The 72,089-nt window shown below is 38.1% G+C and overlaps 1 long non-coding RNA gene across 7 annotated transcripts; it reads left to right on the forward strand.

The window, feature by feature from the left end:
* Positions 1-41,370: 41,370 nt before the first annotated feature.
* On the forward strand, positions 41,371-45,055 carry LOC110685417. 7 transcript variants are annotated; one of them, XR_002504047.1, is made up of 5 exons: positions 41,374-41,856; positions 41,951-43,154; positions 43,437-43,492; positions 44,445-44,544; positions 44,624-45,055. It is a non-coding gene; the product is annotated as an uncharacterized LOC110685417 (long non-coding RNA). The 7 variants fall into 7 exon arrangements; XR_002504045.1 differs by having other exon boundaries at positions 41,371-41,856; positions 41,951-42,518; positions 43,024-44,544; XR_002504046.1 differs by having other exon boundaries at positions 41,371-41,856; positions 41,951-42,029; positions 42,445-44,544.
* The last annotated feature ends 27,034 nt before the right edge of the window (positions 45,056-72,089 follow it).

Raw genomic sequence — 72,089 nt, forward strand, 5'->3', positions numbered from 1 at the left:
TTATGTTGTGTTTCCTTTTAGATTAAGCTTGTGTTTCCTTTGGTTATTACCTGTACGGTGCCGGCACTAACCCTTTATTTTATTATCCAATAGGTATGGACCTGTATAGGCTTTGTTTATGTAGAATAATTAGGCTTCACGCAGCCCAAGACCAAGTTCCTGCTGTAGTTTCCTTCCAGTTCCAAACATGCCTGAAACTTCGCAGACCAAGTTCTTCCAAAGCTTGCTGTTTTCAACGCAGACCAAGTCAACTTCTTGACTTGTTGTCTTTAGGTTCCTGTTAAGGAACTTCTGTATGATGTGGAGTTTTCTTTCATACCATTAAATGTCTGTGATGACTCGAGGAAAATATCGAATTGTCGCCAAAGCAACAAGACTGTCGCCGCACTTTGCGGTGTAGCGCCGAGCGACAGAGTTGTCGCTAGATGCTACACAACACATTGTGGCACTGCAGTCCAAATCGTGGCGCCATTACTAGAACGTTGATCTAAGACTGCTTTCGATATTATTACTCTACGGGACATGCCTAAAGTTGTACTAAGTCAATTCCGATTAAATTATTACACTTTAATTACTCAAATTAATTAATTAATTAATTAGGAAAAGTCCTTTTAGTCATTAATCAGTTTATTTAGTCTTAAACACAAGTTAAACAAATGGTTAGGAAGAACACATAGAGTATGCACAACAAAGTAATTCATAATTAGTCAAGTAGGCACAATATGATGCAATGAGTTCGCAACCTAATCATGGCTCTAGTTCTCTAAAGTTCGGGATATGGGTTAGTCAAAGAGGATCCATGGTTACTTGTCCGGATGCACTATGCGGAAGCCTTACCTTTTGAAGGGTTAGCGCGAGTGGATGGGACACCCCGAGTTAAAAACTAGCTTCCATGGTTTGGTGAATTCAACATTTTTGAATGTACCCTTTGTTGCACAGAGCGTTCAATCAGGTAGATAGAGCATGAATTCCCAGAGGGTTATGTCCATATGTAGAACACATATGAGTTTCAGAAAAGTGAGGAAAACTCAATCAGGAAGTAGGATCGAGCAAAAAGTGCTAAAAAACTAGTCAAAATTAAAACGCATATTTCTAGCTAGGTATTGGAAGAACTTGGTGCCAGCGAACAAAGGTCGTCGCCGCAATTTGGTTCTGTCGCCTGGTGACAGAGTCAAATCGTTGGCAACAGACTCTATTTTCTGACGCTAGTTCCTACATGCATCAGCAGCTTTCTTTGCTCGATAAAATTTTCCGGTTTTGCGCAACATTATTTTGATCCTAGTTGTGAAAGATATTCCTCAAATTTCCTACGTGTAAAAATCCTATGTTGTTAACTCATTATGGATGGTCTTTCCAATGAGATCTTTTTATGCATATGACAATAATAAAAATTACGCACATGAAATACTTAGAACTTTTCGAGTCTCATCCACTCATTCTAAATCATTGCCAAAAAATATTTTAGGAATTAAAATAGAAATCCTCCCCAGTGGAGTCGTCAAAAAATTGTAGGGAATATTTCAAGCATTACCCCAAACTTGAACCCTATTGTGATTATACACTAAAGTACGGTGGCGTCCAAAAGGAAGGAAGCTAGAGCAAAAGAGTCGCCAACAAGTTTTAGGAACTTATAAACCGTTTACGAGGTGAAGGTTACACCCCTTAACGATCCAAGAGATCGTCAACTCCAATAGGTTTGGAACCACATGACTGGTAGTTCGGGGATGAAGGTACAAATCTAACTTAAAAGAGATTGAACCTGCCCTAATAATAGGCCTCTACTTTATTCTGATCGTATTCATGTGCGCTTTCTAACTAACATGCAATCAATAGGATTAACCCTAAACCTGTTTATCTATATTGGTTGAATATTAATGCACAAATAAAACTATTATTGGCGATCACTTGAAGTATAATCAAATTAAACCTAAACTAGATTATTATTTATCTCATTAAGCGTGATTACAAGTACCAATTCCCTTTAAACATGCATAAAAGGCGTGATCAAGAAATAACAAAATATCAAGCAACATAATAATCATAAAAATATTAATAATAATCTTAACCATATCAACACTAAAGCATAATAATAGCAAGATCCTAGGCATGACAGTAACAAGATTAATAACAAACCCTAGCATGTCACTAAGAAATAAAAATTAAAGCTTTAACCCTAACATGGTACTAACATGAATATTAAGAAAAGACAATAAAAGGCATCATAGAAATCACAATTGTCATATTGATATTAGAAATTATAGTTATTACCCTAAACATGATACTGCGAAGATTAAAACGCCCTAACATGACACTAGGAATCATAATAACAACCTAGACATGATTTCGATATCATAATATCAATAAATCAATTAAAACACTTACTTGGATGCCTCGTATCTCTTTCTAATAACAAAATACACGCATTAGAAACTTCAAGGAAAATTAATAAAATAAACAATTAGATTAAATAATTGAAATAGAGATTTGGGACCAAACCCTCAGAAATTAAAACCTTTCACGTCTAGGGCGAAGGCAACTTCAAACTTGGCTAGGTGTTTCTAGATCTTGTGAATGCGGAATTTTGTGCGCAAAAGGCTAGTTTAGAAAAGAGAGAGAGAGAGTAATCAAGAGATTCTTGATGAGAATTGGTGATAAGAATTAGATGAGAAGAATTGAGAATTGATGATGGAAAACGAAGGTTTTTAGAGGCTATTTATGGAGAAAATCAGCCGGATATGATAAAAACGAATCAGAGTTTTCAAAAGAATAAAACACGACCACTGTCGCCAACAACGCGCCTGTTGCCAGACGTCGGGTCTGTCGCCAAACACAAGGCTTGGCGCCAGACTCTGCACTCTGCCACCAGGCGACAGAGATTTCGTATGGCGCTACAAATCAGTTTTTCACACGTTTTCTTATTTGATAAAATTTAAGCGTATGAGAGGGTAAAACTGTATTTTCCTTAAAAACCTTTCTTTTAATATGATTAAAACTCTTAAAAGTCAACTAAAGTCAATTTATCAATGCTAATTAAATTAGGATTCAAAAGAACCTTCTAGAAGAATCTAGAAGACTATAATCAATCCTAATCGCATTAGGAATGATAAATCATAATTAGGCTCTCCTCTAGATCATTGGGCCGCACATAATTATCAAACCGGGCCCAGTTTAGTAATTTGGCCATAACTTCCTCATTATTCATCGAAATTGGGCTTATAATATATCATTGGAAAGAGCTTTTTAAGCCCGACTCAACTACACCATTATTGGACCCTTGACATGGACCAAACTAAACAAGATTGGCTGTTTTCTTAAAATAGGTTTTCAAAAACAGAGGGAAAGAGAAGAAATAAAAACTAACCGCAACACTAGACTTTCCACACTTTCACTACATTTGATTATGATTCGACGTGAAAGGTACTCATCACTAGGTTTGGTTTTGGGGAGACACAAATGGGTGTCTACAATACATTTCTATATGAATAAGTAAAATATACAATAGGATCCGATAACTACAAAATTCTGTAAAACATAATTACCTATTTTATCCAATAATAACGATATTTGGTAAGTATCATCTAAATTTTCCCATAGAGCAAACATAAGGTTGACTTAATTAATTAGATTCATCCAATAATAAATAGAATTGGTAAGTACCATCTAAATTTTCGGACATAGCCAACATTTGGATGGCTTAAATAAGTACCATCTAAATTTTCTAACATAGCCAACTATTTCAAGGTTTTTTGTTTCCCTTGGGAAAATTACAACTCAAAGACTAAATTCGTTACGGTCGCCTATACCTGAAAAAAAGGGAGATCTAATTGGTCGGAGGTCCGCCTCCGAAGATTAAGTTAGTACGGAATCAGAGTAAAACGTGCGGAAAGTAAGTTATTAGCTCGGATTCCAAGCTCAAGTGTTCTCTGTTTTAGAGAGAAATAAATGCCTTAATGATTAAGTCGTAAAGTTCGAGGTGTCCAAGGATCGTCCCAATAATTGGGGGAATCTCCCTATTACAGGGTCCTAAGAAAACGTGCCCTCCCCAACAGTTTGATGACCTAGGGATTAGGGCAGCGCCATTTTGCGATGCCCTTGGAATTTGGGCCTTGAAGGCCGCCATTTCCAAGGGGAGGCATATATGAGTGACACATGTCACACATCTGGAGAGTCCATTTGGACGCCTCTCAGAGGGACACGTATCGCTCTCTTATTGGTCCACTTGGGGGTATTAAATACCCCTAATAATTTTCCCCTCACAAGAGTGATGTGGCCTTCCACGTGATGCCTGTGACAGGTGTCGGCCACTGATTGGCCAAAAAGTTAATTTTTAATGTTCAAGAGAATCTAGGGTTTTACCCAAGGTCTTTTACGCCTTTTATAAATAGGAGGTTTGACCTCCCTTGGATTCACACTTGTGTGAATCTTTGGGAGAATCTAAAATCTCTTACTTTCAAAGACTTTGACTTCTACAGCATCCGACACTCAGCCAACTCGTTAGCATGTTCCAGTAGACTTTAAAACCAAGCGCCTCTATCTTCTGAGGTAACCGCTTGATCCTATCTTTACTTAATTTTTTGCATTTTTCTTTTTCAAAAATGGTTTCCGAAATGCACCCGCACGCCCTAGGTTAGCGATCAGCCGGTCACCGGGGACGGCTAAATCTAGAACTAGGAGTGTTGAATGCTCGTTCGAGAACTACCCTTTGAGTGCATCTCAAAATCCAACAGTGTATGTGCCCCTGCAGGACACGATGGCAAGAACAAAACAAACGACCCAAAGATATAGGACAAATGGTTCTTGGTATCATTCAAAGAGCTCGACGGTCTACGCATATGGCTCCATTAGGGCGCCTGTCTTCGAGGTTAGCAGAGACCCTCCGGGAAACATTAGTACTCCAAGCGACTCAATTTTATGGAAGTCGGATGATGAACAACAAATTCCCGGGCCAAGTGAAACGGCGTCGGATGCTGAGATGGGGGAGGACACTGCTGGCACCAGCTGGCAGGCCCCCAGCTCTAATAAATCTTCTGATGATGAAACTGCGTCATCAGCTTCTAACAGCGCCTCCTTTGCCTTGGAGGAGGCGCAGTCCAATCTAAAAGCTGCCCAAGAATCCCTATCCGTTGAGAAGGGAGAGGGCTTGGAAGAGTCGTCTGCTTCTCGACGGTAGGAACGTGTGCCCCATTTTTTGCACGTCACCTAAAGCAGGCGGAAATTATTGTGTGCTGAGCTTCCCAAGTTCATTTCTAACAATGTCACGAGACATAGCTTCCTGTTGTCCATGCCGGATGTTGAGGACACACTCACCTTGCCAACAATGGCCAGCTATGGTGACCAATGCTTCTATGAGGCATCCATCCAGGCAAGACTATGCTTCCCTCTCCATCCGGCTGTGGAGAGGATTTTAGACAAATACCAACTAGGTGTCTGGAAACTAGACCCCAATTCTTGGGTTAACATATTGGGCTACGTTGCCGCCTGTGAGATGCTGGAGGTGGAGCCCAACTTCAAGGCGTTTGCTCACATGCATTACCTGAGAAATACTCCATATGCAAGTGGGGCCGGTTAGTTTACTTGACAGGGTAAAGTCGTATCCCCTAATAAAAAGTAAATACCTAAATCCTCTAACTAAAGTAGATAGGGAAGTAGGGTCGATCTCCACAAGGAAACAAGTCTTTTTACTCCTAATTAATTATTATAATCTAAATTATCTAAGTAACCAATATTTATATTTGAGTATGAAACTAAACTACAAAGAATAGGAATAGGGAGAAAACAATATATAAAAGGATCTAGGGCATAGGTTCACCAATAAATAATACTCCAGGGTAAAACATAGTAATCAATCATTGACATTGCATAAATAACATGATTAACAGGCTCTCGCAATTTATTAATCAACATAGATCTAACAGGCTCTCGCAATTTACTAGATCTAAGTTCTTATTGAAAATAGCCTTTAATATCAAATTAACATCTGCTAGATTCATCAATTTAATATTGCTATACTTTTACAAGCCGCAATTGTAAAACGTTAAAACAATTCAATAAGAAATTATCATGCAATACCAATAATCAATAATAGTCAATCATCAATGCATCAATTAACCAGATTGTAAAGGGCTTTCGCTACGTATTACAATCACATAATTAATCTACCGGTATTAAATCTCATCTCTCGAATCTCGACTTAAACATTTATAAATTAATCTGCCTATTGAAACTAGACCTAAACATTAATTCTCATCTCTCGAATCTTGAATCAATATTGTCAAACTCATGCATAAAAGATAGGCCTAATCTAGTCACAGAGCATTAAATCAATCAATAGGAAATTAATCTAGCATTGATAATCAACAACAATAATTTACCCCTTCATATTATTTATTAGATCCCCATAAACCCTAGAAATTAAACTACTCACAAATCATCATGACTAAACTAATCAAATAAATAAATAAAAGCATAATCAAGGGAGTAAATAAAATAACTGAAATTAAAGGGGAAGAAATTGTTACCAAAAAGTAATCTGGAATTAATGGAAGAATTAAGGACAAAAGTTTAGAGAAAGAATTCTAAGAGAATAATTAAGACATTAAAGAAAGAGTAAAGAGTAGAAGAAGAGATGATAAAAACGTATTACGGACGAGTATTTATACTCCGTACAAAAATCCTAAACTAAAACAAATTAAAACTACGTTAATCGTCTACTAAGAAAACACGCGCCCAATCGGGCGAGGCACCGCCCGATCGGGCGTGCCTTTTTTGTCTCTAATACTAATCTCACGTCACCGGGCACCAGACTAAGCTTCTCCCGCCCGGCCAGGCGCGCCTCCGGGCGCCAGCCTTTTTGGCCGGGCGGCTCATTTGGGCCACTATTTGGACTTTGATTGGGCTCCAATTCTTCGGGCCAATCTGGGTTTCCTCTTTGGGTCTTGATTACTCGGTTCAAATGCCCCAGTTTCACCTATACCGAGCCCTTAATCACCGGTTCGATGGCTCTAACCGGCCTTGGGCTATAAACTCTGGTCATGCTTCTCCAATGTTCGTGATTGCTCCAAAATATCTCGGGAAAATACTCCAAAAGCATAAATCCCTGCAAAAGTCAACCAAATCTACGAAAACACTAGAAAACACCAATTAGTAATAAAAGTGGCTCTAAAGAGCCAAAAACACTACTAATTATGACCAAGTGAGGGGGGGTAAAATACTATATAAAATAGACACATCATTACTCTAACAAGCCAAAAGGGTTACGTGATGACTTTGGGGAAGGAGAATAAGTGGAAGGATTGGAGAATTAAGTTTTACATAATTTCTTCCCCAAACTTCCAAAAGAACAAGCAGTACAACCGCTGGTCCAAGGAGCCGCCCCTCCTTGCTGGGAAGAAAGCCCTACCGCCTGTACCCAAGCAGGCGCAGGAAGAGATTTTGGATCGGAGCCTGTTTTCGATGGCCTTTCAGTTAATGAAGAGATGAGGGTTAAGGAGGTAACCCCCAGAGCTACATTCCGCGATTCGAGTGGCTCTCGGATGGGACATATTTGGCCGCATGTTGCCTTAGCTCTGAGAAGCTGAGAGGTAGTAGGCCGCATGCATTTACATTTCTCAATTACTCCTAATGATTATCATTTTTGTTTGAGTTTCTAACCCCTTTACTTTATATGTGCAGTCTTTGCAAGCTGTTACTTCCGCCGCCTTCTATCGTTCGAACCTCAAGCGAACGAATGAAGAGCAGCCACAAAGCGGCACTCCTTAGGTAAATGTTTATTTAACTTGTTGAAATATTTCATGAGATCTCAACTAACGTGCGAACTCTTTTTGCAGGGTGGCTCAACAAAGCTTGTCCCCACTCCATAGCCAGAACAAACTGCGAAAATAAACGGTTGGCGATGTCACCCAAAGCATAAAAAGCACATTGCCTATAAACCAAAGAACAGAACTGGCGCCACCAGCCCCATCCAAACACCCACAAAGCCGGATGCTCATCAACGATTATCGAAGAGTGGCGAGCCACTCACTGCTACTGACAACTCAGCAGGCGGCAGCAATGGCGCAAGAGGGGAGGAAGGTAATACATCCGACCATATTCCTCAATGATAAAAAAATGCAATTGTCTTTTCAAAGTGCTTACTTAGTTTATTTTTCTTATCTTAACTGATGCTCAGCAAGGTCGACTGTCCTTCAGATTGCCAAGCAGATGCTTAAGGCCTCATGAGATATAGTTAAGCCGCTAAGTTTTTTTACTTAGATTATTTTTTGAGAATATAATCGTTCCCCTACCTTGCTCCAAAGCAAGAACTGACGACTTTATAGCCTCTAAAATGAAACAGTAGCCATTTTTTGCCTGTACTAGAACAGTTCTAAAATCTTAATGCTTTTTATATTTCAAATTAGATTATCAAACTACTGCGAGCGTTGCCTTAGCGCATTCGGCAGGGCCGCTTGTTTTTGTTAATAGAACATTGTGCTACCCAAATGGGAGATGCTTCTCTTCAACAAATTTGCCTGAATGGACGTTGTCGGTTGTCTAAATCATGTTGGAGCATACAGTCGTACTCATGTTGGAGCAGACAGAAGTTTAAATAATGTATATCTGGGCTTTAGCCACTTTTGAAGTGTAAATAGCCACTAAGTCATTGACTTAGCTTAGAAATTGAATAAAGTTTGGGACGACTGCTTTGGTGCAGTCGGGTCCCTTAGTAAAGATTTAGGTGGCTGCTGTTAGGGCAGACGATCCCTTTATAAAATAAATTAAACAAAGTATAATGCATGCAAGGCCGTTTGCACATTGTGCAAGCGGTATTTCATAGGATCTTGACGTTGCCCGCCTGCACATTGTGCATTCGGTACTCAAAATAATGTAATTAAGGACAAGTTTGGAAATGAAGGTAGCTTTTCATTAACAAGTCAAAAAATTTACAAAATTTCAGAAATAGTACTTTTTTAAGTTATCTATATTCCAAGTTCTAGGTAGCTTCCTGACGTCTGGTGTTTCCAGGCGGTAGGTGCCGCCTCTTACTTCTTTATAGATTCGATAGGGACCTTCCCAATTTGGGGTTAGCTTCCCTTGCTCATTCACCCTACCAACTACCTCCATTTTCCGTAGCACAAAGTCCCCAACTTTCAAAGGGAGCTGTAGGGAATATTTCAAGCCATCCCACACTTGAGCCCCACCGTGATCATACACTTAAGCATGGTGGCGTCCAAAGGGAAGGTTTAGAAAAAAGAAGAGAGAGAAGAAAGCTTCTAGATTTTAGATAGAGAGAGATATAAATAATTCTAGGTGTTAATTATTTGAAAACACCGAGATACGACCCCTATTTATAGGAAAATAGCACGGGATCGAAGAAAATCATATTCGGACTAAAATACCTCATGTCACAAACGACAGGAGTCAGCGCCAGACGACAAGCTCGTCGCTAGATGACGAAGGCCAACGCCAGGCGCCGAAGGTCAGCGCCTAGCAACGAATTTGTCGTCTCGTGCTGGTCAAAAGGTCAACATGCTTTTCAACTCGTAATTACCTTTAAAATCGGTTGCAGGTAATTATGCGTCCAAGCAGTTTTTGAAATTAGATTTAATATATTTTATTCTTAATAGAACATCTTTAAAAGATTATTATCAATCCTAACTTTATTAGAATTAAAAATAACCGTCTAGAAGATTAAAATCAATCATAATCACCTTAAGAATAATAATTAATAGGCCCTCCTCTAGATCATTGGGCCTAATTTAATTTAATCCATAACTTCCTCATATTCATCGAAATTGGGCTTATAATATATCGTTGGAAAGATTTTTTCAAGCCCCATCAAATAACACTATTATTAGACCTATATCATGGACCAAACTAAACTAGAATGCACGTTTTTCATAAATAGGGTAAGAAAAGAAATATTTTCAAAAATATAAAGAAGAGATATTTTAATAAAAAAAATACTCATCACTAGACTTGCCACACTTTCACTTTGTTCAGTAATCAAACGACGTGAATGATATTCATCACTAGGTTTGGTTTTAGGGAGACACAATTGGGTGTCTACAGAATCCCCCACTTTGACTGAGTTTGGAGAAACTTATGTTTCGAAAACAAAAGTCAAAGTAACGATAGGGACGGAGAATGATTCAAAACATTCTGTTATCCTAAATCATTCTTGCAGCGCCGATACCTGCAAACTAACGTTAGTCAAATAGATAAAAGAGTTAAGAAACATGTATCTTGCACCGTCGAGCACACGTCTTTGTAGTAACCGATATGTAACGATCTTCCTCAAGCTAGGGGATACCGCTTGAAGACTACCACGCTAGCAGCTGCCTCTAATTTTCGTTATTTAAGACCATCTTCCATATCCTAGGGAATATGATCGAAGATAACTTCTCTTGAAATCACTCCTATTGTTTGTTACAACTCTCCACAAGCTAGGGAACGCCGTCGATCAATGCTACTACATCTACAGATTTTTTTTCTTGAATCATGGTGACAACTTTCCCAATCATAGCGAATGTCGTTGAAGACCGCCTCATCATGAACCGTTCTTCTTGAATCTAGGTGACAACCTCCACAATCTTAGCGAACGTCATCGAAGACTACCAATCTCGTGCTATCTTCTCAAATCTACGTGACAACCTCCTCATTCTTAGCGAACATCATCGAAGACTACCCATCTCATGCTATCTTCTCAAATCTAGGTTAGAACCTCCTCAATCTTAGCAAACGTCGTCGAAAACCCCCATCTCGTGCCATCTTCTCAAATCTGGGTGACAACCTCCACAATCTTAGCGAACGTCATCGAAGATAACTTTGCTTGAAATCATCTTTTATTTTCTGACAGCCTTCCACACCCTAGGGAACGCTGTGGAAGATGACTTCGCTTGAAGCCATCTTCAGTTGTTGTGATAATATTCCGAAGAAAATTACCGAAGACCAACGCTTGTTGATCCTTAAAGCCCGCTTGAACTTTGCTGCTGTGATATTTGTTGAAATTTTTATGGTGCCAGTACGTCGGTGCATTTTGCTGCTGGTGAACCATTACGTCGGTGCTTTTTGCTGCTTGTGAACCCTTACATCGGTGCTTTTTGCAATGAGCCAATGTTAGACACTTTAACCTAAGTGAGACGATCTTTTATCAGGTCGATCACCTATTGTGATTGTAATCGAGTCGATTACTTAATCATGTAAAATTGCTTATAGGGGCTAACTAGTGTACCAAGGAACCCGAAATTGCTGCATAAGGTTTGCATAATCATTTATGAGGGCCACATATTCTGTTGCCGCACCAGCGCACGCCGGAGTACACTGTCGCAAGGATTTAGCTCTGTCGCCAAATGACAAAGACGAGCGCCAGACGATAATATTGTCGTTGGGGGACATAGTCAAGTTTTTAAACAAAAAAATCATTTCTTCTTCATTTCCACTGTTGTTGTTGTTCGTTGCTTGGTTTTGCTCTGAACCTTCGAATTGGTCGTTTCCTTTCAATCAAATATACTCAGGTATTTTGCAAATTAAAGCTCTTCATCTTTAATTTACCAATCCATGTAAGTTTATCTCAAACTCCTCTTATCTTGGAAGAATTCTATGTTCGCAATATTTGAAAAATTCCGGGAATGTCCTTGCTCGCTTTCATCTTTATAAGTGATAGTTTCCTATGCCTTGAAACTTTGTTGAAAACTCTATTCTTTAAAATTTTATCGAGTCTGAGGTGCTTGATCAAGATCCAGATGTGCTTGATCAATCAGGTTGATCGTCAATCTAACTGTGATCAGGCTGACTCTAGTTGATTTGCTAAGCCATTTTCATCCATTTGCTTTAAATCTTTTGTACCTGCATTTATATTTTGGAATGTAGGACTTTTATCATCTTTTCTTTAGGGGTTGACTTAAGGCTCAGTCTTGCTTGACTCATTTCATAATATTTAATGTGTTTTTAACACATATGACTTGTCATGACTCGACTCAAAGCATTTTGACACACATGGCTTAACATAACTGAAGGTGTAAACTTGATTTAATACGATTGACCGACTCGAGGTCGAATCAACTCGATTGTGACTTGTATGTGAAAAGTATTGACTCATGAGACTCGATATGTACATGACTTATGTGTGCATTCGACTCGAAAACACAAAAAATAAAAATTTCCGTCATTTTTGTGGAGGGTACCGACTTTCTCCAAAAAAAAGAAAGACGTGAAAAGACAGGAAGTGAAGTTTTTGAAGGTTCATGTTGAATGAGCCTAAATAACTATACGCGTCGATGTTATATCTTGGGGTGTAATATCTAGGCTATCTTGAAAATATTTCGGTAACTTAGGCACGGAGGCTAAGAACTTCATACTTTGCGATATAATGACAAATATGATCTTAATATGACGAGGCATGCTTCAACATTATATTAAGATTTCATGACAAAGGGTTCCTAAACGAAGTACTATTTGGTCATGTATCTGTGCAGTGTGTGAAAGTGACACTAAATCTTTGCTACAAAGGCTAAGTGTATGGGAATTTATTATGAGAATAGCCAGATAACAGTGACTTTTTAGGGTAGTTAAGCTAATGATGTGGGGATCAGGCCCCAAGTCTAGCTCTACATGGATAAGAATGGGCATTAGATATCCCTTGATATAATCAATTATGTGATTAGTTCTAGGTATTTTTGTGTTGTTTTTTATTTTAGTTTTATCAATTTTAGAGTTTGCGCTAAATACTAAGTGAGTACGGTCCATTGGCAATCGAATAATCCACCATAGACAAAGAAAGATCATTAAGGTTATGATAAAAACAATTAAATATGCACACATAGAACACGTAGGCACAATGATGCAAAGACGAAGAGTTCGCAACCTAAGGTCAAGTTCTATGTTTGACTATGGTCAGGTTTATTTGGTATCAATAGGGTACCATGGTTAAGAGTTTGGACGCGTTAGCAAGACAGCCTCCCTTGAGGGTGTATGCCAACGGGTGGCTCCGCGAGATCATGATGCACTGGACTCCATGGTTTCAGTGGATTTAAAAACTCGGATGAACCCTTATTGCCATGAGCGTTTTTGGGTTGATAGAGCTTTAGTCTCCGGGACTAAGACGTATGTAGAACACACACGTTTTTTCAGAAAAATCGAAGTAAGCTGAATGTGAGAAGAAAAATACGCCACTGGACAGATTTCGGGACTGTCGTGACATGGAAAAATCTACCGTGTCACGTTTCCAAACACCGTGTGACGGTGCCCAGGGCCATAACACGGTAAGCTCTGCCGTGGCGCGACAGTCAAGAAATCTGATCGGTGCCTCTATTTTCTTCGTTAACAACAAGGTTTTCCATTTTTCCTACGGAACAACCTAAGATACGACGTTAAAACGTCTATGCATATGTAAAAAATCCAATTTAATCATAGGAATATTTTCAAGAATTTTCAAGTCTCATCCACTCATCTTAATTAAATATCGATCACTCAAATCGATAAATAACCAAGAATCCTTCCCAGTGGAGTCGCCAAATTGTAGGCGTCGTTTGAAGTGCGCCTACGTTAAAGCATGTGTGAATACGCTTGGCACTCATAGCAAGTAGGAATTGACATTACAATTTAGGACAACGGAAGTAGGGAGCCGCCAACAAGTTTTTAAGAAACTTTTAAACTGTTCACGGATCATAAAAAGGCAACAAAGATAGGCAACAACGATTGACCCATGAAGGTTACACCCCATTCATAATCCATGATATTACTAACTCCATATGGTTCGGAACCACAAAAGGACGGAACCTTTCACACCTTGGTTTAAGGACGGAACCTCTGGTGTCGTATGGACTGCTTGGAGTGCTTAAGGGAAGAATGGTGTAATTAGGAATATGAGAGAGAGAGAGAGAGAGAGAGAGAGAAGAGAATGATTTTTGTTGTAAAAGAGAGGAAGAGAGAATGATTTGATGCCCCGAACTGCAGAAAGGAGGGTCCTATTTATAGGGAAAATGAGCAGGCGGAAACACAAAACACTAAAAACAATAAAACCCTAAAAAGGTTACCGCGACACGGCAGAAAATTCCATGACACGGGGGAATAGTAATGATGCGGGAAATAATTAGGCTACGCAAGAAAAAACGCGTGAAGGGTTTATGCGGAAAGGACACAGAGCTGCCCCATGTCATTGGAAATTTTATCACGTCTACTTTCCAATCCAATTAGAATCGGGTCAAGATCATTTGTAGATTTTAAGATATGGCTGTTTTAGTAAAAGGGTATCAGTTTTGGGCCGAGTTTATTGTTTGGCTCATATCTTCTTCGTTTTAAATCAGAATTGGGCTTATGATATATTATTGGAAAGCTTATTTCAAGGAATATACAACAAAATAATAATTGGATCAAAATTATTAGGCCAAAAATTCAGTTTCTCTCGGTTTTGCGATGTGAACACGAAAAGAGGAAAACAAGTTATGGTTTAGGAAAATGAGCTAGGAAATGGACTGATTTATGAAATGTATTGAATATAAACATAGATTTAAGCACTCCGATGATTTAATACTTAACCCGACCAATAATGGCGGTGAAAGGTTGTTCATCATCGGGTTTGGTTTTGGGGAGACAATTTTAGGTGTCTACACCTGTCAACCTATCCTTCTCAAGGAATGGTCAAAGATTGTAAATATTGTTTTCATTGTGATAAGGGCTACCCATCTAAGTCAAAATAAGGAAAAGTTTAATAATTATGTTTGATTAAAATTTTAAGTACCATTAAACAAATATTATATGTAGCTTTAAAGCACTTTATTCAATAATTAAATGATCCCAATTGAATTTTAAATTATTCCAAGACCCTTTATTTGTACAATAATTGGCCGGACATTGGCCCTACCATCAACCATTACATTTTCAAGGTGAGTAAACTCTTTACAGATTACAATTCTTGTACCTCTTGGTTGAATAATTAACCATCACATATTAAATTATTTCCCTTTGCTTCAAGGTTCTATACTCTTTAGGTAACCTTGTTGAGCATAACCAATTAAAATTGTAAAACTTGATTTACCCCGAGGCTCCCAATATATAAAATGACACACAGCATTGGCATGACCTATCATAAATATCAAGGGTTTGTTGGGTTTTTAATTGGAAAAGCAATCTTGATATTATGGGGACCTAGATCCATTAAGTTGTGATTATTTAGTAAACTATAGTGCATCAGCAATAAACATAAATAAAATCTAACATGCATAATCTACTAATGCAATAAAACATGACATAGTATGACCCCTTAGTCCTATGAAAACTAGAAATGAAAAGCTCCCACTTGAATCATCATGGATGTCCATCCACATTGCTACTTTGGGCCTTCACTTCATGGGCTTCTATGGACTAACACTATTTAAATAACTAATCTATTTACTTTAATACAAGTTACAAAAATACTTAACGGTACGCAGACCGTATTTAGATAACAAAATACATCACGATGCGCAGATCGTATTTTAGAATCTATGGGCCACACTAGTCTATATATACAACAACATAATATCATATATTATAAAAGTGTCATATAATAAATCACTCATCATGCTTGTCTAAACTACAACATCGAATGTTCATAATTAAGTCAACGTATTTCCCAAAATATTATATATTTTAAATCATAATTAGATAATATCGTATATTATTCATGACAAATCATAAATTATCATATATTTTAATTTAGGCATGAGATATAAAAGAATCTTATTTTAATCTCGAAGGTAAATCATATTTAATCTTCCATGATTATCCTAACAACATTAGGAGATTCTATCCTAATTATTAGCCAATCAAATAATTTTAAAATCAATTAAATCCTAATCTAAATATGGGATAATCAACCTTATCTAAAATTAACCACTTTAATTATGGATAATTACCAATTTAACAACTTTAAATATAGATAATATCAACTATAACAACTTTTGAATATTTGAATTTATCCTAAACAAAAGAATTTATCCAAAATAATTTTGTAATTATCTTGAATTTTTTTTCAAAAAACAATTTTTTTTTTTAAAACCAAGCACCACCACACCAGCCACTGTGGTTGGCTAGCCGAAGCTAGCCATTGTGGCTGGCTGCCATAACAGCAGCCACTGCCTCAAGGACAGCAGCATGGCAATAGCTCCTTCTTGGTTGCAGGCCACCTTGCGTGGCCATCCAAGGCTAGCCACAGTGGCTGGCTACATTACGGCAACCACCACAGCAAAAGCAGCAGCAACAACAACATTTTACTCGTGGCAGCAGCTATGGAACCCTTTGAAGATGTTGGCACAGTCACCCCGGACCTCCTGCCCTCCCTGCCTCCCTCTTGGACCACCACCTTGTCTGTAGTCGCCGTGGCTGCGCCACCCAGTCGCGGCTGCTGGCCATAAAACTTTTTTTTTTTGTTCTTAGTTTAACTAAAATTAAATCAAATCAGTCCAAAATTTAAAATTAAATCAACATTCAATTTTAAAATTATGGTTCATCATAAAATTATTCCCAATTTAATTCTAACTCTTAAAATTAAGTCGATGATCATACACAAAACATTTTTATGCATAAATAAATCCGATTAAAATTATGAAACATACAACAATTCGAATTAAATCAAAAGAAAGCACAAAATCACATTTTAGGACTATGAATTTTCAAAATAATTCTAATTAGGGTTAGGGTATTTCAAAAATTAAAAACTAGGGTTCTAGGGTTCGAAAATTTCGAAAACTCTAGGACTTAATTCAGTCCTCTTCATGGATATTTTAAGCATAATTAAGTCACATTTAATCAATTCCAAATGTTTAATCACATTAAATTAATTTCTCCCCTTAATAGATTACAAAAATAACATGGACTTCAAATTAATCGTGTTAATATGATCAAGCGCGTTCATGCAAGAGGCTCACTGATACAACTGTAGGAGTTTATAGGTATTACGTAGTGGAAAATCATGAATCATATTCATAAAAGTACCTAATCCCAAGATCACATGCATAACACACAAGACACATAATCATACCTTTGAAGCGTGAATTCCACGTAGCAATTGGTTGAGAAATCAAGGAGAGTTTAGAGGCCCGCTCCTCTACTTAGTCCACGAGCTTCGAACGAGTTGTCCACCAATACTAGATTGGTCGAGTGATTGAGGAAAACCGCGATCACCACCTTTGTTGGACTAACCTACCACCACGATCCACCACCACCACGAACCACCACACTGGCGCCGAGGGAGGAGGAGAGAGCCGTGAGAAAGAGAGGAGAGTTTGAGAGGGCTAGGTTTCATGTTTGCTAATTAGGGTTTGATCACATTGATCAGTTAATTACATACTTTTTGCGAACCCTAGGCACCTAGTCTATTTATAATCATATTATAATTAGACTAGGGTTAGGAAACCCAAAACCCTCAACCTTACTCCTCATGGTCGGCCATACTAGGGGATGAGGCCCATCTTGGGCCTCGTCCTCTCGTACCCGATCTAGACCCTTTGTGTGACCTTATAGGATCCTTCCAATTGGGTTTTGGGCTATTTTACTAGCCCAAAGATCGTTAGTACCTCTAGATATGATAAAAAGACGACCCAAATGTATGAACTTAATTATCTCCATAATTTGATCCATTTATATATCTAGTAATTGCACACGACGAAAACATAAATCCTTCACTTATCTCCAAACAAACTTTTGCGTCCTCACTATTTTTGCATCCACTTTAAAGGTGATATCTCAATATTCCTCGAAGGAACCGGAAGAAATAAATATTGAAATACATTTAGGCTACCCGACATCTTGGCATCAATAGCTCTCTCAATAAACTTGTCTTGATTACACTCCACCGGTAGTAACTAAACCTCACTAAGGTCAAAAGGTCTTTAAAAGGGTTGAAAAGTTTAGGATAGGGTAAAGGGTATGGAAATAAATTTGGAAATTGGTGGTGAACTTAGAAGTGAAGCAAGGTTGATCATTCCTCAATTCAAATTCAATAAACTACCAACTTTCAAATCAAAAATTCTAACAATAGATCACAAAGTAATTCCTCCCCCGAGTTTATTCTTTTTCAACCAAACAACAAATATTTTTGTATTTTCTCAATATTTTTCACTTCGTCTTTTTTTTCTTTTTTTTCATTTCTTTTTATTCTTTGCTCTCGCCTCTTTTAACTTTGAGCAGCTTTTTCTTTCTTTTCTTTTTTTTTTTTTCTCATTTTCTCTAACTATTCATCATAATAAAGATAATCACAAGTACCAAAATTTGAGTTTCTCACTTTCACTAACCAAACATACAAATCAAATTCCATGAATGCTTCACATAAACTAATAAAGGTGAAAATAAAGCAAAGGTCATTGGTTTGTAATGTGGTTATGCCAAACAAGGGAAAAGGGCTCAAATTGGGTTACTAAATGAGGAAATGCAAAAGAAATATAAATTGAAAATAATGAAACAAAATAAAAAAAAAATCCTAATTGTCTTCGTCTTCCCCTAGGTTGGTTCAATTTTGATCTCAGGTAGAATCAAGCCAAATTCTCGATATGAGCTAGCAATGCCAAGGATCCAAATGCCACAAATGCAAGAAATGTAGAAGGCTAGAACATTATAGATACATCCTCACAAGAATGACGGTAGTGGAATAGTAAAAATCACCTTTAAAGCTTCAACTAGCTAGAGAGCGACAACCATCTTACCACAAACCAAGTGAGCTAAGGTCTCATAGCCCTAGAGTTCTAATACCTTGGCAATGTTTTATGTGTGAACCAACCCCGACATCCAAGTGCATGAAAACCTCTAACAACTAGGAAAGAGAGTTATTCTAGGTGCTAAAGCCCAAATATGTCCAAGTTTGAAACAAAACATTTTGAAACCTTGCCTTGAATGCCATGGAAAGACACTATACACACAAATATTCACAAAACCAACAATACTCATGAATGCATATACGATTGTGCAAGATGAAAGCATGATTAATCAAAGCTATATATACCAAAAGTCAACTCAATAAGGTGCTTATGGCCATCCAAACATAGAAAACCAATCTCAATAATAGACTTTGGCAAGTATGGGAGAAATATGTCAGGCAATCAAGAGACTATGGATAAAGAAACCACCAAGAGATATAGATAACCCCCCACCCCAAGCTAGCGAATAGCTACTCCCCCAAGTTAGAATGGAGCATTGTCCACAATGCTCAAACTAAAGGCACAAAGGGTGGGAGGTAGGGGAAGAAAGAAACCACATCCACACAACAAATCATATTCATTCAATCCACATGCATATGAGAAAGCAAATCCAAGATGAGGGAAGAAGGAAAGAGTAAACAAAATGTGAGGATGGTGTTGAAACCCGCAATTGAGCACATTGTCCATATTTTCATCTAATTCCTTGTCTTTGTGCTTTTCCAAATGCTAGCAATCATTGGTGTGGTTCTTCTCAAGGTTCTCAATCAAAAATCCTTGCACATGAGTATATGCACCAAGTACCTATACACAAAGACAAGAAGATAAACAAAAATGAGAAACATAAAAGAAAGAAAGCAATAAACATGGGTTACTTCCCAAAAAAGGCTTGCTTAACGTCCAAGCATGACCAATCTAGTAAATAACCTGACAAAGAACGCAAAATTTTGTCATATGCACCCGCAAACATATCAAGAAATAAAGCATACACAATGCTCATATGGTAATAAAAACACAAAGTACAAGGAGACTTAATGCTTGGGAGAAGGGGGAAAAGAAAAAGTAAAAGAATCAAATGAAAAATCAAGAAAATAAGAAGAATAAAAAGAGGGAAAATAAGATGGGAAAGAAAAGGAAAAAGGAAAATCCTCCTCACAATATTTTTGGTTGGCATACTTCCTCTCTTCCTCGACAATGATAGAATGAGGGACATTAAAATTATCCATAGAAGGCGGCTCCCCAATAGGCTCTTTGAGATAGGAAGGGAGAGAAATATGGTAAGAAGGGATGTGGTCAAACCTTAGAGAAAAAGGGGTATGAGATACGGTAATAGGGGTAGCTAATCCCTCACCACAAGGTCTCACATCGCCAATGAGGGAATGAAAATCAATCATAGAATCCTCAAATGAAGGGCACTCTCTTTTTTTTACCTCCCTCAAGCTCAAAACCTCCAAGGGAATCACCCTAAATCTCCTTTTCACCACAATGAACAACCTTTCTTTCAACTATCTCAAAACCTAAGGTCCGAAAATCATGCATGAATGGAGGTAGGTTCATCTCAAACTCATCTAAGTCAAGAAGCGTTCTCGATGAAATCATCCAAAAATCTATAAGTCCTCATATGACTCGTAAAAAGTATGTGGGACATTACCGAGAAAAAGTCTATATACTCATAGATTGAAGGGTCAGAAACATACACTTGAGACTCATCAAGATGGTAGAGGGGGTTAGGGCTCACAAATTCAACATTATCTTCATTCTAAACTCCTTCACCATCACTCGAATGCTCTCTAATGGGTTCCTTAATCATATGGGGAAGAGAAGAAGAAGGAAGGGCATTTTCTTGAGAATTGGTTAATTGGAGAATTTGTCTCTCAAGCATCTTCAGTCTAGCTTCCGTCTCCCTATTCTCAACTTCCCTCATCTCATTATACTTCTCCATCATCTTCATTATCTCCATCGTCTTCTCTTTCTTCAAAATTTCCATAGAATTACCCTCATAAAAGGATTCATTAGAAGCATAAGGGAAATCATTTGAAGCCATGTACGAACAAGAAGAGGAGGAGGGAGGATAATTCATATTATAAACATGATTACTATTTGACAAGCTAAATTCGTATCACCCAATCAAAAGTAATTCCTATATCCTCTAACTAATGTAGATAGGGAAGTAGGGTCGAATCCACAGGGAAACTGGTCTTTCTATTCCTAATTAAATAAAGCAATCTAAATTATAAAGTAACTAATATATTGTGATTAAAGGAATAATAAACTACTAAGAGTAAAGTAGGGGAGAATAAAAATAGAGGAAATCAATGAATAAAAGACCTATGGCATAGGTTCACCAATAAATAACATTCCAGGGTAAAGCATAATAATCAAACATCAATGCATCAATTAATCAGATCATTGTAGACACCCATTTGTGTCTCCCCAAAACCAAACCCAGTGATGAGTACCTTTCACGTTGAATCATAATCGAATGAAGTGAAAGTGTCGAAAGTTTAGTGTTGCAGCTAGCTTTAATTTCTTTTCTCTTCTCTCTGTTTTCGAAAACTTATTTTTAATAAAAACAGTCAATCCAGTTTGGTTGGTCCATGATATGGGTCCAATAGTAGTTTAGTTGGATGGGGCTTGACAAGAGCTTTCCAACGATATATTATAAGCCCAATTCCAATGAAAATTGAGGAAGTTATAGCCAAATTACTGAACTGGACCCGGTTTGAGCCTTATATGCGGCCCAATGATCTAGGGGAGGGCCTAATATAGGTTTATCATTCCTAATGCAATTAGGAATGGTTTTAGTCTTCTAGATTCTTCTAGAAGGTTCTTTTCATTCCTAAGTCAATTAGAATTGATAAATTGACTTTTGTTGACATTTTAGAGTTAATTAAAATCAAAGAGCATTTTTGAGGAAAATACGATTTTATCCTCCTGTACGGCAATTTTTATCTGATTTTAAGAAAACGCGTGATTTTCTTAATCAGCGCCAAACGCCAGCTGTAGCGCCTGGCGCTACGCTTGGCGCCGGTTCGATTTTATGTTCGCCAGAACTCTGTTTTTATATTTTATCTTTTTGGTTAATTTTCTTTATAAATAACGTCGTAAAAACTCCGTTTCAATACACCAACTCTCATCAAGATTTTCTTGATTACTCTCTCTCTCTCTCTTTCTAAACTAGCTTCTCTCAAATACAAAATTACGCATTTATTAGATCTAGAAACACCTAGCCATATTCGAAGTTGCCTTCGCCTTAGACGTGAAAGGTTTAATTTCTGAGGGTTTGGTCCCAAATCTCTCTTTCAAATATTATTTAATTTAATTGTTTTGTTTGTTATTTTCCTTGAAGTTACTAACGTGTGTATTTTGTTATTAGAAAGAGGTACGAGGAATCAAAGTAAGTACTTTAATGATTTATTGTTATTATGATGTATTTTATTATTATTATGATGTAGAAATCATGTTTAGGTTGTTATTATGATATTCCTAGTATCATGTCTAGGGTAACTTTAATATTAAATATGATCGTTATGATGCCTTTTATATTCTTCCTAATTTATGATTGTTAGTATCATGTTAGGGCTAAATATATGATTTTTATATGCTTAGTGACATGCTAGGGTTTATTATTAATCTTTTTAGTATCATGCTGATGAGCGTCATTTATGGCGCTCAAAAGAATAAGATTTAGGTACTTTTTCTCTATTTTCTTTCATTATTTTCCTATATTTTTCTTAGTTTTATTTGGTTTTCCATTTTAATAACTCATGTTGAGTTTTGTTTAGTTTTTATGTGTTTTTCATTATTTTAGTCCTTAGTTCGTAGTTTTAGTTTTATTTCCTTTATATTCTATTTTACTTTATTTATTTTTATTTTATTTATTTTTATTTTATTATGTCCCGATCCTTTCCTCATGTTATTTTGGTTGTAGGTGTTTTCGGGTCCTTGGTCGATCGAGTTCAACGTCCCAGAATTAAGTCAAGTTGCTGCCTTTGAGCCAACCCCTGCTGCCAGCCTAACCTACACCACCCATTTTCTTAACCTACACCACAACTGCAACAACAACCTCACCATCTCCCCTGCTCCAACTCTCCTTCTTCCCCTGCTTCCAGCTTCTCACTCACACCATCACCAACAGCAACAAAAACAACACCAATCAGCCACGCAACAACCACCAGCCTCCCAATCTCAGTCACACACACCAACACCCCGCAATTCCAATCAACCACGCAACTCAAAGCAACACTAATCCCCTGCTACCTCACGCAACTCCCTTCCCACCTCCAATTAACCACCACGCAGCCACCGAAACCACCATCAATCTCCACCACCAGCCACGCACCGCACTCTACCCCACATCACACAAACCAGCCACGCAACTCCCATATTTCTACCACAACCACCACCAATCGCAGTCCTCACCCACCTAACAACTCACGCACTCCACCACATCAACCTCACACAAATCCGCCGCAGCCTCTACAACAGCCACATGGCAGCCGCAACCAACACCAACATCACCAATCAGAATAGCAGCCCCTGCTGCCCCTGCTCAGCCACCACTCTCGCAACCTCCTTTAATTCCCCCAATTCAATTGAAATTCCCCGAGGACGCGGGTGTGAGAGGAGCGGACGCGGGCTCGATGTCACAAATCAGGCAGTAAGTAGCCGCGGTTGTCCCGAGGTCTTCCCGCGGACGCGGTAGCTCTAGAGAGGGCGCGGTTTAGACCACCGCGGGCGCGGCTTTCTGGGTTCAATTTGAACCCGTATCACAAGCTTCTCACGTGGTTTTAATGAAGACCAACGGCCTTGATTGATGCCTGATGATAGATGATGAGATGAGCGGTGATGATTGAAGTTGATGATGATTGATGGACGGTGATGGTGGCGTTGCGCTTCAATGGAGATCAAGCAGCTTCAAAAATAATATCGAAGCTGATTTCTTTTGTTTTGTTTTTGTTTTCTTTTTCTTTTATCTTTTATTTTTACTTTTCCTTTTCCTTTTATTTTTATTTCTCTTTTCTTATTTCTCTTTTCTTAGTTTATTTTCCTTTCTTATTTTTATTTTCCTTTTCTTAGTGTATTTATTTTATTTTCTTTCCTTTATTATTTTTCTTAGCTTAGTTTAAATACCCATTTTTGGGGATAATTAGAGACCAACTTTTATTCTATTTTCTGAATTAGTTTAGAGCTTAGTTTTCTCTCTCTTAGGTTGAGAGCTTCTCTCTCTAGATTAGGCTAGATTAGGAGTAGTTTTAGAGAGAGAAAGTGAGGAATTTCAATGGTGATTGAGAGATTGAAGATGCAAGTGTGACAATTGTGTTGGAGATCTTCCTAATTATCAATGAGAATTTCTAAACTCTATCTCATTCAATTGCTTTGTTTAATTTGATGTTTGTTTGGCTTTATTTTGATATTTGATGTTTGATTAGAGTAATTGTTCTTGATATTTTGTTGATTCTTGTTCTCTATAGTTGATAGTTGATTTGATGATGTTGTTTGAGTAGTTGGCTAGAAATTGGGTGAGACTTGTATGATTGATTAATTGTGATTAATTTTGGAATTGTGTTGATTAATTGTTGAGATTAAAGTGATTAGTGAAGGTTTGCATGTGTGTAATTCAATTTGGCCTTGAGAATTATGCTAGATTGCATTGTAGTTGCTAATGACATGAACAATTGATTTAGGAATTGCAATTATCAATTGGTTTTGATTGTGATTCTCTTAGTTTGTTATTCATAGTGAACCCTAGCTTAACAATTAGGAGATAGCTCTTTGATTCCTATTGATTTCTCTTATCATTTAGTCCTCACAACCTTTGATTGGCATGCTCTTACCAAGTTGTTGCAATTGACATGATTACTTGTTGATCCCCATTCCTAGTGTTTTATTACCTTGGTTACTTGTTTTGTTAGTTGTTAGTATTCTCTCTTACCTTCGTCTTCGACCTAGCTTAGGCGCATAACTGAAAGTGCTTGAACATTACCGTTCCTTTGGGTTCGACCCTTGACTTGCCTCTATACTCGTATTAGGGTTTGTTAAGTGTTTATAAATTTAGTTTGACCGAGGGAAGATTAGATAACGACCTAGTTTTCCCCTCGTCACATGCCTAGGATCTTGCTATTAATATTATGCTTTAACATGATTATTTTAATTATGATTATTATGATTTATTTATTATGATTATTATTATTTGTTAATATTATGCTGCTTGATATTTATTGTTATTGCTTGATCTCACCTTTTTATGCATGTTTAAAGGGAATTTGTACTTGTAATCACGCTTAATAAGATAATTAATAATCTTGTTTAGGGCTAATATGATTATAATTCAAGTGATCGTCAATAATAGATTTATTTGTGCATTAATATTATTCAACCAACATAGATAAACAGGTTTAGGGTTAATCCTATTGATTTCATGTTAGTTAGAAAGCGCACATGCATACGATCAGAATAAAGTAGAGGCCTATTATTAGGGCAGGTTCAATCTCTTTTAGGTTGGATTTTTACCTTCATCCCCGAACCCTATTTGGTTCAAGACCTTATGGAGTTGACGATCTCTTGGATCGTTAAGGGGTGTAACCTTCACCCTGTGAACAGTTTACAAGTTCCTAAAAAACTGGTTGGCGAGTCTTTTGCTCTATCTTCTTTCCCTTTGGACGCCACCGTACTTTAGTGTATGATCACAGTGGGGTTCAAGCTAGGGGTTAACGCTTGAAATATTCCCTACAATCATAAAGGGCTTTCTCTACGTATTACAATCACAGAATTAATCTACCGGTATTAAATCTCATCTCTCGAATCTCATCTCTCGAATTTATAAATTAACCAGCCTATTGAACCTAGACCCAAACATCACTTCTCATCTCTCGAATCTTGAATCAATATTGTCAAACTCATGCATAAAAGATCAGGCCTAATCTAGTCATAGAGAATTAAATCAATCAATAGGAAATTAATCTAGCATTGATAATCAACAATAATAAATTACCCCTTCATATTATTTATGGATCCCCACAAACCCTAGAAATAAAACTACTCACACATAATTAAATCTAAACTAATCAAAGCAATAAAATAAGACATGATGAAAGAATTAAACTAAATAACTGAGATTAAAGTATAAGAAATCGTTACCAAATAATCTGAATTAAGAATTCAGTAAAGAACAAAGTTGTAGAGAGAGAAACTAATCTAAAAGCTAAGTAGAGAGAGAAAATCTAAGAGAAGAATTAAGAAAGAGTAAAAAAAAGATACTAAACTTGCTTAACGGAAAATTATTTATATTAAGCAAGAATCCTAAGCTAAAACAAACTTAAACGATGATTAACATCTATTAATGCTGACACGCGCCCGATCGGGCGAGGCACCTTCTCTTAATGATGATCTCTCAAGCCCGGCCGAGCGAGAGTTCGATCGGGCGCGTGTCAGCATTAGGAGATATTTATCGTCGTTTAAGTTTGTTTTAGTTTAGGATTCTTGCTGAAGATAAATACTTTTCCGTTAAGCAAGTTGAGTATCTTCTTATTACTCTTTCTTAATTCTTCTCCTAAATTTTCTCTCTCTAATTAGCTTTTAGATAAGTTTCACTCTCTACAACTTTGCTCTTTACTCAATCCTTAATTCAGATTATTTGGTAACGATTTCTTTTCTCTTAATCTCAGTTATTTATTTTATTCCTTCGATCATGTCTTATTTTATTGCTTTGTTTAGTTTATATTTAGTTATGTCTGAGTAGTTTTCTTTCTAGGGTTTATGGGGATCCATAAATAATATGAAGGGGTGATTTATTGCTGTTGATTATCAATGCTAGATTAATTTCCTATTGATTGATTTAATGCTATGTGACTAGATTAGGCCTGATCTTTTATGCATGAGTTTGATGACAATATTGATTCGAGATTCGAGAGATGAGAATTGATGTTTAGGTCTAGTTTCAATAGGCAGGTGAATTTATAAATGGTTAAGTCGATATTTGAGATATGAGATTTAATACCAATAGACTAATTCTGTGATTGTAATACGTAGCGAAAGCCCTTTATGATCTGATTAATAGATGCATTGATGTTTGATTATTATGCTTTACCCTGGAATGTTATTTATTGGTGAACCTATGCCCTAGGTCTTTTATTCATTGATTTCCTCTATTCTTATTCTTCTTTACTTTTACTCTTATAGCTTAGTTATCCTTTGATTAAAATATATTGGTTACTTTATAAATAAGATTGCTTTAATTAATTAGGAATAGAAAGGCCAGTTTCCCTGTGGATTCGACCCTACTTCCCTAACTACTTTAGTTAGAGGATTTAGGAACTACTTTTGACTAGGTGATACGACTTTAGCCTGACAAATTTTGGCGCCATTGCTGGCAAACAGTTTTATTTTTATTTCTGATTATTTTTGTAGTCTAGGTTATTTCTTTTTGTCTCAGAGAACGTTAGTTCTTTGAGGCAAGTCTCATATTTGCTTTTAGTTCTTTATTTATGCTCAGGTGTTCCGGATCAGGTTACATCCCATTTGATCCTGAGATCGAACGATCCTTCCATAGACAAAAGAATTTTTACAAGCAAATTCTGGCGGGTTCTGGTGATAATAATAATCACTGAGACCCTCCAACTGATTCTAGAAATTCAGAGGTATCTTCAGATCCAGAATCAGATATGGCGGTACCTAAGAAGCTTAGTGATTATTCACAACCAAAGCTTACAGATTTTCCACATTACTCCCACTCCAGCTCTTGATAGGGTACTATTCGGGATTAAACCCCAATTTATCACGGTGATATAAAGGAAGCAATTTAGTGGAGCTTAGGGTGAAGACCCAAATCTTCATATTGCAGACTACCAGTATTGTAATACCATTAGGCAAGCTGGGGTCATACAAGACCAAATCAGGGAGATTCTCTTTCCTTTCTCATTATGTGGAAAAGCCAAATTATGGTTTAATGGATTAAATAGAATTGCACTTAGTATAACTGACTGGAAAACTCTTGTTTTAAATTTTTATAATAAATATTATCCTGCAGAGAGAACAACTATACTAAGGAGTGTAATTCAGAACTTTGCCCAAGAGGCCGATGAAACTCTATATGAGGCTTGGGAAAGGTTCAAGGATCTACAAAGAGAATGTCCCCACCATAATCTGGCATAATGGCAGTTGATCCAAGCCTTTTACAATGGGATTGGAAATTCATCTAGAATAATATTGGATTCTGCAGCTAGTGGGAGGTTTATGAACCTTAATGTTGATGATGCAGGTCAAGTTATTGAAGATATGGCAATAAATAATTCCCAATATGGGAATCCTAGAGGCTTTGCTAATAAAGGGAAACATAGTGTCGACTCTGTATCCTTTTTACAAGCTCAATTAACCTCTATTTTCCAGAAATTAGGTAATCTTAGTACTGCAAATGTAGCTAATGTTTCTGCAATTAATAATAATGCTAATGAGGCTTTCTATGAAAATTGTGGAATTGTAGGTCATTGGGAGCAAGATTGCAGGAGTTCTGTGAAGCAAGTCAATGCCTTTCAAGCTTATAGGCAGAATAACCCATACTCCAACACCTACAATCCTGGGTTCCGGAATCATCCATATCTTTCCTACCAGAGCACAAATGTTCAAAATCTACCATTTCCACAAAAAGCACAAGCGCCACTACAACAACAACAGAAATATTATCACCCCAATGCTATCCAGAAGAACTAACCACAACAACCCTCCTCATCTTCCGACCCTGCTTTGGTATGGGGAAGCAGATGGAGAGTAGAGATGCCCAAATTGATTCGATCCTAGCACATAATAAAATTGTAGATAATCAAATTGCGCAAATATCTGCTACTCTGCAATCCCGTCGACAGGGAGCCCTGCCAGCACAGCCAACCAGGCCTACGAATCAAGCCTATGCAATTACTCTAAGGAGTAGTTCACACTATGAACGGCCCCCTATCCCCAGAGATGATGAACCTGTTTTAATAAATAATGCTAATCTTGATTCCATTATACCTGAAAATGTAGCTAATAGCCATGCAGGGCTAAAGAATAGTACTAATATTTCTGAAAATACGTTGCAGGGTATGACTCTAGGGAAGGTAGCAGCTCCAGATAAGAGCAGTAATGCTCCAAAGCCAGTTATCAAACTTCCATTCCCTAATCGTCACTTTAAAACAAATTTGGATAAGCAGTTTGGTAAGTTTATGGAGATGGTTAAAGATTTGCAGGTAACAGTTCCCTTCTCTGAATTAATTACACAAATTCCTACATATGCAAAATTCATGAAGGAAATATTGACAAGAAAAAGGTCTATTAGTGAGGTAGAGACAGTAGCTTTCACTGCCGAATGTAGTGACGTACTTCAAAATAAATCTCCACCTAAACTGAAAGATCCGGGTAGTTTTTCTATCACTTGTCATATTGGCAATCTAATGATTGATAATGCATTATGTGATTTGGGCGCTAGCGTTAGTGTTATACCATTGTATGTGTATTCCAAGCTAAATATGGGTAAATTAAAAGCTACTAATATTAATCTACAAATGGCCGACCGTTCTTTTAAATACCCCTTAGGTGTTTTAGAGGATGTTCCTATTAGAGTAGGTAAATTTTATATACCTATTGATTTTTTTGTTCTTGATATGGCTGAGGATATGCAAATCCCAATTATTTTGGGTAGACCATTCCTTAACGCGGCAGGAGAAATTATAGATGTGAGATGTGGCAAATTGACACATTAGTAGGGGACGATAAAATTATTTTTAATCTTGATAATACCCCTAAAAGCCTCATGACAGAGGAGAAGTGTTTTAGTGTTGATGTGGTTCAAAATTATTCTAACAAGCCCCAAGCTCTTGTAAAAGATCCCTTGGAGGCGGTATCTTGTGTTGCATCCTTTATAGATGAAATAGACAAATGGAAAAAGGAAGTTGATGCAATAAAAAGAGCCTTCTACACTGTCGGCCTTGGCTTTGAGGATGAGAAGGTGGAATTAAACAAGCAAGCTATGGAAATTGACCATACATTAAGTGTTCCGCCAGATCGAGTTGCAAATGCTTAATGTAATGACAATTTAAAGCAACCATCGATCGAAGAGGGATCTTTAGTGCGTAGCATTGAAGAACCCCCAGTCCAAGTCAAGGAGGATCCACCAGATAAGGTGAATTGGCGTCCCATAGGGTATGTCAAGAATCCACATCCTGGCCTAAACACCGCTCGACCGAGTGAGAAACCACCCGACTAAGCGTTAGGCCAAGGGTCCTAGTTCTTATACTTAGAAAGAAGGTCGTGCGGGACCTAGATAAACCAGTGCTTTGCGGGAGGCAACCCTTATTTTAATGCTTTTTAGACTAGTTTTCTTTCTTTTTCTTGTGAGAGGAGAGAAGAGGGAATCTAATGAGTTTCATGAGTTTTTGTACAGGTTTGAAGGAAATGAGTTAGCCAAAAATTGAAGAAAAGAAGAAAGAAAAAAAAATCGTCCTAGCTAGCCTCGGGCCCAATCGAGCAACGCTCGCCCGACCGGGCGCGAGAGTAAGGTTAGAAAAATCGGGAATTTTCTCCCGATCGGGCGCGAGATTAGATGTATGCGGTGATTTTGATTGCCCGATCGGGAGAAGGGCGTCCGAACGGGCGCAAGAGTAGAAGAAATTTATGGCAACATATTGCCTGAACAGGCGAAGCTCGCCCGACCGGGCGCGAGAGCAACGAAGAAATAAATCATCAGATCGCTCGACCAGGCAACGTCCCGCCCGACCAGACGCGAGACCAGCCCCCGTATTTCTTCTGCTTCTTCTTTCTTTCTTTCTACATTTCTTTTTCTTTCCTCTATACTTTCTCTCACTAATCCTCCATTTTTCTCTAACTTCTCTCTAAGTTTCCCTCTCCATCTCTTACCCAAATCCAATAATTTTTACATATTCTTAATCCTCTCTTCACCCTCTACAATCCTACATAAAAATTTTCAAGTTTCAATCAAATAATTTCATACCCATTTTACTATTATGGCTTCAAAGAGGGCCCGATCGATTTTTGGGAGGAGTTCTAGTTCGAGGGAGGAGTACGATCCATATTTGCAACTCCCCTATTGGCCAACAATCTAAATTGCTAGCCAGTAGCAAAAGGAACGGCTAGAACACCTTGTCGGGTAGGAGGTAATTCCTTCACGGTGGTTACACCGCTCTACCCTTGAATCTTATGGTCTGTATGATTTTGTTAAACGTTTTTTGAACGATATAGGAATGAGAAAATTCGTTGACATGCATTATCCTACATATCGTGAATTAACGTGTGAATTTTTGTCCTCTTTAAAAAAATGTAAATAGTAGAAATGGACCAAACTTATTTTTTAGGTTGACCAATAGGAATATTAGTTTGACTTATGTTGAATTTTGTAAATTATTTGAATTCGACTCTGAATTACTTTTTCAATGGCATGCTTATTATAAAATGGGTGATATTTATCATGCTTTAACTAGTTTACTGATCCTCGGACCCCAACATGCTAGTACAAAACCTATCCATCAATCTATCCCCAAAATCTGGCAAAGATTTGCAAGATTGTGTTTTCTGGGTAGGAACGAGCCTCACAACGCCCAAACCAACGAACTAGCTGTTATTGGAAACTATGTGTATGGGTTTGGTAAACTGAACATAGGTAGATACATCATACACCACCTGAGTAGAAATGCCACTACCAATACCCAGTCTCGTACCCCTATTCGTATAGGAGCCCTTATCACTAGGATAGCAGTTAAAAAGGTCGGTTTTATTGAGAGTGGACCCCACCAGATGACTAACTGTGGGCCGGATACCTATATGACTGCTAGGTATTTTGAGGAGTTGGGTTGGGTACGATTGGATAGTGAGCAAACCCCCCACTGGTGTATTAGGACTGGGACTCAGCAACCATTGCCTATATTTCCCCTACCTAGTCCTGACTTGACCGTCTTTCCCCCGGGCAAGCATCCTACACATACGACCTATTAGTTTCCTATGCTAGGGGGCAAGCACCACCAGTCCCACCACCCCAGCTTGAGCCCGAGGTAGTGCACTCACCACCTCGCATGTCTCACTCTGTCCCCCATGTTGACTCTGACCTAGTTTGGGACCTCCAGAGTATAGGCCAGGCTTTAGGCCGTATTGATCATTCCCACACTGACCTTAGGAGGATGGTAGGCTCCATTGACCATAGAATAGGGTACCTCTAGAGAAACCAAGGTAGAGCTCTCTACCCTATGTATGATGATTATGCTCGTCGGGGCAACATTCCCGACGATGCCATCAACCCTGACTGGTTTCAGCCTCCACCCCAGGGATACGATAGGGATCCCACTGCCCATAGTATTTATACTGATTATTCAGCCTTCCATGGGTACGACCAGGACATTCCTTTCGGAGGACCGACGGGGGGGAGTTTCACGCTGATTATTTTGGTGGTGTCTCTTCTGGAGCAGGTGGTGTAGGTGGCAGCGGAGGTGGAGGATTCGGCTCCATAGATGAGGATGATAAGGATTGGCCATGTTGGGCTAGTTCCCGAGCCAATGAGGACATTGCCTGATTCTAGCTTGGGGGAGGTTTTTTATTTGGTACCTTTCTTTTTCTCTTTTCTTTTGTTTTTGGTGTGTTTTCTTATATTATATTTATTTCTTTCTAGGTTAGTTTTATTGCTTTCTTCTATGAAAAATACAAAAAATTGAAAAAATAAAAAAATCCAAAAATACGTTGCAATGAATTGTAAATCATGCTTTCCTGTGCCCGATTCTTGGTATATGATGATAAGAATTGTGGATTTGTTGATCATGATTTGAATTTTGATTGCTTAGATGTCCTAACATGCGTCAATTTTGTCCAACTACTTGTGAATATAGTGCTTGACTAGTTGATTTGGTTAGGAATTGTGTGATAGTTCCTGGTATGTCAATGAATTTGAGTATTGGTTTACAACTATAAGTTATGTTTATATGACTCATTATTATGCACAATGTGGAGGACGAAGGCATTTGTTCTTTTAGGTAGCCTTCAGATGATTTTAGATACATTAGTTCCCTTTTTGCTACCCATGTTGTTGCCTTGCCCTTTTATTGTTTATTAGCCACATTACAAGCCTATTTTGCCCCATTGATTACTAGTCCCAAGCTTTGCTTGGGGGAGCTATTAGTGAGTGAGTTGAGGGAGTTTGTAGTGTGTTTATTATTGGCACAATTTGGGTGGGTTTTGAGAAGTTATTTTGTTCTTGATCGTATTTTATTTTTGATGAGTTTGAAAGTTTAATCTTCTTGAAAAAATAAAGTATGATGTTATGAAAAAAAAAAAAGAGAAGTTCAAGAAAAAAAAAATAAGTGAACTTCAATAGAAAAAAAAGAGAAAAAGAAGAAAAAAAAAAGTTTAATGTTCAAGTGTTCTAAGTGAAGGTTGATCAAAAGAATGAAAAAAAAAAAAAGAAAATCAAGTTTGAAGAATTAAAGTTTATTATTCGCTCAAGTGTTACATTATTATTTCTTTATGAGTGAAATTTGTAAGTGTTGGGATTGTAGTTTATGTTTGGAGTTGTATTTGGTGGATTTTTGTTGGAGTTGGTTATGTTGGAGATGTTGGTCATCATTTATTTTGATCATGGGTTTTATTAGGATTTGCTCCCTTTAAGCATAGCTTTTCTCTCACTTATTCCCAAATGTTTCATGCCCTTTACCCTAGCCTTACATTACAAGCTTTAAAGACCTTCCGACCTTTGTGCATAGAGTTGTATGGATGTGAAAGTGTTGTTTATCAATGCAAGTTATGATTTGACATATTTCGAGTCGACTAGTAGGTTGAGTGTACATTTGTTTAAACACACGAGAGTGTGAGTTGGGAGGGCATGTTCACATATAAATGGGTTGGTTGGAGAGCGATCAAGTATATCTTTTATTCGCCACATAAATGAGAGTTGAGTGTGTGAGCACTAGTCTTGAATTCTATATGCTCTTGTGGTTTGCTCTATTTGACAATTGTTAGGGAGGAAGAGTAATTGGATGGATGAGATTGGTGAATCATGTTTATTAGATTTACCTTGAATTGTTTGTGCTTGATTTTTACTTTTTTTGGGGTGAAGAATATTTATTTATTCATGGATGAGATCTTTAATTAGGGACAAGCAAAGGTTTCTCTTAGGGGAGTTTGATATGTCCATTTTATATATTATTTTACCCCCGTCCCTTGGTCATAATTAGTAGTGTTTTTGGCTCTTTAGAGCCACTTTTATTACTAATTGGTGTTTTCTAGTGTTTTCGTAGATTTGGTTTACTTTTGTAGGGATTTGCACTTTCGGAGCATTTTCCCGAGATATTATGGAGTATCTACGAGCATTGGAGATGCACGACCATCCATCATAGCCCAGGGCCGGTTAGAGCCATCGAACCGGTGATTAAGGGCTCGGTATATGTGATATCGGGGCATTTGGACCAAATATTCAAGACCTGAAGAGGAAATCCAGATTGGCCCGAAGAATTGGAGTCCAATCGAAGTCCAAGGTGTAGCCTAAGAGTGTCGCCCAGCCATTAGAGATCCCGCCCGAAGGCGCGCCCGGCCGGGCGGGAGAAGCAAAGCTGGCACCCGAACTCGCGCCCGGCCGGGCGCGAGAGATGTACCTGAGAGTAAAATAGGCGGGCCCGATCGGGCGGTGCCTCGCCCGATCAGGCGCGTGTCAGCATTAGGAGATAATTATCGACGTTTAAGTTTGTTTTAGTTTAGGATTCTTGGTGAAGATAAATACTTTTCCGTTAAGCAAGTTGAGTATCTTCTTTTTACTCTTTCTTAATTATTCTCCTAGATTTTCTCTCTCTACTTAGCTTTTAGATTAGTTTCTCTCTCTACAACTTTGTTCTTTACTCAATCCTTAATTCAGATTATTTGGTAAGGATTTCTTTTCTCTTAATCTCAGTTATTTATTTTATTCCTTTGATCATGTCTAATTTTATTGCTTTGTTTAGTTTATATTTAGTTATGTCTGAGTAGTTTTCTTTTTAGGGTTTATAGGGATCCATAAATAATATGAAGGGGTGCTATATTGTTGTTGATTATCAATGCTAGATTAATTTCCTATTGATTGATTTAATGCTCTGTGACTAGATTAGGCCCGATCTTTTATGCTTGAGTTTGACAATATTGATTCGAGAGATGAGAATTGATGTTTAGGTATAGTTTCAATAGGCAGGTTAATTTATAAATGGTTAAGTCGAGAATCGAGAGATGAGATTTAATACCGGTAGATTAATTCTGTGATTGTAATACGTAGAGAATGCCCTTTATGATCGATTAATTGATGCACTGATGTTTGAATATTATGCTTTACCCTGGAATATTATTTATTGGTAAACCTATGCCCTAGGTCTTTTATTCATTGATTTCCTCTATTCTTATTCTTCCCTACTTTTACTCTTATAGCTTAGTTATTCTTTGATTATAATATATTGATTACTTTATAATTTAGATTGCTATAATTAATTAGGAATAGAAAGACCAGTTTCCCTGTGGATTCGACCCTAGTTCCCTATCTACTTTATTTAGAGGATTTAGGAATTACTTTTTATTAGGTGATACGACTTTAACCTGTCATCTACAACTACCAAACAAAGAAACCAAACAAATAAAGCATAAGAAACGGGGATCAACAAGTAATCATGACAATTGTAGCAACTCGGAAATACATGCAAGTCAATGGTTGTGAAGACTAATGGCAAGCTCAATCAAAAGAGTCAACAACCTATAGGTCAAACTAGTGCCAACTACGAGAGACTCTAACTAGGAGCATCACTAATCAAGCTCAATCGACAAATGCAAGCCACAAATTAATGGTCCGTATCAATGTGAATTTACAATGCAATCTAGCATAATTCTCAAGGCCTAATCGAAACACACACATGCAAACTTCCATTAATCAATTTTAATCTCAACTATTAATCAACACAATCTCCAAATTAAGCACGATCAATCAATCATATGATGATGATGAATACTAAGAGTGGAAGTCCTAAAAAGCACTTGACAATGGGTTAAACACCCCATCTTCATGAAAGCACCGCTTGAGAGAGTAAGAGCTAGAACTTTGAGAGTCCACTTCCTTGCATCTTGAGCTTTCCAATTGCCAGGAGCTTGCTCTAAAAGCACTATCCACCTTAGTAAATCACAAATATTAGGACCCAAACCTCGTTGATACCTATAACCACGAAAAGAGAACAAATAAAGGAGAAAAGAGTAGAAATACCATCAAAATGCACAAAACCACAAAATAAGAGAGTAAAAGGTAAAACAAAGACCAAATGCATAAAACTAGGCACTTATTAAGCATGAAAGCTGTGAAAAGAGGAAGAAATCAACCTAAATTCTCATCAAATGGGTTGGGCTTTCTTCCTATTGATCAAGACATCAACCATTGCTCGGGCTTTCTTCCTATTGTTGAAGACATCAACGTACATTAGGATAGTAGCTTGACTCTTATCTCTTGATGTCTTTTTATCCATTGCACACATATAGTACACTGCTCCCAACTTAGAGGTTTCTTCTTCGTTGACTACCTCCTCCTCTTTGTCATCCCCCTTAGTAGATTCTGAGGACATTGAGGAGAGTTTCTTCTAGATGTTGTTTATTTCCGACTAGTGCTGGCACTCGAACCATTTATATGGTCCAAGATAGAGTATGCAAGTGAGGGGTTTGTTCCATGATGATAATCCAGAGGACCCACCTCTATTTGTGGACGCAATGACTTCGCTCTTCCGTGAGTCCTCTCCCCCATTTCTATATCGGTTCCCTACACTATTCAAGCTAGCCTTAGAATTACCACTAGTGCTCTTCGGGGTACTTGAAGTTGACCTAATGTTTCCCTTCTTCTGGTTAGGCGCCCTCTATGAGGAGGAATCCATTAGCCTTTCAGCTGCTGCTATACCACCTAACAAGGTATCAATTTTCTAGCGCCATATCTCCCTTTAGGCCCAATCCTTTAGACCTCGCATGAAGTTGAATAGTCGGTCTTTCTCCGACATGTCATGAATCTCCAACATGCACGCTGAGTATTCCTTCACATACTCCCGAATAGAGTTTTTGTGTTGCAAGGTCGCCAACTTGGTACGGGCCACAAATTCAGTGTTCTCTGGGTAAAATTGGGCTATGAGCTCCTTCTTTAGATCCTCCCAAGTATCTACCGACGTCCTTTTTGATTGTTTGTAAGCATACTTGATTCGCCACCAGAGCTTCGCATCATCCACCAAGTACATTGTGGCCGTGTCGACTTTAAGATCATCTTCCAATTAACATATGCAAAAGTATTGTTCTATATCGAAGATGAAGTTATTAACGTCCTTAAAGTCTATCGTTCCATTAAAGGTCCGAGGTTTAGGAGGTTTTATCTTACTTCCACTTCCCCGAGTCGTCTTTGGGCACGCATCAAGGTAGCACATTTGTCTTGAGCTTCGTCCGCTACTCCTTAAACAAAATTGAGCTACTCCGTCAACCCATCCACCGTTGACTCAAGCTAGTCTATTTGTTCAGCTTGCTTTATTGCTATATCTTCGAGCTTAAGTACTTTTTCTTCGAGTACAACCCAACATTCCGACTTTCCATCGAGCCAGGCAATTCATTCTTTCCATGTATCAGCATATTCAGGCATCTCCATGTTGGGCAACTTTAATAACGAGCCTCGGCTCTGATACCAACTGTCACGGTCCGAGTGTTATGACCCCGGATTGTGCGTTGCGCCCTTGTCTATTGGCGAAAAATGACACAAGCCTTAAACAAGAGAGGTTCGTGAGCACACAGCAACATGGACCAAAGGTATCTCAAGAAAGCACACGTCAACAATGGGTGCGGAGTTGGGACTTGTGACGGCCGATACTTTAAAGCGGGCACAAGCGGAACCGACGAGATAAAGGCGTCTTTTGAGGGTCTCTTGGTTTGGTGGGGATGCTTTAAAACAAGGAAAGAACAATATATATAAAGGCTTAAAACAACACACAAGTCTTAAAGCAATAGCAACGGGGTAGGGAGCTTTGATTCATTAACCATCACTCCCTAAAGAGCTTTATATTGAATAAGGAGAGAATTACAAGTGAACGCTAAAACGACAGTAACACAATAATTCTCCCTAGAGTCTAGAAAGCGAAAAGAAAGACTTAAAATACACTATATAAGGGAAAATACAAGGAAAAGGGAAGGGGATACATAAAGAAAGAGGCGGATTATAATACAAAGCTAGGCGCTACTATCTCCCTAAGAACGTAAGGTACATTGATGGGTTTGCAAATGCTAAAAATCACATACACGTTGATTTGGTTAACTTAACGATATGAGTAAGGGGTCCTTACATGTCGCGGAAAAAGAGATAAATTATCACGGGAGCATTAGATGCGACGATTTATCAAATCAAGAGTGGCTTAGAGTCATTAGGAAATAGTTGCTTATCTTAGAGTAATAAGTGTTAATAGAAGCCAAAGCATGCTTAACCACTTATTGATTCCTTGGATCTCAGAATTGCCTTATTCTCACCAAATAGGGACAATTTAATGTGTGAATAAGACGTTTGAATAAGTTTGGAATTTGCATTAATGCTTTAAAATTCAATCTTATTTAGTATTATGAATAAGACGTTTGAAGACTAATGATAAGAGCAATCAATTGGAATCAAAGAGCTATCTCCTAATTGTTAAGCTAGGGTTCACTATGAAAAACAAACTAAGAGAATCACAATCCAAACCAATCAATAATTTCAATTCCTAAATCAATTGGTCGTGTCATTAGTAACTACAATGCAATCTAGCGTAATTCTCAAGGCCTACTCAAATTACACACATGCAAACCATCATTAATCACTTTAATCTCAACAATCAATCAACACAATTCCCAAATTAATCACACTCAATCAATCATACAAGTTTCACTCAATTCCTAGCCACACAACTATTCAAGAATCATCTTATATCAACTAACAACTAAGGAAATTAAGAATCAACAATATATCAAGAACAACTACACCAATCAAGCATCAAACATCAAAATCAAATCAAACAAACATGAAATTAAACAAAGCAATAAGGTGAGATAGAGTGAGAACTGCTCATTGATTGATTAAGAAGATCTTCAACACAATTGTCACCATTGAATCTTCAACCTCTCAAACCACCATTGAATTTCCAAGGGTCCTTATCACTCCAACCTAACCCATCCTTGTACGTTCAATCTCACTAGTGAATGTATGCCAGAATTTCAATTCTATGGAAAATCCGGCAGCATCTCCCTACAGTTCCCCAAGTACACAATATAGGCGATTAGAAACACCTATATATGTACCTAGAGAACATTGTAAAGAAATGACAAGCAAGGATCTTCCTTAGAATTAAAACAAAGGAATACATTCACCACCTAAGTGAGAATAAACGTACAAGGACAGTCCCAACCGGGGACCATTCAAGACATACTCCTAATGTGTATGCCTTGAACGGGTATCTAGGTATATTATTATGCAAATAATTTTTTTAAAAATATATATACTTAACTAACATACATAATATTAAACAAATATATCAAGATTAAACTAAACAAGAGAAACAAATCAAACCAAACCAAAGTAAACTAATAATCATATTAAACTAAACCAAACCAAACTACCGTTTTATATATTAAATTAAACTAACATATTTCTGAAAAAACTAAACTAAATTAAGATACTTTATATTAAAATAAATTAAACTAAACACATTATATTAACATAAAATTAACTAAACTACATTATGTTAAACTAAACTAAACCAAACTAACATTGTTTTTTTTAAAGACAAGGGAGCAATTAATTAATTATAAGATTTATTTAAAAATATATATACTTAACTAACATACATAATATTAAACAAATATATCAAGATTAAACTAAACAAGAGAAACATATCATAACACCATACTATTAATATAAACAAAATCAAACCAAACCAAAGCAAACTAATATATCATATTAAACTAAACCAAACCAAACTACCGTTTTATATATTAATTTAAACTAACATATTTCTAAAAAAACTAAACTAAATTAAGATACTTTATATTAAAATAAATTAAACTAAAACACATTATATTAACATAAACGTAACTAAACTACATTATGTTAAACTAAACTAAACCAAAATAACATTATATTGTTTTTTTAAAGAGAAGGGAGCAATTATTTAATTATAAGAGATGACCAATGTCACTAAATTAACCAAACTAAAAGTTATTGAATACATTCTAATTATAATCCAACACACTATCTAACAACCAAATTAACATACACACATACATTATATTAGGGTTCGTAATGTAACTAACCTTTAGATCTGCACTTCTTTTTAACAATTAAACCAACAAAATTGCACAAATCCTACAACAAAATTAAAAAAAATAATAATTAAGGGTTTATAAGTAAACAAAATTAGATTGAAAAAAAAGGGGGAAAGCAAAGACAACTTACTGAAATTTCAGGGGACGGAGGTGTGGCGTCGCCGGAAACAACCACGGCCATGTGGTTCAGTCACGGCTAGGGGATGGAGGTGCGGCGCATAGGCTGCGTTGTGGTGGTTAAATGTTAGCCGGTGGTGGTTTTTTTTTTGCAAAATTAAAAAAAAAAAAAATTACCAATTGCACACACTTACCTAGACGCGGCGGCGTCACCGGAAACCACCAAGGCCGTTCTTTCTTCCTCGACAGCTCTCCCTTCCTCCTTATCTTTCTCTTTCTCGTTCTCTTTCTCCTCTCTCTCTTTCTTTCACCCTTCTTTCTCTCTTTCGTTCTCGGCGGCGGGTGTGCGTCGACGGCAGGCGTCGCCGGCGTAATTGTTAAGCGCCGCCGCGTCTTTCTTCTCTCTCCTTCTCCTTCTCTCTCCTTCTCTCTCTCCTTCTCCTTCTCTCTCTCCTTCTCCTTCTTTCTCTCCTTCTCCTTCTCTCTCTCCTCTCGCTCCTTCTCTTTCTCTCTCTGCGTCTTTCCCCCTTTTTTTAGGTCAAGGAACGAATTTTAATTTTCAAAATTAACAATGAACTTCCGACGGAAATAAATTCCGTCGTAATTATAACTTCCGATGGAATATTCCGTCGCAAATCACTTTACGACGGAATATTCCGTCCGAAGTTTATTATTACGACGGAATTTATTTCCGTCGGAAAATTTACGAGTGAAAAGGCATCGTATTTAAAATTTTCCGTCGCTAAATTGCGACGAAATGTTTTCTGTCAAAAATATCCACCTTAACGACGGAAAAACAGGTCCGTCGCAAGTATTCCGTCGCAATTTAGCCTATTTCTAGTAGTGGAAATCCATCACTTTCTCTCTCTAAAACTACTCCTAAAACTAGCCCTAGATCTAGATAGAGAAGCTCTCAACTAAGCTAAGAAATATGTGGTTTAATTCTAATTCTAATTGTTCCCCTAAATTCACCCCAAAATGGGTATTTAAGCTAAGCTAAGAAAAAATAGAAAAATAAAATAAGGGGAAAATAGAATAAAGAAAGAAAGAAAGAAAAGAAAAGAAAACTAAAGAAGAAAATAAGAAAAGGAAAAATAACTACTACAAAAGTGACCTTAGGTAACACCAAACGGTATCACTTTGAAAGTTAGAATCTTAACTAATTTATAAGTAACTCATTTGTAACACTTTAATATCACGTAACACTTGATTGTAACACTTTGATATTAAGTAACACTTGATAGTAACACTATGATATTAAGTAACACTTTATTGTAACAATTTTTTTTTTTTTTTTTTGTGCATTTTTTTCTGGTCCCTTTTCTTTCAATTCAAACCCTAATTCCTAAAACAATTTTGATACACACAAATTTCTCAATATCATATCCAGATCCCCAAATTTCCCTTCTTCCATTTCCAGCTCCTTTCCCTCTTTCCATGGTTGACGCTAGCTTAGGGTTTTTAGTAGAAAATTGATGAAATATATACAGAAATTTAATGACGGTGGAGAAGATCAGAGGGAGGGTAGAACATATTTGTACGATGGGAGAAGGGAGCTGGTGGTAGTGGTGGTTCCCGATTTAAGTTGTATTGTCTTGGTATCCGTCCCCGTTCACCTCCTCGCTCGCCTCACCTTCTCCTAGAGAAGCTTAAGAAATCAATGGCGGCAACAGAGTTTGAACAAGTGAGGAGATGATCGATGATTTAGAGGAAGACTAAAATATCGACGGCAACTCAAACACCGTAAAACCCAGCATAATTAATAGTAACCAGACCAGTCTTCTTTGCTCAAAGTTTGATTTGATTGTTTGATTATTGAATTGAATTGATTTTTATTGATACTTGATTCTTCTCTGCAGATTTTGGGTGAAGTGGATTGTATGCTTGACATGGGGTTTGAACAAGATGTTTGTTCTATATTGAGCCAAACAAGCTCTTGTATGTTATGATTTCATGTCTGCCTAAATCTCTATGCTTCTTGTTGAAAATTCAATATTCTTTGTCTAGAACTTTGCAAATATGACGGTAAAAATAATTAAAAGCATTAAGTTACTGTGCTTTGCATGTCATTGTTCCAAAATATAGAAAAGCAATAACTTTACTGATTGGAAGAAGTTGTTTCATTTGAAATAATTATCAGCCTGTAAAAAAGGTAAAAAGAAGGATATCATTGATTGATATAGATTCACTTTTGTTTTAGATGATGTTAATGTTTAGTTAGTTCATGATATTTTTTAAATTTGTGCTTGATTCATTTGTGCTTGATATTTTAATAAGTTTATAATCCCACCTTTAGCCAATTTCTATTATCTTGATCCATTTGTTCTTAATTGTTCTGCAACTGTGTTTCTAGGACTTCAACTATAGCAAATAAGATGCGAAACAATTGGTCTAGTACTCTAGTACATGGCCAGAAACATTATATAGGTTAGTAACAAGCTTTGATAAAACCTTGGAAATCAATCATTTGATGATAAACTATGAATTTATTCCTTTAAGTAATAACATGAAGCAATTTAGCTGAAGGTTTTTACCAACTGTATATTCCTCTTCGGCTCTTCCCCTGCATTAAACAAAGGGAGTATGTCTGAAAATTTTGGATTTACAACACTAGAATCACTTGAATATAACGCTAGAAACAGAAGAAATTTTCGCTGTCATATTTAATTTCATGGAGGAAATACTTCATTATTATTCAATTTTAAGATTTCTTTCTCAAAATAAAAAGGATATTTTTGCTTTTGATTCATGAATTTTATAGAGTAATTGGTGTTGATCGTGTTGTTTTAATCGGGTTTTGGGCGGATTTTGGGTAGATTTATATTCTCGATTTGGATAAGTGTTGAGCGATTTTTTCTTAATTATCAATGGTTTCATAATTACTTATTAGATTTCTGTAAAATAAAATTCAATTTTTGGGCTTTTCTTTTAGTTAAGTTCTGATTTCCATTGAAGCGGAAAATGGAGCAGCAATCTTTGGTGCAATCTCAATAATCATGCTATCTACGGCTACTATTTATGCCGCATGCAGACCTGACAACATCACCCCTTTGAGTAGGATGGGTTAGTACCAGTTTGTTTGTTTTCTCTCTCTTCTCTTCTTTCTAATTACTAGCTTTTTTAATTGCTTATTAATTGTATTTGAGGGCTGTTTGGCATGTTATAGTTGGTCTTAATTTATCTATTTTTTTTTTTTTTTGCTATTAATCGAGAGCTGATTTCATGCCCCCCCTTTTTATGTATACTTTTTTTTTCCTGGTGTTTGTTTGATTAATCAATCTAATTTCTTAATTTTAACAAGTTGGGTGATGAATTTTTAACTTTGCTTATTTGAATGTTACATAGGTTTTGATTCCTATTCTGAAACCAACTGGATACACTATTGCAAATCATAATAAAATGTAATTTTAATCTCACCTTAATTTAATGCTTTTTTTATATATACCTATTTTATGTTTCTTGAGTTTGTTTGCTATGAGCATTGTTTTAGAAAGTAGGATTTTGGTGATGAGTTTGATTGGTATGTTTAAGTGCAATTAAGCCATTTTCTTTCAAGTAGTTGTAGAATTGGATTCTATGAGCGAAAACAAGCAGATATATAAATTGTTATAAAGGTTTTGGTGAGGCCAAATTAGTGAATTATATTCTAATTTGACACCAAGACATTTAATTATCAGCAAATCAGCTGTAGAAATTAAGTTAACAACCTAGCTAGTAGGCAAGAGGCAGTAAGATGGCGAAGACTTGATTGTGTGGGTAGCCTGCACACACTTAAAAAGTCTAAAGTTGGGATGAATATCAAGCTCATAGATGAATTTATGTGGTTTAGATGTTAAAAAATTGTTATTTGCCTATTTGGTAATTCATTTTAAAATTGTTATTTGGTAATTGCTTTAAAAATTCTTTAAGTTCTTTTAAAATTGTGATCTAAGTAGATATATTCGAACCGTTCCTTCTCTATTCATGTCCGCATTTCGTGTAGATTTTTAGTTTAAATGCACTAATATTAACATGCACAGAGATGCAGAGGGTCTAAAAACAAATCATCTTGGGAATGATTCTTGTTGCTTTTTTCCTTTTACTTTATAGGCAAGTATGTCAGGGTTGTATATTGAAGGAGTGATCTAGCATTGGAATTTTGCATGTTAATGCCTGCACATGGTGTTAAATAATTTTGCAATGTATTTATATGCAATATGCATGCATATGATACTATACTTGTGCAGCATGTTGGAGTCACTTAGTTACACTCTGATTTTTCTCTTTGTAAATTATTCTCTTTGGAGAATTATGTACCCTCATGGTGAAACATAATCTAGGTGTTATTGAACATTACAGCTTAAATATTTGCAGGCCCTAGTCTCTATATAGATACCCAGAGGTACTCGGAGGATCCGTAAGCTAATGGATATTGGTTTGCATTTCTCGTGTTTTGACAAAGATATATACTAAGGTAGTACAGTTAATTAAATTTCGCAGAATAAAAATGCCAGAAGGATTAGTTTTGGCTCACTTTGTTTAACTATGGTCAGTTATGGAGTGCAAAAAAGAAGAGGCCTTGAGGGCAAAGGATATTGCTCTGAAGAAACTGAAAGCAAAAAAAATACTAGCATTGAAGGTGCATTCAAGTTGATTGGAAAGGCTCGGTTGGTATCGTTTGTGGACGAACTCTGAACAACTATAATAGTCGAACACAATATTTTCTGTTTGTTGCTGACTCTTGCCATCCACTGTTGTTTGCTACTGCTGTTTGTTGCTACATGATGTTTGCTAGAAGCTTCTGTTGCTGCTATTGCCGTTATGCTAGTTTTTTGTTTATTATTTTCTCACTTTTTTTTAGCTAGAGATCGAACTTGATTTTGTTTTTGTTTGGATTATTATCTTGTTTGGCCAAACATTAAAATTGTTGTTGGATTTTTTTTAAAGAATTATGAAATTATTTCAATCCAAATTATTATCTGTCATATATGTTAGTTTTTTTTTTTTTTTCAAAAAAATATATGTTAGTTTTTTTATTCATAATTGTTAATATTATTTTTATATTTTAAAAAATAAAAATAATAAATGATACCTATTAATTAATAAGGTGTTACATTAGTTTGCAAAAAGTGATACATGATGTTGAATAAAGTGTTATTATATGTCAAAAGATGATTGAAAAATGCTACCTAATAAGCAATAAATGGTTACGCTAGTTTAAAAAGTAATATATAATGTCAGATAAAGTGATACTTTATAATTGAAAAATGTTATTTAAGATAAGTAAGTGTTACCTAGGAAATAAAAAGTAACACTTTAAATATGATACTAATAATGTAAAAAAAGTTCCATAAAGTGGTTTATAGTATCACTATTGAAAGTGTTACCATATATTATCCAAAGTATTACGTAAGACATTAGGGAACATGGGCAGAAGTATCACTCAATAAAGTGTTACCTATTATCTATAATAACACTTTTACCACTGTATGTAACATTTTTTGGGTGTTACTTGAAGTTAGTTTTTGTAATAGTGAATAGAAAGCAAACAAATAAAATCTCCAAACCAAACGCTCGGACCCATCATCCTCTTCTTCTCCTTTCGTGGCTTCTCTTAACTTAATCACACCACCATCATCACCCGCAAATCTTCCATCATCAAATCAGTACCATTAGCAATTTTTCGGCAAATAATCTTGACCACTCGATCTTATTAATTATCACGTGAGAAGCTTGTGATATGGCTTTTTTCACACCCAGAAGACCGCGCCCGTGGTGGTTCAGGCCGCGCCCTCTCCAGAGTCGCCGCGCCCGTGAAGAGACCGCGGCACACCCGCGACACCTTCCTGCCACATATTGGTAGATTTGGTGCAGCGAGCCCCGCGTCCGCTCCTCTCACACCCGCGCCCGCGAGGAATTCAAATTGAATTGGGGCTAGCTTGAGTTCGATTGGTGGAAGCTCAAGGTGGGCTTTGATTACAGTGGTTCTTAATTGAGTCAGAGCTATTTTAGTGCGGTGGAGAAGGGTGGTTGCGGTAGATGGTTTGGTTTGGTTTAATTGGTGAAGGAGGCAATAGTAGCAGTGCGGGGCTGTTGTTGTTGCGGTTTGTACGGAGACAAGAGGAGCTGCGGTGGCTGCTTGATGGTGAAGAGGCGCAGCAGGCCGCGATTGGTGGTAATGCAGTGCCGGTGGGTGATAGTGGTGCGGGTGCTCTATTTGTTGGTTGCTAGGTGGTGCGGCTGTAGTGTTGACTGGGAGCAGGGGAGCTTGGTGTAGTGAAGGATATGTTGGCAGCAAGGGTGATGTGTAGGAGACTAGGAGACAACAACATGCTTCATGAAAGTTGACATTCGATTCTAACTCAAAAGTTGTATTCACTTGACATGAACCCAAAGTCGAACTCATACCTACACACAATACCGAGGAAAGGATCGGAACATAATAAAATAATAAATACAATAGAAATAATTAAAATAAAATAGAAAATAAAATAAATAAAACTAAAACTGTGAATTAAGGACTAAAATCATGAAAAACTAATCAAAACCCAAAATGTGTTATTAAAATGGAAAAGCAAGGAAAACTAAGAAAATTATATGAAAATAAAGAAAGAAAATATAGAAAAATAACCTAAATCTTATTCTTTTGAGCGCTATAAATGACGCTCATCAGTCTTGTGACTTATGGCAAACTCCATCCTAAAACAATAGAAGGAGAAGTTCTCAACTATTTTCCAGACATGCTCATTAAAGCTCTAGGGGATATAGTCAATTTGAGGGTTGCGAAAAGCATCAAGAGTAACTATGATGGTCTCGTGGAAGCAATGACTAGTTCACTCTCTAACATGTAGATTAAGCCACCGCAAGAGGGTTGCCTCACCAAAAAGAGGCAAGAAGTATGGGCTAAGGTCTACAATACTAGACTTAGACTCGGAATGCCACTTAAAGCCCATGTGCTCCGGATGACGAGGTTATTCATTCACTTACAACTCATTGGCAAGCCGATGGAGGATGAGCAAGCGGCTCATATGCTACTAAGCTCACTCCACTCAGGCTATGTTTCATTAAAAATGCAGTGGAAATCCAATCGGAACAAACTTTCTTTGATGGAGGTTATCCATGAGCTTCAAATAGCCGATTCTTTCAAGGGTGCTAAGCTTGCTCTAAGGCCCAAGAAGAGGGAGTTCAAGAACAAGGCAAAGATGCGATGCTTCTACTGTAGTAGGTAGGGCCACTACAAGAGAGAATGTAGCATGTACCTAAAATATGAGGCAAAGGGAAGAGTAGCCTCTACCTCAGGTATCTTCTTTATAAACTAACACTTGAATACAAGAAATTCATAAGGTACTAGATACCATAAATGACTTACTATATGCTCCTATTTCAGGAACCAAGTGAGAAGAGCTTAGCAAGTAGATGTGGATGTACAAGCGGAAGAAGAAGACAATCTTTCCAGGAAGCTAGTAATCACATAGTTTGTCTTAGAATAGAACTTGTTTAGTTTTATTATCGACCATACATTGATCTTCCGACGTTGGACGTAATTTTTGTTTTGATCATAGGACTATTGTTACAAAAGTCTTGTTTATATGTTTTATGGCATGACACATTTATCCAAATGTGTGCTTTTGTTAGACTGTAGACACCCATTTGTGTCTCCCCAAAACTAGACCCGGTGATGAGTACCTTTCACGTCGAATCATAATCGAATGAAGTGAAAGTGTGGAAAGTTTAGTGTTGTGGATAGTTTTAATTTCTTTTCTTTTCTCTCTGTTTTTGAAAACCTATTTTAAGAAAACAGCCAATCCAGTTTTGTTGGTCCATGATATGGGTCCAATAATAGTGTAGTTGGATGGGGCTTGGAAAGAGCTTTACAACGATATATTATAAGCCCAATTCCGATGAATAATGAGGAAGTTATGGCCAAATTACTAAACTAGGCCCGGTTTGAGCCTTATATGCGGCCCAATGATCTAGAGGAGGGCTTAAAATGGATTTGTCATTCCTAATGCAATTAGGAATGATTTTAGTCTTATAGATTCTTCTAGAAGGTTCTTTTCATTCCTAATTCCTTTAGCATTGATAAATTGACTTTTGTTGACTTTTTAGAGTTTTAATCAGAATAAAAGAGTGTTTTTAAGGAAAATACAATTTTGTCCTTCTGTACGGCTAAATTTTATCTGAATTTAGAAAACGCGTGAAAAATTTAACAAGCGCCTAACGCCAGACATTAGCGCCTGAGGTGCGTAGTGAGCCCATTCCTTCTCGTACCCGTACGAGACCTGAGGTGCGGACGACTTCCCTTTACCACAAATCGATATTCTGGTAGATAACACAGCGAATCATGCACTTCTCTCGTTCATGGATGGATACGTGGGCTATAACCAGATTCTCATGGCAGATGAATACATGGAGAAAACAACCTTCATAACACCATGGGGTACTTACTGCTACACGGTAATGCCATTCGTGTTGAAAAACGCGGGTGCTACTTACCAACGAGCAACGACTGACTTGCTCCATGACATGATGCATAAAGAAGTTGAAGTATATGTAGACGATATGATTGTGAAATCAAAAGATCGCCCAGGCCATCAAATAGCCTTGAGAAAATTCTTCGAAAGGCTGAGAAAATACAACATGAGGTTGAATCCATCCAAGTGTGCTTTTGGAGTCACCTCAGGCAAGCTTTTGGGTTATGTCATAAGCTCTAGAGGAATAGAGATAGACCCAACCAAGATCAAGGCAATCATGTCAATGCCACCGCCCAAAACCGAGAAGCAAATTCGAGGATTTATTGGCCGGTTGCAATACATAAGCAGGTTCATATCAAAATTGACAACAATATGTGAACCAATTTTCAAAAATCTAAAAAAGAATGTACCAGTAATATGGGATGACGAGTGTCAAAAAGCCTTTGAAAAGATCAAATCCTATCTCGCAAATCCTCCCGTATTAGCATCAACACTTCCGGGAATACCTCTTAGGTTGTACTTAACAATCACCAAAGAGACAATGGGAGCCATGTTAGCGCAAGAAGTAGAAGGCAAAGAAAACACAATTTACTATCTAAGCAAAAAGATGCTCGAGTATGAAGTACGCAATACACCACTTGAGAAATTGTGCCTCGCTTTAGTGTGGACCACAATCAAGTTAAGACATTACATGCTCGTGCATATATACAGTCTTTGTAGTTTCGAGAAATATTTATTCGAGAAATCTACAATCAATGGGCGCATATCAAGATTGATAGTCAACTTAGCCCAATTTGACGTAAGATTCATGCCCCAAAAAGATATAAAAGGATCTGTGGTTTCGTATTTTCTAGCAGACTTTCCAATAGAAGATTCAATGCCAATACGCGATAATGAATTTCCAGATGAAGACTTGATGGTCACCGAGGACGATACTTGGACCTTATACTTTGACGGAGCCTCAAACCAAAAGGGATGTGGCGTTGGAGTATTACTAGTGTCACCTAAAGAAGGGCATATTCCAATCTCCATAAAGCTTGATTTCGACGTTACCAACAACGCTGTTGAATACGAAGCATGCGTGGTAGGCCTTGAAACAACTTTGGCATTGGAAGTGAAAAAATTACGGATATTCGGAGACTCTTCGTTGATTATCAATCAAATCTCTAAAACATGGAAAGTAAGGAGCGAAAGTCTAGCCCCTTACCAAACTTATCTGGAAACTCTCACTAATCAGTTAGAGAAGGTGGAATACACGTATCTACCTAGAGAAGAAAATGAATTTGCTGATGCCTTGGCAAGACTAGCCTCAATGGTTAGGATTCCTACGGAAATCAAGCAAATGCCTCTAACTATAGTAAAAAAAAGGCACAAACCAGCCTATATTCAAGCTATAGAAGATGATGAAGTGAACCAAGATGAAGAAGTAGAAGAATAAGAACCATGGTATACAAATATACTCAACTATGTCACCAAAGGAGAATACCCTCCCCATGCCGACAAAAGAGCAAAACGAGCATTAAGGCTCTTGGCTTCCCAATACGTACTCATTGACAACGAGTTACACAAAAGGGTACCTAATATAAGGGCCGAGCTCTCTTATGTGTAGGAAAAAAGGATGCTCAAAGAGCAATGAGGATAGTCCACGAAGGAATTTGTGGAACTCACGTAAATGGCAAAATGCTAGTCCAAAAGATAATGAGAGATGGATACTATTGGACTACCATGAATAGGGATTGTCATCAATATGTAAAAAGATGCCCTAAGTGCCACATCTACGCTAATTTACAACATGTTCCTCCATCTCTACTCTACACCTACACTTTGCCATGGCCATTCTCTACATGGGGAATTGACATCATTGGCAAAATCACTCCCCCAGAAACAGGAGGTCATGAATATATCTTAGTGGCAATTGATTACTTCACAAAGTGGGTCGAAGCACAATCATACGCTAAACTCACAGCAAAACATGTAGCACTCTTTATCGAAAGAAATATTATTTGTCGATATAGAGTCCCACATGAAATAATAAGTGACAATGGAACTCACTTTCAAGCTGAGTGTGAAGAATTGCAACAAAAATATGGCATTCAACATCATCATTCTTCTCCTTATAGACCTCAGGCAAACGGAGCAGTCGAAGCAGCTAATAAAAATGTAAAGACTATCATCAAGAAAATGACGGAAAATTACAAGGATTGGCCTAACAAACTCCACTTCGCATTGTGGGGTTATCACACGTCAATTCGCACATCAACAGGAAATACGCCATTTTCCTTGGTTTATGGAATGGATGTCGTACAACCTGTAGAGCTAGAGATACCATCTCTACGCATTGCATTAGAAAGCAAACTCGATAAAGTTGAATGGACTAGGGCGAGATATGAGGAGCTAATTCTACTTGATGAAAAACGACTAGAAGCTCTACATCATACTCAATGCTATCAAACTCGTATGGCTAGACATTTTAATAAGAAGGTCAACACAAGAAACATCAAAGTAGGAGATTTGGTGTTAAAAACATTAAGGAAAAATGTTTTAGATCCAAGGGGAAAATTTAGGCCTAATTGGTCTGGACCCTATATTGTCAAAACGATCCTGTGAGGAGGTGCAGCAAAATTAACTGATATGGACGGCAATTAGTTCTCAAACATGATAATCCTTGACCAACTTAAAAAGTACTACCCATAATTAGTTTAGTAGGACACTCAAGAGAGCTACGTTTGGCCTGATTCCTTGAGAAAGGATACGTTGGCAACCCTTTACGGGTGCGACCACTTTATTTTTTTCAAACCTTGCATCCCAAACTTAAAAAACATTTTGACAAAAAATCGATGGAATATCGGCGTCACAGAAAAAATCCTGGCGCCATACGATGAACCTTAGCGCCAGACGACAACCCCTGTCGCCTGACGCCAGACTGCCGCAGCTGGCGCCAGTCGTAAAATCGCAACGCCAATTTTCTGGAAAGTACCTGGGAATGTTTCGGTGTTTTTCGGAAAATTTTCGTTTTCCGTACTTGAAAAATTTTCTAGAAAAATTAAAATTTCAGTTTTCATTGCTTTAATAAATTAAATTTAAAGGAGATAATTTAATTTAAAAAGCTGCAATTTCATTAATTAAATAAACTAACAATTACATTATTGATTGAATTTAAATAAAGTTTAAATAAATTAACTTTGAATTTAAATCTAAGTCTAATAATTGAAAGTTAAGTAATGCTTTAATTTTTTTTCTCTTTCTTTGCCCTCTTCCAAGTTTTATCCGCATCCTCTTCTTCATCCATAACTTTAGCTAGTAGGCATCCTTTAGAGGACCTACATTCAATTTTGGAGTAAATAGTTTCTCCCTTAGCTAGGACCCCATGTTTCTTCTCTACCCAAGCCTTCTTCTCTGTAGTGTTTGCTTTTCTCTTTCCTTTATCCTTCGTAGAGCTTTTCTTCTTAGGCATTGTAGGAGTTTTGAACTCAACTCTTTCACCCAAGCGTTCCTTAACAAGAATCACTTTGTCACCTAGACGACTCTTCACATCAGTTTTACTCTGATTTTTCTTCATGTCCTTTGAAGGTTTCCTCATAATCCACTTCTTCACATCATTGGGCAAGGAAGGAGGAACATTTTGGGTGATCACTTCCCATAAAAGTCTAGCACTCCAATAAGCATCAGATTTGTCTACTTCTTGAGAGACAGGAAATTCATAGGGACGACGAAGATCCCCAGAAGGAATTGTTTGAAGTAGGTCGTACTGTCTTTTTACTCTACAGGGATAATAAAAAGTCATTCTGGATAATCTTGGGAGACAGCAGAAAGGTTGCTTGTTGACACCAATCATCTTTTCTGTTTTCCACCAAGGGATGACCCACTTGATGGCAAAATTGCAAGACCCGAAGACCTTCTTCCATTCATGGCGCCCCATCTTAGAGAAGCGTTTCTTCCTTCTCACAAAGATGTTTGGAGTGTACTTTTCAATGTTGTCTGGAGGACTCATTAATTCTAGTCTTTCCATTAGCCACATCTGTAAAAAAAAAAAAACAAAAAACAAAAAACAAAATCAATGCAAATAAATTATTATTACTATACAAAAATATGTCTTTGATATCTGTAATTAAAAATATTATTTTTCTACTTGTAATAAAATTAGAGAGCCCCGAAAAAGGGCTTTTGGATTCTTCTTTAATTCATCAAGACTAAGCATAGTCTCTCCAGCAATTAATTGAATTGGATTTATCCCAGATTCAATCTGCATGCAAAAAAGAAAATCTCTTCTTCTATAAACATGAAAAGACTCAGAATAAGGTCTATCAAAATAATGGCGAGCAAATTCTTTCAAATTAACTATGCTAACATCTACTATATTTGTTAGATCTTTGTCTTTTAGATTAATGAAGCGCTCAAAATCCTTATCATTTATTCTAGGGATTACTACAAGATCTAATGCAAGGAAGCCTAAAATAGCACCGAATTCTTCCGACAGGGGGCTAATTTCATCATACCCTAATCTAAAACAATGAGTGTCCACATTCCAATATTCTAAGGCGGTATGAATAAAGTCTACATCAAGATCTACCCCCTTGACACCATAAATACCCCCCATATGAAAAACATCTAACTCTTTTCTCTCCTTGGCAGTTAGAGACCGACACCATTCATGAGTGAAGTTGTTAAAGCTTTTAGAGACTAGAGACATGATTATTATTTTTTCAAAAGCTAAGGATATATTTAATCTGCTTAAATTATGAAGAAAATCGGTTGGGCAAGGGGATATTTATGCACAAAATCAGCACAGTTTTAATCTGGAAAGGATTTGGAGTCAGCGCTCATCAGCGCCAGACGCCAGACATTGGTGCCTGACGCCAGAGTCTGGCGCCAAACGCTAAGAGTAGCGCCTGACGCTAACCCAAAACGCGTGGCGCCAGGTGGCGCTGACGTATATTATCATATGAGCTTTTCAAAACCGCGTTTTTGGCCTGATTCGAGTCTGACCAATGACTTTACGGTCTTTTATTCTTTTTATACCTTTTTCCTAAATTATTTTTTCCTTCTTCTCAATTAATATATCAATCATATTAATTATATTATTTTTTGGATTTTATTTAGACTTAACTTTTAAGTTTTTATAAGTCCAATATTTTTACTTTCCTTTTTTCATTTTTTCTTTTGGGGGAGAAAGTCGGATACCCTCCATCAATAATAAAAAATGACGGAATTTTGCGCAAAATTAATTATCACAATTCTTTGCACACACAAACATGCACATAAAAATTAAAAAATGAAAAAATGAAAAAAATGATAAATAATAATAACTAAATATTAAATAAACTCATAGTAGTATGTATATACAAATATGTCTAAATAATGAGTCTAAATAAAGGTAAATTTCTATACAAAGTCAAAATAAAAAAAGCACAAGAATAAACTACGGCGCCGGGGGACGTACACCCATCATCTCATAGAACTGCGTCATACGAGGAGTAACCTTTCCACCAGCTCCAGCTGCGGTCTCCTCGGGAGGTGGAAAACTCAGCATAGGACCTGTCCACCCGAGATAACCCTGAGGCTGAGGCTGCGGGGGCTGCTGCGATGACGAGCCGACCTCGTACATCCACCACCTCTAAGAGCCGAGGTAGCCTCTCCCTGGCCTACCGGCGCAACATGTGCACCCTCAGATGAAGAGCACGAGCCCTCCACCGCCTCGGTGCGGGGAGCCTCAGAACGACCAACCCGACCGCCAGAACCCGTGCGGCGACGTCTCGAGCTAGACCTCGCCGGATCCCTTCGCACCTCAGGTCTCGTACGGGTACGAGAAGGAATGGGCTAACCCCGCAAAAGAAATTAAATCAGAAGCAAGGAAAATAAAAACAGTAATGCAAAAAAATAAGAAGGGAAACTACCTCCTGAACGGCGTCGTTGCGACGACATGTAGCCACGTTTCTCATCCGAACGAGCTGGCTCCGGAAGGCATCTATGCACCGTGCCATCGCCGTGACCACCTCGCGCGAGAACTGTCTAGGAAATAATGTCTTTAATGATGCATAATATATATGGATAAAAGTTGCAAATAAATAAGCTTACCTGAGTCTGGTGACGAGGGATCGACCGCTCTACGAAGCGCTCACCCTCAGGAGCTGGAGGAATCATCTCCATAATCAGCCCATACGTCCCCTGGTTATGGATGGACATACGAGGTGGCACAAACTCTGTAGGTCCAGCCTGACAAAAGCAAATCAAAGTCAGTAAAACGTTACTTGGGGGCTACTTAACGAAAGGTAAAAGCTGAAAATCATACCACCACCTCCTCGGCCAGAACAGGGACTGGAGCTTACAACGGCAGAAGCTCCTCCTTATAGCACCGCCCAGGGATCGTATAAGATCGCCAAGGGGTACCAGCTCTCTCTGACATGCTCACCATCCTCACGGCGTTGAACATATGACGCGGTGGAGGAGCAAGAACCACGAAAGTGTCCGAGGAATGCTGAATAGCAACCCTCTCTCCAAGGTATGAAATCGCTCCATATGTCCCTAAGAAGTAGCGACGCTCAGCAGTATACTGCGCGGCTAACCCAGGGACAACCAAGCCGACCCACGACCGGTACAACACGTCAGGCTCCTGCAAAGAATGCCTATCAGATAAGAATCCATCGAAGGTAATGCAAAGTGTTCAAATATATAAAAGAGCCATACCGAGATGATCCAATCTCGGACATAAGCAGTAGACATCCCAGCACGGCGGCTTCCCCAGGAGGCACTCACTGGAAACCTGCACGGCGACGGTCTCGCCGACGCAACCGAGGAAAGTACTCGTAGAACCAGATCTACAAAAGGAAAAATTATCAGCAAGTGCTAATCGAAGCTTAGAGCTAAACTTTAAAGGGAGATAAAGTATACCTCTACGACCCTCCAAAAGCCGGATAGAGCAATGTTCCCTGTGAAGGACCGGTGTCGACACAAGTCTCGTAACGCTCGAATGAAGTCAGTATAGGCCAAGCTGGCCCAGTCATAAGTCCCAACCAAATGTAGATCTCGGACTGCAGGTAGGTAGTAAAGCAGCACTCTACTACCCTTGTTAGGGGAGAACGTCCCTGACATCAAGATAAGCACAAAGATGCGCACCCGCTGCTCTTGGGTGGTCGCATCATCATCGAAAGCCGCTGCTAGAGTCGAATGGCGAATCCCCTTCGCGCTGAATTGATTCGATTCTACCTCAGCACGAGCCCGAACACCAATTGTACCCAACAGCTCCTCGACCTCGGGAGAAAAGACGCTGATCTCGTTGTCAAACGGCAGCGCAATAGAGCTAAACTCCAGTCCCGTAATGAGACTGAAGTCGGTCGGGGTGACCATCATCTCACCCCAAGGAAGTGGAAAGTGTTGGTGGTGTCCCAAAAGAACTCCACCAGAGCACGAACCACGTGATGACCCCCGCTAGAGGAAATCATGGCCTCTGAGGTCTCAAAAAGCGCTGTCAGTCCGCAAGACTCCCAAAGAAGTCTCACCTCTCCATCATTGTCGATATACATCTTGTAGAGGTCGCCCAATGTGTCGCAACCTGAACCATGGCAACGCGTCCTACCAACAGTGATCCCCTGTCGCGTCCTCTCAGAAATGTGGTGGACGGGAGAGAAGTATATAGTCCGCTCATCCCACTCAAGGAGTTGGCCGAGAGAAGTGGACCAGTCGGCGTCGTCCTCTACGAGCTCGTGCTCCCGTCGTACGTCTCAGAACCGTGAACTTGAACCTCGCTATCTAGCCATGCTACATTGTGAAAAATTATCATAAATTAAGGTTCTATAGTATCTAAGGTTCGCCTAGCCGCATGATACTATGCTCGCAAAAAAAGAGAATCTGTAGTACTAAAAAAGAGCACAAATTCAAATTGAGCATATACGACATTTTTGAAACGTTCAAAAAATTTCTTACAATACTATAATAATTAGTGTGACAAATTGGACAAGAATTGCTAGCAAAAACATCAAGAACAAGCCACATTGTCTTCCCGACCTTAAGAGGTCCAACAATGGTGATTTGTTCGTTTCTTCACCAAATTGAGTCAAACAAGTCTCAAATTACTCCCAAGGCAATATATAAACATAATCAAGCGGCATAAATTTGACAAACAAAGTGAATTAAGCAATTTAAGTTTCGAATTTTCAAGAAATTCGTGAACAAACTTATGCAAAATTCATGGAAACCGCAGTGAGTTTGAAGAAAACTTACATAGATCGGGAAAATGGATGGAATAAGCTTTAATTTGCAACAAATTTGAGCAAATTCAGTTGAGAAACGAGCAAGAACGAGCAAATTGAAGTTCTAAGCGAATTCTCGAGCAAAAACGAGCAGCAGCAGCGAAAAAGAAGAAGAAAGGGGTATTTATGGAAAACCCGACTCTAGCGCCAAGCGATAGGCCTTGGCGCCAGACGTTAAATCTTAGCGCCTGGCGCTAGTGCCAGCGTCTAGCGCTAGAGCCATAGATGCGGCGCTAGCATTATATCAGCGGCGACAGACTGTCTAGCCACTCAGTGCGGTTGTTCTAACCTCTTGCAATATATTTTGGGTTCCTTGGTATGCCTGTTATCCCCTCTAAGAAATTTGACATGATTTAGTAATCGGCTTGATTACAATTACATAAAGTGATCGACTTGATGAATGATCGTCTCACATAGCTTAAAGCGCCTAAGCATTGGCTCATCGCAAGGCACCGACATACTGGTTCATACAGCAGAAAGGCACTGACATATTGGTTCAAAATTCAGAAAAGGCACCAACATACAGGTTCAAAAGTAGCAAAATCGCCGACGTACAGACACAACAGGCAGCAAAAGTTCAAGCGAGCTTTTCAAGATCGACAAGCGTAGGTCTTTGGTAATTTTCCTTGGAATATTACTGCAACAGCAAGCGAGGATATCTTCGGCAGCGTTCCCTTACTTGCGGAGAGTTGTCACAAACAACTGGAGGTGATTTCAAGCAAAGTTATCTTCGATCGTGTTCCCTGGCTTGCGGAAGATGGTCACAAAATGTTAGAAGGTGGTTTCAAGCGAAGCAATCTTTGATGGGGTTCTCTAGCTTGCAGAAGTCTATCATGGCAGAATTGGAGGCAGTTACAAGCGTAGTAGTCTTATGGCGGCATTCTCTAGCTTGTAGGAGGAAGTAAAAAATACAGATATACAGCAATGCGGCTACAAATCGATTACTTTAGAGACGTGTGCTCGACGGTGCAAGATACACGTTTCTTAACTCCTTTATCTGTTTGACTAACGCTAGTTTGTAGGTATCGGCGTTACAAGAGTGATTAAGGATCGCAGAACGTTCTAATTCATTCTCCTTCCCTATCGATACTTTGACTTTTGTTTTCGAAACTTGTGTTTCTCCAAACTCAGTCAAAGTAAGGGCTTCTTTAGACACCCATTTGTGTATCCCCAAAACCAGACCCGGAGATGAGTACCTTTCACGTCAAACCAATACTGGCGTCTGGCGCTACGGCAAAAAGTGTGGCGCCAAGCTCTGGCCCCTGACGCTACTTCCCACATGCCTCAACAACTTTCTGTGCTCAATAAAATCATCCAGTTTTGCGCGGTGTTATTTCAGTCCTAGTTGTGAAAGACATTTCTCAAATTTCCTACGTGTAAAATCCTATGTTTTTGACTCATTACGGATGGTCTTTCCAATGAGAACCTTTATATGCATATGACAATAATGTTAATCAAAATTACGCACATGAAATACTTAGAACTTTTCGAGTCTCATCCACTCATTCTAAATCATTGCCGAAACAAATTCAGGAATTAAAATAGAAATCCTCCCCAGTGGAGTCGCCAAAAACTGTAGGGAATAATTTCAAGCCTTTAAATCCCACTAGCTCGAACCCCACTGTGATCATACACTAAAGTACGGTGGCGTCCAAAAGGGAAGAAGATAGAGCAAAAGAGTCGCCAACAAGTTTTTAAGGAACTTGTAAACCGTTCATAGGATGAAGGTTACACCCCTTAACGATCCAAGAGATCGTTAACTCCATAAGGTCATGAACCAAATAAGGGTTTGGGGATGATGGTACAAATCCAACCTAAAAGAGATTGAACCTGCCCTAATAATAGGCCTCTACTTTATTCTGATCGTATTCATGTGCGCTTTCTGATTAACATACAAGCAATAAGATTAACCCTAAACCTGTTTAATCTATGTTGGTTGAATTTAATGCACAAATAAACTATTATTGGCGATCACTTGAAATTATAATCACAATTAACCTAACAAGATTATTAATATCTTATTAAGCGTGATTGCAAGTACAAATTCCCTTTAACATGCAATAAAAGGTGATCAAGCAATAACAATAAATAATATATATCAAGCAACATAATAAATAATCAACATCATTAATAATAATAATAATAATAATGACCATGTTAAAGCATAGCAAGATCCTAGGCATGATACTAACAAGATTAATAACAAACCCTAGCATGTCACTAAGCAATAAAAATCAAATCTTTAACCCTAACATGATACTAACATGAATAAATATTAGGAAGAAAATGAAAGACATCATACTTTTAATCATACTTATTATTAAAGATACCTTAGACATGATACTAGGAAGATCAAAACGCCCTAACATAACATTAGGAATCATAATAACAACCCAAGCATGATTTCTACATCATAATATTAGTTAAACCAATAAAGTGCTTACGTGGATGCCTCGTACCTCTTTCTAATAACAAAATACACACGTTAGTAACTTCAAGGAAAAATAATAATCAAAGCAATTAAATTAAATAATTGAAAGAGAGATTTGGGACCAAACCCTCAGAAATTAAAACCTTTCACGTCTAGGATGAAAGCAACTTCGAATATGGCTAGGTGTTTCAAGATCTTGTGAATGCGGAATTTTGTATGAAAAAGCAAGGAAGAATGAATGAATGTTAAGAATTATTTATGAAAGAGATGAAGATGATGAATGAAGAGAATTGATGAATAATTTGTTAATGAAGAGAGTTGATTATTGGTAATTGATAAAGTGATTGTTGATGAATGATGATTGTAGATGATGAATGAAAACAGAGTTTTAAATACGATATTTATAGAGAAAATCATCCAAAAAAAGATAATTTATCAAAACAGAACCTGAAGTTCGAAAACCAACTTGGCGCCAGCCCTGACTCATTGGCGCCAGGACCAGTGGCTAGCGCCAGGCGCCAATGGCTGGCGTCTGGCGCCAATCCTGATTCCAGGCGCCAAGGCCTGGGGTTGGACGCCAAATTGGATTTCAACGCGTTTTCAAAAATCTGATAAATTTCCCGTACTGGAAGATAAAATAATATAATTTCAGTCGAAAATGCTATTTGATCTAATTAAAACTTTGAAGAGTCCTAATTGAATTAAGAATGATAAAACCTTCTAGAATGTTCTAGAAGTCTAAAACCATTCCTAATTACATTAGGAATGATAAATCATATTAGGCCCTCCCCTAAATCATTGGGCCGTACTTAAAGCTCAAACCGGGCCCAGTTTAGTAAATTGGCCATAAATTCCTCAATATTCATCGGAATTGGGCTTATAATATATCGTTGGAAAGGTCTTTGCAAGCCCTATCCAACTACACCACTATCGGACCCATATCATGGACCAACCAAACTGGATTGGCTGTTTTCTTAAAATAAAGTTTTCAAAAACGGGAGAAAAGAAAAGAAAAGAAATAAAACTTTCCGCAACACCAGACCTTTCCACACTTTCGTTTCATTCGATTATGATTCGACGTGAAAGGCACTCATCACTGGGTTTGGTTTTAAGGAGACACATATAGGTGTCTACAGAATCCCCCACTTTGACTGAGTTTGGAGAAACGCAAGTTTCGAAAACGAAAGTCAAAGTAACGATAGGGACGGAGAATGATTCAGAACGTTCTGCGATCCTAAATCACTCTTGTAACGCCGATACCTGCAAAACTAGCGTTAGTTAAACAAATAAAAGAGTTAAGAAACGCGTATCTTGCACCGTCAAGCACACGTCTCTGAAAGTAACCGATTGTTGCTGCTGCTGTTGTTTTGATGACCTCCTACAAGCTAGAGAATGCCATCCCGCTTGAAAACCGCTACGCCCGTAACTGTTTCCAATTTGGAAAATTGCTTCGCTTGAAACTACCTTCTCCGCTATGATAATATTCCACGTCCAAGGGAACACCATCGAAGATTATTTCTCTTGAAACAATCCTCAGTTGTTTGTGACAACTCTCCACAATCTAGGGAACGCCACTTTGCTGTTTGTTTTGACGATCTTCCGCAATCTAGGGAACGCCGTCGATCAATGTTGCTACATCTTGAGCCTTTTCTTGAATCATAGTGACAACCTTTCCAATCATAGCAAAAGTCGTCGAAGACTGCCCATCTCGTGCTATCTTCTCAAATCTTGGGTGACAACCTCCACAATCTTAGCGAATGCCGTCGAAGACCGCCCATCTCGTGCTATCTTCTCAAATCTTTGGTGAAAACCTCCACAATCTTAGCGAATGCCGTCGAAGACCGCCCATCTCGTGCTATCTTCTCAAATCTTTGGTGACAACTTCCACAATCTTAGCGAACGTTGTTGAAAATAACTTTACTTGAAGTCATCCTCAATTGTTGCGATAATATTCCAAAGAAAATTACCGAAGACCAACACTTGTCGATCTTTAAATCTCGCTCGAACTTTGCTTTCGCTATGCCTGTACGTCGGTGCTTTCGTTGCTTTGAACCTATACGTCGGTACCTTTTCTGCTTTTGAGCCAATGCCTAGGCGCTTTAAGCTAAGTGAGACGATCTTTCATCAGGTCGATCACTTTACGTAATCAAGCCGATTACTTAATCATGTCAAATTGCTTAGAGGGGCTAACTGGCGTACCAAGGAACCCAAAATATATTGCAGAAGGCTAGCACAACCCCAACAGGTGGCTGGCTGCTTTGGCGTCGCTGAAAATCAATCAGCGCCAAACATATGGCATTAGCGCCAGGCGCTGGAATTGGCGTCTGGCGCCAAGCACAGAAAGTGACGCCAATGCCTATGGACTGGCGCCAGCACGGATTCTTCTTTAAATTCAATTTTCCGTTTTATTTCTTGCTCTGTTCGTTGCAAACGTTGCGATAGGGTCTTCCCTGTTCTGCTGCACCTGTATTTATTTTGACTATAGAACTTTACCAATCTCTTTAATTATCTTAGGGTTGACCTAAGGTTTAACGTTGCTTGACTCATTGACTTGACACGACTCAAGGTATAACTTGATTCATGTGATTGACTAACTCGAGGTTGACTCCACTCGAAGTAAAATGACACGTGTGACTCAAATCAAAGTGATATAGCACGACATGACTCAATGTGTACATGACTCGTGTGTGTATTGAATGTGATTGTGCGACTCGAAAAATGCAAAAAAGCAAAAATTTTCCATCAATTTGTGGAGGGTACCGACTTTCTCCCGAAAAAGAAAGACGTGAAAAAAAAATCAAAAGTTTGAAGATGCATGTTGAATGAGCTTAGTCAAATGTTGTTTGATACTATCTCTCAAGGTTCAAGGATTAATCCATCCTAGGCTATCTCAATGGTTGACTCAATGATGAAAGTATTTGGATAACATAGGCACGGAGGCTAAACACTTCATACTTTGTGATGCAATGATGATTACGATTGATGAGCGATTTTGATATGACAAGGCATGCTTTAGCGTTGTATTAAGATTTCATGACAAAGGGTTCCTAAGGGAAGTATAGTTGGTCATGTATCTGTGCAGTGTGTGAAAGTGACACTAAAGCTAGGCCGCAAGAGCTAAGTGTGTGGAAAAATATATTGTTGAAAAGAGTCAAATAGTGGTGACTCTTAGGCTAGGTAAGCTAATAATGTAGGGATCAAGCCCCAAGTCTAGCTCTAAATGAATAGGGATGAGAATTGGAGATCCCTTGATATGATCATGGTGCAAGTGTGTGAATGTGAATATGAATGCATGTTTATTACGGCCGCACCTCGATGTAAGGTTGCCTACGTATCCGTTAGGAATCAGGCCGAACGTAGCTCTAGCCAAACCTCGCACAAGTGTGTGTATACCTCAAAAAGGTCTTTTAAGGGTTGTAACGTGGTTACGCTAAAGGCTGAAGAAGAAGGGGATAAAGGCTCAAGACCCTAGATAAGCCCCCAAGGTGTGCAACCTCGCTTTTGAATCTTTATAATTTTATGCTTGAGTTTCTACTCTTTTTTTTAGCTCTTTCTTTTGCTTTAGTATTTTTTTCATTTTTATAAGTGTGGGCAATCCCGATCATGCGGTCTATCACTCACTTGGCATTCATGTTTCTCAGGCACGGTACCGAGCACTCGATAAGAGACGCAATCTGAGACGTGTTCTTATCAAAGATATTTTCATATCAAAGACATTGGAACACTTGCCCTTTTGTACACTTTTATTTATTTATTTTTTGCTTATTTTTGCTATTTATTTCGATCTTTTGAAATCACTCAAGCTTTTTAGAATTGCATAAGTTGCACACCATCCCATCCCAAGGTTAGGTAGATGTAGGTTGAAAAAAGAAGGTTCTATCGTTAGACGAGGCTCAAAGTGGTTTATGAAGAAAGGATTGTAAATTTGAAGGGCGAAAGGAGATATGATGTGGCTACAAGGGGTGCCTTAAATCATTGGTATACCTTGTGCTTAGCTCGACATGGATTATTTTTTTTTTTTTGAATGCAATGTAATGAAATGATCATATGCAAGGAAATAAATGCTCATTTATTAAGGGAAAAAGGAAAAATCTACAAAATTAATCTAAAGGAAAAGAAAAGGTGCCTATGCTAGACTTATTGGGGAAAGAAAAGATGAAAAAGAAATAGAAAAAAGAGGCCATGAAATCTTGTCGTTGAAGCTCGCCTCTTGTCTTGTGTTGTTTGCTTTATCATCACTCGCTCTTCTTGTTAACTGGAGGCATGGGAAGCTTGTTATTATCAATCAAATGTTGGATATCCTCCTTTAGCTTCCAACAGCTCTCAGTAGTATGACCCCTACCTTGATGGTACTTGCAGTGTTCGTCTGGATTCCAACTAGGCAATCTCTTTTCAGGTGCGGGATCTTGAATAGGTCCAATGGGAGTAATGAGTCCTTTGGCATGGAGTCGATCAAAGGCAGTATCGTAGCTCATCCCAATGGGGGTGAAGTCTTTCCTTAGTTTCTTCTTAGATCCTTGGTTATCTATGGCTAAAACTTCACTGAGATCAAAGGTACTAACATTGTTACTAGAGTGGGCGTTTTCGGAAGAAGAAGGATTTTCGTTCTTCTTTCCTTTCCAGCCACCGTGGTTACTATTGTTAGTAGCTTTTTGCTTTGCAAGGTCATCTTCGATTTCAATTCCGATGTCATAAACGGCCTTGAAAGTATTCAAATTGTGTTGATATTTTAGGTGCTTCGAATACTTTTCTTGGAGATTCTTGATAAACATCCTCACAGATTCCTTTTCGGTGGGGACCTCAATCATCTTAGCGGAAGTTTCCCTCCACTTATTAAAGAAAGAAGTAAAGCCTTCATTTTCTTTTTGTCTTAGCATCTCAAGTTGTCTATGATCGGTTTCAACTTGGATATTGCACTTGTACCTATCAACGAAAGCGTTTACTTATCGATTCCCAGGTAGAGGTTTTCTCCTTGTCAAGGGAGAAGAACCATTGTTGGCAAACGATTTCAAGAGATAGTGGGAACAGAGAGGGGAAAACCTTCTTATCGATACCCTTAATGGTCATTATAGTTTCAAAAGCTCTTAGATGGAAGTAAGGGTTATCTGTTGCCTTGAATTTTGGGATATCGTTGGCATTGAACTTCTGCGGAAGAAGGTCTTTGTCCACCGAGACCCCTTGTGATGTAAGCTCTTGAAACTTGTAATCGCTAGACAACTTGCTTAGGCTCTCTTGCATGAGGTCCATCTGTTGTTGCTTCACGGGATCATCAACCTTGAGGGTGAGTAGCTTTAGTGTTTCAGTCATGGTAACCAATTAGTTCCTAATCTCATTGACTTCTTCTTGAGTTTCCATTATCTTTTTAGCCTTCCTTTTTTGACGAATCGGTTTATCAAAAAGCGAGACTTGAATAAAGAGGTTGTCCTTGATTAATCGCCCTTCTCTCCTCGACCAAGTACTGTGGGAAAGGAATTTGGGAATACTTATTGTTAATTATTTGACTCAAACTTAATTCAACATGCAATGGATGGAGGAGGTGAAGAAAGATGAAAGAATGTGAAGAAAGATTTAGATGGAGGGATATGAAGAATTAGGAATAGAATGTACCCCCCAACTCAAATGACGGAAAAGACCAACTCATGCATGAACCTAAGACATGGTCATGGTGATGTATACTCGCAGTGTGTGCTAAGACTAGTGAGTGTAGGTGGCATGTTGAGACTCGTGTCATGACCATGTGGCTAGACTATGTGACCAAGACTCGATTAATGACTCGACACGGTGTTATTGACAGCGAAAATAACCGAATTAATTAGCAAACTGGTTAATTAGACATTAGGTGATGACTCGACAAATAATCCGAACTGTCGACCAAGCGACATGACTGGCGTCACAATATGGTGGTTGGCGCCAGACTTTTTAGTAAATGTCTGGCGCTACACACCATACAGTGGCGCTACAGCTCAAATTTTGGCACCAATATTGGAGCCTCAGTCTGGGACTGTTTTCGATATTATTAGTCAACTGGGGTATGCCTAAAGTCGTACTAGGTCAATTCCGATTAAAAGAAGAAAAAACTTTATTGACTCAAATCAATTAATTAATTAATTAAGAAAAGTTCTTTAAGTCATTAATTTCAGTCTCAACACATATCAACAAACGGTTAAGAGAAACATAGAATATATATGCACAACAAATAATGCACAATTAGTCAAGTAGGCACAATATGATGCAATGAGTTCGCAACCTAACCATGGCTCTAGTTCTCTAAAGTTCGAGATATAGTTTAGTCAAATAGGGTCCATGGTTAATTGTCTAGATGCACCGCGTAGAAGCCTAACCATGAAGGGTTAACGCGTGTGGATAGGACACCGCGAGTTTTTAGAAAAAACTCACTTCCATGGTTTGGTGAACTCAACCTCTCAGATGTACCCTTTGTTGCCAGGAGCGTTCAATCGGGTAGATAGAGCATGAATTCCCAGAGGGTTATGTCCATATGTAGAACACATGGGTTTCAGAAAAGTGAGAAAAAATTCAATCAGGAAGCAGGATCGAGCAAACAATACAAAAAATCGGTCGAAATTAGAACGCATATTTCTGGCTCGGTATTGGGGGAAATTGGCGCCAGCAAACAGAGACTGGCGCCAACTATTAGCTGTAGCGCCTGGCGCCAATACTGGCGTCTGGCGCTACGGAAAAAAGTGTGGCGCCAAGCTCTGGCCCCTGACGCTACTTCCCACATGCCTCAGCAGCTTTCTGTGCTCAATAAAATCATCCAGTTTTGCGCGGTGTTATTTCAGTCCTAGTTGTGAAAGACATTTCTCAAATTTCCTACGTGTAAAATCCTATGTTTTTGACTCATTACGGATGGTCTTTCCAATGATAACCTTTTTATGCATATGACAATAATGTTAATCAAAATTACGCACATGAAATACTTAGAACTTTTCGAGTCTCATCCACTCATTCTAAATCATTGCCGAAACAAATTCAGGAATTAAAATAGAAATCCTCCCCAGTGGAGTCGCCAAAAACTGTAGGGAATAATTTCAAGCCTTTAAATCCCACTAGCTCGAACCCCACTGTGATCATACACTAAAGTACGGTGGCGTCCAAAAGGGAAGAAGATAGAGCAAAAGAGTCGCCAACAAGTTTTTAAGGAACTTGTAAACCGTTCATAGGATGAAGGTTACACCCCTTAACGATCCAAGAGATCGTCAACTCCATAAGGTCATGAACCAAATAAGGGTTCGGGGATGATGGTACAAATCCAACCTAAAAGAGATTGAACCTGCCCTAATAATAGGCCTCTACTTTATTCTGATCGTATTCATGTGCGCTTTCTGATTAACATACAAGCAATAAGATTAACCCTAAACCTGTTTAATCTATGTTGGTTGAATTTAATGCACAAATAAACTATTATTGGCGATCACTTGAAATTATAATCACAATTAACCTAACAAGATTATTAATATCTTATTAAGCGTGATTGCAAGTACAAATTCCCTTTAACATGCAATAAAAGGTGATCAAGCAATAACAATAAATAATATATATCAAGCAACATAATAAATAATCAACATCATTAATAATAATAATAATAATAATAATAATAATAATAATAATAATAATAATAATGACCATGTTAAAGCATAGCAAGATCCTAGGCATGATACTAACAAGATTAATAACAAACCCTAGCATGTCACTAAGCAATAAAAATCAAATCTTTAACCCTAACATGATACTAACATGAATAAATATTAGGAAGAGAATGAAAGACATCATACTTTTAATCATACTTAATATTAAAGATACCCTAGACATGATACTAGGAAGATCAAAACGCCCTAACATAACGTTAGGAATCATAATAACAACCTAAGCATGATTTCTACATCATAATATTAGTTAAACCAATAAAGTGCTTACGTGGATGCCTCGTACCTCTTTCTAATAACAAAATACACACGTTAGTAACTTCAAGGAAAAATAATAATCAAAGCAATTAAATTAAATAATTGAAAGAGAGATTTGGGACCAAACCCTCAGAAATTAAAACCTTTCACGTCTAGGATGAAAGCAACTTCGAATATGGCTAGGTGTTTCAAGATCTTGTGAATGCGGAATTTTGTATGAAAAAGCAAGGAAGAATGAATGAATGTTAAGAATTATTTATGAAAGAGATGAAGATGATGAATGAAGAGAATTGATGAATAATTTGTTAATGAAGAGAGTTGATTATTGGTAATTGATAAAGTGATTGTTGATGAATGATGATTGTAGATGATGAATGAAAACAGAGTTTTAAATACGATATTTATAGAGAAAATCATCCAAAAAAAGATAATTTATCAAAACAGAGCCTGAAGATCGAAAACCAACTTGGCGCCAGCCCTGGCTCATTGGCGCCAGGACCAGTGGCTAGCGCCAGGCGCCAATGGCTGATGTCTGGCGCCAATCCTGATTCCAGGCGCCAAGGCCTGGGGTTGGACGCCAAATTGGATTTCAACGCCTTTTCGAAAATCTGATAAATTTCCCGTACTGGAAGATAAAATAATATAATTTCAGTCGAAAATGATATTTGATCTAATTAAAACTCTGAAGAGTCCTAATTGAATTAAGAATGATAAAACCTTCTAGAATGTTCTAGAAGACTAAAACCATTCCTCATTACATTAGGAATGATAAATCATATTAGGCCCTCCCCTAGATCATTGGGCCGTACTTTAAGCTCAAACCGGGCCCAGTTTAGTAAATTGGCCATAAATTCCTCAATATTCATCGGAATTGGGCTTATAATATATCGTTGGAAAGGTCTTTGCAAGCCCGGTCTAATTACACCACTATCGGACCCATATCATGGACCAACCAAACTGGATTGGCTGTTTTCTTAAAATAAAGTTTTCAAAAACGGGAGAAAAGAAAAGAAAAGAAATAAAACTTTTCGCAACACCAGACCTTTCCACACTTTCGTTTCATTCGATTATGTTTTGACGTGAAAGGCACTCATCACTGGGTTTGGTTTTGGGGAGACACAAATAGGTGTCTACACCAAGGAACCCAAAATATATTGCAAGAGGTTGGAACAACCGCACTGAGTGGCTGGACAGTCTGTCGCCGCTGATATAATGCTAGCGCCGCATATATGGCTCTAGTGCCAGACGCTGGCACTAGCGCTAGGTGCTAAGCTTTAACGTCTAGCGTTAAGGCCTGTCGCTTGGCTCTAGAGTCAGGTTTTCCATAAATACCCCTTTCTTCTTCATTCCCGCTGCTGCTGCTCGTTTTTGCTCGAGAATTCGCTTAGAACTTCAATTTGCTCGTTCTTGCTCGTTTCTCAATTGAATTCGCTCTAATTTGTTGCAAATCAAAGATTATTCCATCCATTTTCCCGATCTATGTATGTTTTCTTCAAACTCACTCCGGTTTCCATGAATTTCGCATAAGTTTGTTCATGAATTTCTTGAAAATTCAAAACTTAAATTGCTTAATTCACTTTGTTTGTCAAATTTTATGCCATAAAATTGCTTGATTATGTTTAATTTTATATTGCCTTGGGAGTAATTTGAGACTTGTTAGACTCAATTTGGTGAAGAAACGAACAAATCACCATTGTTGGACCTCTTAAGGTCGGGAAGACAATGTGGCCTGATCTTGATTTTTTGCTAGCAATTCTTGTCCAATTTGTCACAATAATTATTATAGTATTGCAAGAAATTGTTTGAATGCTTGAAAAATGTCGTATATGCTCAATTTGAATTTGTGCTTTGTTTTAGTACTACGTACTCTGATTTTTTGCGAACATAGTATCATGCGGCTATGCGAACCTTAGATACTATAGAACCTTAATTTATGATAATTTTGCACAATGTAGCATGGCTAGACAGCAAGGTTCGGGTTCACGGTCCCAAGACGTACGACGGGAGCACGAGCCCGTAGAGGATGACGCCAACCGTCCACTTCTCTCGGCCCTCTCCTTGAGTGGGATGAGCGGACTCTGTACTTCTCTCCCATCCACCACATTTCTGAGAGGGTGCAATGGGGGATCACGGTTGGTAGGACGCGCTGCTATGGTTCAGGTTGCGACACTTTGGGCGACCTATACAAGATGTATATCAGCAATGATGGAGAGGTGAGACTTCTCTGGGAGTCTTGCGGACTGACGGCGGTTTTTTGAGACCTCAGAGGCCATGATTGCCTCTAGCGGGGGTCATCACGTGGTTCGTGCTCTGGTGGAGTTCTTTTGGGACACAACCAACACTTTCCATTTTCCTTGGGGTGAGATGATGGTCACCCCAACCGACTTTAGTCTCATTACAAGACTGGAGTTCAGCTATGTTGCGATGTTGTTTAACAATGAGATCAGCGTCTTTTCTCCCGAGGTCGAGGAGCTGTTGGGTCCGATTGCTGTTCGGGCTCGTGCTGAGGTAGAGTCGACTCCGTTCAGCTCGAAGGGGATTTGTCGTTCGACTCTAGAAGCGGCTTTCGATGATGATGCGACCACCCGAGAGCAGCGGGTACGCATCTTTGTGCTTATCTTGCTGTCAGGGACGTTCTCCGCTGACAAGGGTAGTAGAGTGCTGCTTTACTACCTACCTGCAGTCCAAGATCTACATTTGATCGGGACTTATGACTGGGCCAGCTTGGCCTATACTGACTTCATTCGAGCGTTACAAGACTCGTGTCGACACCGGTCCTTCACGGGGAACGTCGCTCTATCCGGCTTTTGGAGGGTCGTAGAGATATACTTTATCTCCCTTTAAAGTTTAGCTCTAAGCTTCGATTAGCACTTGCTGATAATTTTTGCCTTTTGTAGATCCGGTTCTACGAGTACTTTCCCTTGGTTGCGCTGGTGAGACCGTCACCGCGTAGATTTCCAGTGAGTGCCTCCTGGGGAAGCTGTCGTGCTGGGATGTCTACTGCTTATGTCCGAGATTGGATCATGGTTCTTTTATATATTTGAACACTTTGCATTACCTTCCATGGATTCTTATCTGATAGGAATTCTTTGCAGGAGCCTGACGTGTTGTACCGGCCGTGGGTCGGCTTGGTTGTCCCTGGAATAGCCACGCCAGTCTACTGCTGAGCGTCGCTACTTCTTGGGGACATATGGAACGATCGCATACCTTGAAGAGAGGGTTTCTATTCAGCATTCCTCGGACACTTTCGTGGTTCCTGCTCCTTCACCGCGTCACATGTTCAACACCGCAAGGTTGGTGAGCATGTTAGAGAGAGCTGGTACCCCTTGGAAATCTTATACGATCCCTGGGCAATGCTATAAGGAGGAGCTACTGCCGTTGTTAGCTCCAGTCCCTGTGCTGGCTGAGTAACGTTTTACTGACTTTGATTTGCTTTTGTCAGGATGAACCTACTGAGTTCGTGCCACCTTATATGTCCATCCATTATCATGGGACGTACGGGACAATTGAGGAGATGATTCCTCCAGCCTCCTGAGGGTGAGCGCTTCGTGGAGCGGTCGATCCCTCGTTACCAGGCTCGGGTAAGATTATTTATTTGCAACTTTTTTCCATACATAATATGCATCATTACTGACTTTATTTCCTGGACAGTTTCGCACGAGGTGGTCACGGCGATAGCACGGTGCATAGATGCCTTTCGGAGCCAGCTCATTCGGATGAGGAACGTGGCTACATGTCGTCGGGACGACGCCGTTCAGGAGGTAGTTTCCCTTTTTTTTGCATTACTGTTTTTATTTTGCTTGTTTCTGATTTAATTTCTTTTGCAAGGTCATCCCATTCCTTCTCTTACCCGTACGAGACTTGAGGTGCGGAGGGAGCCGTCGAGGTCTAGCTAATTTTTTTAATGCTTGAACCCATGCCAGTGGAGTCGCCAAAAAACTGTAGGGAATATTTCAAGCATTATATATAAGTTATCTGTCAATTAACAAATAACATTATATAATTCATAAATTAACAAATTATGTAAAACAATTTGTAAATTAACAAATTACGTGAAACAATTCGTAAATTAACAAATTACGTGAAAAATTCACTAATTAACAAATTACATTAAATTATATAATTCAACACAACTATAATCATAATCATAATCATAATCATAATCATAATTATAATAATCATGTTAAAGCATAATATTAATAGCAAGATCCTAGGCGTGAATACTAACAACATGAATAACAAACCCTACCATGTCACTAAACAATAAAGATCAAATATATAACCCTAATTTGATACAAACATGATATTCGGAAGAAAATAGGAAGCATCGCAGGAAATAAAATTGTCATATTTGATATTAGAAATTATAGTCGTTACCCTAAACATGATAATAGGAAGATCAAAACACCCTAACATGACGCTAGGAATCATAATAACAAACTAGACATGATTTCTATATCATAATATCAGTAAATCAATTAAAGCACTTACTTGGATGCCTCGTATCTCTTTCTAATAACAAAATACACACGTTACTAACTTCAAGGAAAATATAATCAAACAATTAAATTAAATAATGGAAATTTGGGACCAAACCCTCAGAAATCAAACCTTTCACGTCTAGGGAAAAGGCAACTTCGAATTATGCTAGGTGTATCTAGATCTGGTGAATGCGAAATTTTGTTTGTAAAAGGTTAGGCTAGAAAGATCCTTGTCCACCGAGACCCCTTGTGAGCTAATCCCTTGAAACTTATAGTCACTAGACAGTTTGCTCAGACTCTCTTGCATGAGGTCCATCTGTTGTTGTTTCACAGGATCATCAATCTTGAGGGTTAGAACCTTTAACGCCTCAGTCACAGTAATCAGTTAGTTCCTGAGCTCATTAACTTCCTCTTGAGTTGCCATTATTTTGTTAGCTTTCCTTTTACAAGAAATCGGTTTATCAA

Source organism: Chenopodium quinoa, unplaced genomic scaffold (genome assembly GCF_001683475.1).
Source record: "Chenopodium quinoa cultivar QQ74 unplaced genomic scaffold, ASM168347v1, whole genome shotgun sequence".
NCBI lineage: Eukaryota > Viridiplantae > Streptophyta > Magnoliopsida > Caryophyllales > Amaranthaceae > Chenopodium > Chenopodium quinoa.